The sequence below is a fragment of the Lathyrus oleraceus genome, chromosome 6 (genome assembly GCF_024323335.1).
Source record: "Lathyrus oleraceus cultivar Zhongwan6 chromosome 6, CAAS_Psat_ZW6_1.0, whole genome shotgun sequence".
NCBI classification, from domain to species: Eukaryota; Viridiplantae; Streptophyta; class Magnoliopsida; order Fabales; family Fabaceae; genus Lathyrus; species Lathyrus oleraceus.
Genome location: NC_066584.1, coordinates 266,531,480 through 266,603,568, shown reverse-complemented (window position 1 = coordinate 266,603,568; position 72,089 = coordinate 266,531,480). Strand labels below are relative to the sequence as shown.

General features: G+C 37.6%; 2 protein-coding genes across 3 annotated transcripts; one reads left to right on the top strand and one right to left on the bottom strand.

Annotated features, from left to right (window-relative positions):
• The first annotated feature begins 16,300 nt into the window (after nucleotides 1-16,300).
• LOC127096770 (autophagy-related protein 18a) lies at nucleotides 16,301-18,975 on the top strand. Its single transcript, XM_051035317.1, has 4 exons — nucleotides 16,301-17,055; nucleotides 17,383-17,590; nucleotides 17,789-17,915; nucleotides 18,738-18,975. The coding sequence occupies exons 1-4, from the start codon at nucleotides 16,324-16,326 to the stop codon at nucleotides 18,826-18,828; spliced, it is 1,158 nt and encodes a 385-aa protein (XP_050891274.1). The 5' UTR covers nucleotides 16,301-16,323; the 3' UTR covers nucleotides 18,829-18,975.
• A 41,439-nt stretch (nucleotides 18,976-60,414) lies between these two features.
• Nucleotides 60,415-69,667, bottom strand: LOC127097497 (benzyl alcohol O-benzoyltransferase). Of its 2 annotated transcripts, XM_051035995.1 has the most exons (3): nucleotides 69,054-69,667; nucleotides 60,958-61,470; nucleotides 60,415-60,860 (listed from the first exon to the last, which is right to left on the bottom strand). In XM_051035995.1, the coding sequence occupies exons 1-3, from the start codon at nucleotides 69,489-69,491 to the stop codon at nucleotides 60,855-60,857; spliced, it is 957 nt and encodes a 318-aa protein (XP_050891952.1). In that variant the 5' UTR covers nucleotides 69,492-69,667; the 3' UTR covers nucleotides 60,415-60,854. The 2 variants fall into 2 exon arrangements, with proteins under 2 accessions (XP_050891952.1, XP_050891951.1); XM_051035994.1 differs by having other exon boundaries at nucleotides 60,415-61,470.
• Between the last annotated feature and the right edge of the window lie 2,422 nt (nucleotides 69,668-72,089).

Below are 72,089 nucleotides of genomic sequence, written 5' to 3'. Positions count from 1 at the left end.
TGATCGGTGGCGGATATTCTCAACTATGGTTTTCTACCCAATAAAAAGGTAGTTGTAATCCCTATTTGGTTCCTAGAGAGTTAATCCTTGATATGTTCATCCTAACTGATAACAGGTTTCCTTCTCTTTGCGGTCTTCTGCTCAGTAACCGGTAGTTGTAAATCCTGCTTTTTATCCCCTTGCAGAGTTTATCCTTGATATCTTCGCCTTAACTAGTGACGGATATCCTCTTTGTGGTTTTCTATGCATTAACTGATAGATGTAATCCCTAGTCTTCCCCTTGGAGTCTATCCTTGATATGTTCATCCTAACTGGTGACGGATATTCTCTTTGATGGTATTCTATCCAAAATTCGATAGATGTAATTCCTCCTTTTTTGTTCAGGTGGTTTATCCTTGATATGTTCATCTCAACCGATGACGGGTATCCTCCTTAAAACCCCCGAGCAAGTCTATCCTTGATATGTTCACCATAACCAGTGACGGATTTTCTTTCCTTTGAGTCTATCCTTGATATGTTCATCTTAACCGGTGACGGATATTCTCTCCCTTTGGTCTTCTGCCCAGTAACCGGTAGTTGTAAATCCTATTTTTCATCATTTCCCCAGCAAGTCTTTTCTTACCCAGTAACCGGTAATGAATTCACCTCCTAGAGGCCCTCAATAAGTCATCCTTGATATGTTTACCCTAACCGATAACAGATGTTCTCCATGTCAGATTTTATTATCTCCGTACCTAGTAACTGGTAGTGGATAATATATTTATGCACCTCCTGTGTTGAAGATTGTTTCTTCCCCAGTTGAGTTAAGTGTGTATTTCCTTAGTGGAATCGCTTTTCCTGCATGGTTCGAATATTTCAGTTTTATTCTGATCTATTTGTTTCCCCTGCAGATGTTCTTTCCTCCGTATCCCCAGTGAGTTTTCCTTACGAAATGCATTACGCTCCTGTGGACTTTCAGTCTCTCTGAATTCTTTTCCTTTGTGGAGAGTTTATTTTTAGCATTCATATGCAACATGAGGTCTCTTAGGGACCAAAATTTATTTTTATATGTTGTTATTTAAGCCCATTCTACTGAGTCGGTATGGAGATTTTAACCTTCACCTCCTCAGTTAGAATGTTCTTAAATAGGGGAAGCTGTAAGACCCCAACTTTGACCCTAAGACCCCTCATGCTATCTCATCATATGCATTAGCATTGGGATCATACCTTAGCATTCTCTTTTCCCCCTCATCCATTGGGTTTGTATTGGGAGAGATCACGAAGCACCATGTGATTGTATCATTCTTTGTATTTTATCATCTCCTAACCAGAATACCAAAAATATGTATTTGCATTTGCCTAACTCTTTTGTAGGTAGGGCACTTGATCACCTTTGATCTATCATGTTCACATCTAGGGTTTAAGACCCTCATTGTTAGAACTCAACCAAATAATGATCCATATTGGCTCTAGGCATCATATATGAGTCCCTATGATCTTTACATGTTATTTTGATCAAGAATGCTTCAAGAGTTTGGGATTGGTTTTCCTTAGAAACCCTAGTTCATCTAGGTATCTTGTGTAACTTCTTCACCAAGCTTCTTCACCAATTGATCAAATATTTAAAGGGACACTTAAAATTTCATCATATTATGCATATATGATCTCCCATGAGTCCCAAAAGTCAAGAGAATGTCAAGCTAGCAAGATGGTTCATGGTGGTTGACTAGAGGAATTCATCTAATCAAAACCAGGGTCCCCTAGACCCTATCTCCTACAATTTTCATCATATGAAAGCGATTCCAAGGGAAACGTTACTCTAAATTACATTACAAACAACTTTCATGTTTAGGTATAGAGCTAGTTTTTCTTGTAAAGTCATTTTTTATGTTGAAAGATTATAGGTCATTTTCTTTAAACCCTAGTTTGGAGGTCAACTTCCCAAGGCCATAACTTGCTCAATTTTTATGATATGAAAGATTTCCAAGTTTCACAATCAAATTAAAGGCTTCTAATTAAACTTTGATGTCTGGAGGAATATCTAATTAAACTTTTATGAGCATGTGATATGAGGATACATTATAGGTCATTTTGGACCAATACCATTAAACAAGTGATTTTCCTCAACTTCAAAAACACATATCTCATTCATCCCAAATTCAAATGAGGTCACATTTGTGACCATTTTTAAGGTTTTTGAAAGAGATACAACTTTGATGAAGACATTATTCTTATTTGAAGCTCACATAAAAAGTTAACTAAGGTGGAATAATTGAACATATGGCTTGACACTTAGAAAATATTTTGACATGTTGAAATTTCCAAACTTCCACCTCAATTTTCATCATGATACAAGTTTCGAATGGAAAAGTGTTCAACATAATAATTGTTCCCCTTGATCTAACCTTTCCAAAGAGTCCAAATTCATTCATTTTGGACAAGGTTTGAGGGGTCTACGTATAGTCTGAACATGGCTGCATCATTTGGTAAGGATCAATCTTCCAACAGCTACACACTTTTGCCTCGCACTCCAATTCATATTCAGACTCAATTTCATGTAATTGTGGACTTAATTGAGTAGCTTCATGGGCCTGTACACGCCCATGCAAGCATGCATCATGCAATTGCCAAAGTTGGAAACATTTTGAAAGGTGTAAATAACACTTGCTTGAGCTATAAATAAGAGGCCCTTGCATCACATTTGAGGACCCTTGCGCGCCGGCTTTGCCTCCCATACTTGAAACCCTCACATTTGAAAGGAAAACCTGAGAATTCTCATTTGAAATTTGAGTTTGAATCTCACTGTTTGGAGATTCAAAAACTCCAGGACCCAAAGCTTTGTACCAATCCTAAGCCACTTCTGCAAGCTTCCTAAGCAAGATCAAGCACGAATTGAAGCAAGAGAGATCATGTTTTGCACAACATTGAAGCTATTTTCAATATTTTTTCTTCTCTTAGATTCTCCCAAAATTCTCATCAATTCTCTTGGATATTTGGTTGTCTAAAGTCCTACCAATGTAGGCAAGAAGATTGAGTTGCTTTCAGGCCAAATCAAAACAACTCAGTTCATGTACCTCAAATTTCAACTCCATGTATCTCTCAATATATATGGAGTTAGGTTGACTTGAGATCATATTCGTGATCAGTGCCATTTTTTCTTTAAGATCATGTCCTTTTTTTTCATTTCTGTGATGGTGATGAGAGAACCAGTCCGGCCAAGGTCGCTTGAGAAGACGACTAGTGGTTTGCTACGACGGTGTGCTGGATAAGTTCTGAGCCATATGATCAATCCTTTGTGTTTTAATCTTGAGTTTCCTTTTTGATTACCAACTGTGTGGCGCGCAGACTTGAGTGTACCATGTAATGCGTGTTTTCATCCACTTGATATGCCACCTCAATTAAAGAGGGAGATCAAGTGGTCCATGTTTTTTTTATTAATTGACTTTCACTTTATTTGTTTTATTTTCATTAATTCATATTAAATTTAATATTGATCCAAAAAATACGAGAGTTTCACCAAAAAAATTTAAATAAATTCCTCTTTCATTTTCTGAATTAAAATTATTTTTTGGATCATTATTAATATTTTTCATGATTTAATTGATTTTGTGAATATTTTTAATTGATTAAAAATACTTTTAGGTTTCCAAAAATTCTGAAATTTTTTTCTCCAAGGTCCTTCCTTTGACCTTGTTTGACCTATGATAAATCTCATGGCGATTTCTTTGGTGTTTTGATGAGGTTTTAGGAAATTAACCAGCCATAATTTAATTTAATGCATATTTTTATTATTTTTAATTGATTAAATGCCAAATAAATTGTGTAGAGCCATTTTTATTTGACTTTGTGAGTTTGACTTGTGTTGTTAGGCCTTTGTCATGGTTGATTTGACTTTGCTAGGTTAAGATTATTGGATTTAGGGGATTGATGGAATGCACATTCCATCTCCAAAAATGAATGAATGATCTTAATTTGGTAAAAGTCCTCCTTTGACCAATTTGTGTTTGATCTATTTCCCCTCCCTCTTCATCTCATTCCCCTTCTTTATTCATTCATGTCATTGACCAATAATATCTTTATATCTTAAGGCTAGTTGATTGCAAAATCAAGATGAGTATGGATGAGATTAGATCCCCCACTTTGCATATTCTTTTTGTGTGTGGTATGTTTCATGAGCATAGTCCATTATACCATGTCTCTAACATGCATTAATACCAAAATTCTATTGCCCGACCTCAAATAGTTGTGACTTCTACATAAGTCCAATTATGATTTCTTAACATAGAGCTAAATTTTGACACAAAAGGCATATCATTCTAGTTAGTGAGATTTTAAGTCTCCCCTCTTTCATGGTATTGTGTGGAAACTTGGCCTTTTTTCCTTCCTTTGGAAGATGTCTTGGTTCAAGGATCCATGCTTGTGATAAGTGGGTTGAGTGTTCTCCAAAGAACTACTTAAACAAAAGCAAAGCAAAAGCAATACTAACTTCTAATCAACTAACAACTAACATTTAAATTCAAGTCATTTACTTTTAATGCACTTTAATTTTAAGCTTTATTCATTTGCCATTATTCATACCATTCAAGTTGTTTACTTTAATATCATGTTTACTTTGTCCACTTGGACCATATTTTGTGATATATTGTGTTTTGTATATACTTGTTTGTTTGTGTGGTCTTTTGACCTTAATGTACATAATAAGAACAAAAAACCTAAAAAATATCTTGTATGGACTGTCGGTTTGATCTGAGACTTTTGGACTTAGAATTTAGGCAACACACCCTATGCAAAGGACTTGGCCAATGCCAACTTTCGAGAAACCAAGTGCTTGTGAAGTGAACATTCATCTGATATAATATTGAAGATCCATTTGAGTTCATCTGTAACAGGATTATAGTGAAGTTGTTATTTTGAACCTGTGGCTAATGCCATCTTTGAAGTCATCTGATACATGGGCAATTTTGAAGAAGATCATAGAGTTGCTAAGCTTGGATGTGGCTGTCTTTATTTGATGCCTTGCTCTTCAACTTTCTATTGATGTATTATTTGTTGCTTGATTCTAAAGTCCAAGGGAAATTTGGGTTTCTATATGACATTTTTGTCTATTGGATTGCAGTCCGTTGGTCATATCTTTTCAACTCTCAACTTTTAATTTTGTGCTTAGGATTCATCTCTTCATCTCCTCCCCACTTCTTTAATTTCAAAATCTCTCCCTCTTTTTAAAAATCTTCATTGATTGTATCTGTTTTTTTCTAAACTTTGACCATATTGCAAATTAGAAACCTTGACCTTATGCCATTGCCTTTTCAAACTTATTCTTAATCAAACTTGTAAATAGACTTAACTATACTTGACTTAAACTTTCAAAATCCAAAAGAACTAACATTCATCTAAACCATTTTTAGACCCTTGTGTCTTTGCAAAACTTAATTTTTTGTTAAAAGCAATGCACTCACTTTGAAATTGATACCACAAACTATGAGGTTTTGATTCCTCATTCTATGTTGGTATGTAGGGACAAGTACGAAGGTTTTGTCAAACGCAAAAATATAATTAATGAATTCTCTTCTCATCCCCCACTCTATTTATTGCAAACATCATTTGTACAAAAAACACATATGCACACAAAAAGGGCTCCCTAGGAGTACCTAGGACACTTTGGGTGCTAAAACCTTTCGTCTGTGTAACCAACCCCCTTACTTGTAATCTCTGGCATTTTATTAGTTTTGATTTGAAAACTTCTTATCTTTTTTTGGGTTTTGTTCGTACTTTTTCCTTTTCCCTTTTCCCTTTGAAACAATAAAAGCACGGTGGCGACTCTGGTTTTTTTGACGTCTAGCTTATCCATAGCTTGATGGTCATAAATTTACCGCTACAACGCCTGACATCAAAAACTTTGAAATTCCCGGACAGTCGTCCACCATGTTGACATAAGTGTTACCATGAGCTTCTGAACTTCATATTTTAGTGGATAACAATTCTCTATATCATGACCAGGGGATCCCTGGTGAAAAGCACAATAAAGATTAGGCTTGAACCACCATGGCAGTGGCTCAGGAATTTGCAGAGGGTTTATTGGCTGAATGAGGTTGTTAGTTCTTTTTGTCTTTTGAAATTTAAGTCAATATGACTAAGTATATTTACAAGTTTGATTTAATAAAAAAGATTGAAAATTCAATGGCATAAGGCCAAAGTTTCTAATCATTAAAATATGTCTAAGTTTGAAATCACAAACAAATAAAGTTTTTGAAAAGAGGGAGAGATTTTGAAATTAAAGAAGTGGGAGGAGATGAAGAGACTTCCCTAAGCAAAAATTTATAAGTTAAGAGTTGAAAAGATCTTACCAATGGATGCAATCCAACAGACAAGAATTTCATATAGAATCCCATTTTCCTTTGTACTTTAATTAAGCAATAAGCAATAATAAATGAGTAATATCCAAGCAATTATATGAAGGCCATGGCATCAAATAAAGATAGCCAGAATATCCAACCAAGCCATCCAATAGATAGCAATCTTTAGTATATTCCCATGTAGCAGATGAACTATTCTTTGATCAACTAAGAACAAAACATCAGACATAGACAATAATAACAAAATAATAATTAAGCATAGAGACTGAGTAACAGATGAATCCAAGGCATCCAAGGCCTTGTATCAGATGAAAGCACAAGCAGAGATAGCTCAGTCTTAAATGTTGGCAATGGCCAGGTTCTTTAGCACAGGGAATGTTGCCTAATTCTAAGTCCAAAAGCTCAAATCAAGTCCCAACAGTCCACCAAATTTTTTTTAGGGATTTGTTGTTATTAGGTCTTTTAGAGTCCTAAGACCACAAACAAAATCAAAATACACAAACAAATATGTACAATCACAAGATATGGCTCAAGTGAGCAAAGTGAAAATGACTTGGAATATAACAAGTTGCATGAAATGTAAATGGCAATGAATGATAAATGACTGAAATTTAAATTGCATAAAGTAAATGACTTGAAAGTAAAAGCATAATGAATAAGAGTTAGTCAATGGTTAGTCAAATGTTAGTGTTGAGTTTTAATTGATTAAGTCATTCTTTGGAGAATACTCAACCATTCATTCACAAGTATGAATCCTTAAACCAAGGCATCTTCCATGAGAAGGGCTCCAACATGGATAATTCAACAAGTATGCCACTAGCTCTCATGAAAGGAAAAAAGGTCAAGTTTCCACACAATGCCATAAAGAATGCGAGACTTACAATATCACTTACTAGAATGTTATGCTTTGAGGGTCAAATTTAGCTCTATGTTAAGCAATCGTAATTGGACTTATGTAGAAGTCACAACTATCTGAGGCCGAACAATAAAAATATAGGTGTTAATGCATGTTAGAGATTTAGTACAAAGAACCAAACTCCTAAAATATACCACACACTAAAAGAAAATAGGAGGGACATATCTCAGTCAGACTTGTATTGATTCATCTGACACAAGGTCATTGATGAATCAATTAGCATTTAGACATTATAGATTTCATTGGTCAAATTAGGGAATGGGGAAGAATAGGGATGAAGATGAAGAGGGAAGGGGAAATAGAAACAAAACTTGATCATGAGAGGAATTTCATCTGATCAATATCATCTATTCAATTTGGAAGATGAAAAGTACATTTCATCAATCCCCTAAATCCAATGGTTTTGATCAAACAAAAGTCAAATCAACCATGACCAAGGCCCAAACAGAAAGTCCAACATCACAAGACCATAAAAATGGCTCAATATAAATTTTAAGTAATTATTCAATTGAAAATCAATTTAAAAATGAATTAAAATCCATTTTTATTTGGTCAAAACCTCAAATCCCTTCAAAACACCAAATAAATGGCCAAGGGATTTATCCTATGTCAAACAAGGTAAAATGACCTTAGACAAAAAAAATCATGATTTTTTTAAAGTCAGAAGTATTTTAAAACAATTAAAAATATGCATAAAAATATTTAATTCATTAAAAACACCAAAATTCATTCAAAAAATAATTCTAATTCAGAATATGGAAGAGAAAAATATTTAAATATTTTTCGTGAAAGTCCCATATTTTTTGGATTAAAAATGAAATTTCTATGAATAAAATAAAATAAAGGAATTAAATGAAAATTCAGAAAATAAAAAGAAATTGGAAAAAACTTGGGCCATCGGATCTCTCTCATTAATTGAGGTGGCAGATCTGAGGGGCCAAGCGCGTGCGTTCCACTAAAGCTCCTAGTCAACGCGTAACACCAAAGGTAATCAGATCACATGGGTGAGATTATAGTGTGGATGTGAGATCAGATGGATGGAACCTTGCCAACACATCACCGGAGGCCTAGCTCTGATCATCTTCTCTGGTGGACCTTACTAGACTGGTCCACCATAAACCACCGCTAAAATGAAAAGTAAGGACATGGTTTTAAAGGGAAAATGCTCAGGAGCTCGAATCTGACCTCCATTTCATCTAATTCCAAGTATATTGAAAGATACATGGATTTCAAATTTGAGGTTCATGATCTGAGTTGCTTCAATTTGACCTCAAAGTAACTCAATCTTGTTACCTACATTGGTAGGACTTCAGCCAACAAAAAATCAAAGAGAATGGTAAAGAATGGAGAGAGAATCGAAGGCTCAAACCTTCTGAAAAATCACCTTCTGGTAGCTTCAAATTAGCTTGATCTTGATCTAAATTCACTTGGTTCTTCCTTCTCTTGCTTGCAGTGACCAACTGAGATGAAAAATGCAATGAATCCTTGGAGTTTGAACCTCAAAATAGAAGGTGAAATTCAAACTCGACTTCAAATAAATCCTCAAGGTATTCTATGGTGTAGGGTTCTGGGATCTCTTGGAAAAGCTTGGGCAATGTGTGTGTATCCTTTCTGAAGCAATGAACTTGTTTATATAGGCAATGGGATTCATTTTTGCACCCTTTTAAAATTTTCCAAAATTAGTAACATTGGTGCATTGATGTGTAAGACCCCAATTTTGGCCCTAAGATCCCTCATGGCATCATAACATTGCATTTGCATAGCCTCAAGAATCTTCAGCATCTTGGTTCCCTTTGCCTTTGGGTGGGATCTCTTGTGAGTGGTTTGAGATCACCAAGCATGCTTGAATTGTATATCATTGCTTTTCTCATTTTGTTTACTAACCAAAAGCACAAAAATATGTCACTAAAATCTTTTGTTTTGTAGCTTGAGCAATCACAAGGTCCACAGCTTCAAGGAGATCATTAGTACAAAGACATGGTCAAGAGGAGATGATAGAAAGCATGGAAATGGTTCCCAAAGCTCTAATCCATCAAATATGCCTCCCTAGTACCTCAATGCATCATTTTGATCAAAGAAAGACAAAGGGTTTAAGGTTTGTTCTTTAGAAAAACCCTAAGTCATCTGTGCATCACAATGCCTTGCTCATGAAGCAACCTCAGCCCATGATCAAATACAATCAAGGGAAGTTCTTTAATTCATCATTTCATGCATATTTGAACTTATTTGAGTGTCCTCAATCATCAATTCATCTAGATATGAGGCATGGACTTGAGAAGTTGATCAGTCAATTCATCTGACTATTTTGAAATACACTGAGACCAAACTTTTTATGTGTTGGTCAAATGGAGATGGTTCCAAAATAAAATATATTCTTAAGGACAATATGAACAACTTTCATGTTCATCAAAAATTTATTTGAAGCTTGGAAGACCATCTTCCATTCCAATACATTATAGGTCATTTTGACTGAAACCCTAATTGTAAGTCAACTTCCCAAGGACATAACTCATTCATTTTTTATGATTTTGAGGTGGTATCAAATGCATTGGAAATATTAACATGTCTAATTCAAATGTTATGTTGAACAAAATTTCAAAATCTCAAAGGAAATACATGTGATAATGCAAGAAATTATAGGTCCTTTTTGACCAAATGCATTAAAAGTCAAAAAAGTCCAACTTCAAGTGCCCATAACTCTTTCATCAAAAATCCAAATGATGCAAAATTTGAGTCCATTTTTATTGTATTGACATATCTACAACTTTGATGTTGGAGGGTTTTCCATTTGAGGCTTGCATCATCAAAACAGAACGGCTTGAAAGTTGGCCAATTTTAGAAACCTTGCCTTAACATATCTTGCACCTTGCACTTTAAACTCATATTTCATGAATTTCCACACTTCAAATGAGTTTTTGTCCAACATAACATTTGTTCCTTATACAATGATCTTTCCAACCATTACCCATATGCCTATGTTTGGATTTTCTAAATGGTACTTTCGAAGAGATGATTGTTTAGGTACAAATGAGGAATTCACTTGAAAACTTGGTGCATAAGCAATTGCCTTACAAAGTCATACGTCCAATTCCATTTGGCTGATGCTCAGAATTCATTTGGCATTGTTTTTGGGCCTTGTGCATGGTCATGCAAGCCCATGCAATGAAGCTTCACATGCCACGCACACGGATCATTTCACACTCTCCTTGCCACTTCCTCTATAAATAGAGACTTCATTCCACTCATTTCACACGCCTAATTCAACCTGAAATGCTACAGAATTCTTTCCATAGCCATCACTAAAGAAGCAATTGCATTTTCTTCAATTTTTTCAGATCCAAAATTCAACTTCACCTAGTTGAATTCTTGGATCTTGAGCTTCTAAGCCTTCATCATTCATCTCATTGAACTTCTGTTTTAGTAAATCAAGCAAGGCATCATGCTCAAAGTACCAGAACTCAAGCTTACACTCCAACTGGTATTTCCTTCGATTCTCATCATCCATGGACCTATTTTCTTGGATCTTGTGTTGGCTGAAGTCCTCTCAATAGAGGCACCATGTTTATGCTTTTAATTTCTGAAATTCATTGAGTTCATGATGAACACCAGATTTTTCAACTTCTGATTTCTCAAACCATAGAAATCTAGAATGAAAATGGATGGTATAGGGATGATGTACATCATCCCAGCTTTCTAATGATGTATAGATCGCACGATTTGGTTAAGGTTTGAATCTCTGTAAATCTGGCCGGAAACTGCATGCTCACCGTAGAAGACGATGTTTCCGGTGGCTGCCTCATTGCCAGATTTAATCTGGACTGTGTGATGGTGTTTCCAGATTCGATCCCATGCGTCCAATGTTATGACCTTTTTAAATGCATCCTGCGCTTCAGTTGACCAAGGCACATGGTAGGCGCGCATCTCTAGAGCGTGTGATCTGCCAGCTCAATTAATGAGCTCAGATCTAACGCTCCATGTTTTTTTTGCATTTTTATTTTCTGATTTTTATTTTCTTTAATTCCTTTTATTTCAAAAATCAATATCTCTTTCATTTTTAATCCAAAAATTATGGGACCAATTGCATTATTTCCCAAATAATTTCTATTTTCTATTTCTGATTTTTAATATTTTTTACTTTGACATTTGATATTTTTCATGATTTTTCTCTTTTTTGGTTATTTTTAATTCATTTTAAATAGTTTTTGATATTCAAAAAATACAAAAATATTTTCCTAACCTATTTGAATAATGATGGATCTATGAAAAATATTCTCATCAATTTTTAAATTGATTTGAGAGTTATTTGAGATTTTAATTCAATTAGGTTATTTTTATTCATTTTTAATTGGTTAAAAATAGTTTCTGACTTTTAAAAATGCTGAAATTTTTTGTCAAACTTTGTTTGACCTTGTTGAACTTAGGATAAATTACTTGGACCTTTCAAGGTTGATTTGAAGTGATTTTGAAGTTTGACCTTTCCATTTTATTTTTAATTCAAGTTTAATTAAATATTAAAAAATGCCAAAATAGTTTATTCATTTCTTGACTCCCAATCTTCATCTCACTTCTGTTTTTTGATTGTTTGACCTTGACTTTCAATGTTATTGGTCAACATATGAAGATTGGTACATTGTATTTCATTTAATGCACTTTAATTTTGCCATTTCCATTTCTCTTATCCATCTTCTCCTTCTTCTTCTTCTACTTCTTTTCTTCTTGATCAATGAGTTGAAGGTTGATAAGTTAACATTGGTTAGGGAGATTTAATCTTACTTGATTCAAATCTAATTCATCTTGATCAATTGATCAAGTGAATGGCTTTGCATTAAGGATAGGTTGTCTTCTAAATCATGCAAAAGGCTTAAACCAATACAAGATCAATTCTCATTTTCTTTTTAGCATGACAAGTTTTTGGGACTTGGTTCACTAATCAAGACTCCTAACTTGTGTTTGTTGCCTACATTATTATTGACCGGCCTCAGATAGTTGTGACTCCTACATAAGTCCAATTACGATTGCTTAACATAGCGCTCAATTTGCCTTATGGCACACTAACTACTAACACTAACTATTAACAATTAACATTTACTTTATGCACTTTACTTTTATGCAATTTACTATTCTTGCACATATTATCCATTTGCTTTTCTCTTTGCTCGCTTGAGCACATGTTTATGTTAATGCCATTTGCCTTTTGCTCACTTGAGCACATAATTGTGTATATATTATTATGCTTGTGTTTTTGTTTTGATTGTTGTGGACCAAATGCAAAGAAATGGACTTAGTTTATAGGACTTTCCCTATGCAAAGAAATGGAGAATTGGACTTAGATTCTAGGACCTTCCTTATGCAAAATTGGAGTAAAAGGATCTTAATGATGAAGATGGGTTAGAAGAACCAAATCTCTAAACTCACTCTTGTCCATTCTTGTTTTACTTCATGGAATCTTTGATATGTGTGCTTTTGTGATAGGAGTTTCCATTTGAGCTTGATTGGAGGACCATTGCCATGTGCATCCAAGTGGAAGATACAAGATACATTGAGGATATCTTGTGAGACTTATTTGATTGCTTATGCTTTGTGGTTGCTTATTCCAAAGGATGGGAGCTACTTGGATCATCAATATGATCTCAAGAGAGGAACTCCTAGTGTGGTTTCATTTCTTATCCCTCACCTTTTTTTTTTGCTTAGGACTTAGCCATTCTTCTTCATCTCTCCACTCTAACCCAAGCCAAAACTGTTTGTGCAAACATTTAACTATTGTTTTCAAACATTAGAAACCTAAGCCTTATGCTTTTGATTTTCAAACTTTCTTTTCACAATACTTATTTTGAATTAAATCTTTAAGTCAACTTTGACTATTTTGGTACATACTTATAATTGGTAAATATAACCCATTCAAATTTCTTTTTGTGGTTCCAATGGCCACTTCCTAATCAAATTTTCCATAACCTTTAGCTATTAGGTTTGAGTTATCTTTGTGGTAGATGTAATACTCACCTATATCCTTAGTGATGGACAATGAGTCTTCCATGCTTATTATAGGGTTAACCCCTCACTAGCAGGTTGAAGCTATCCTCACATGGTGGATTTGTGGTTTGGTTGAGTTTTCTCCCTTTGATAACAAAAGACCTTAAGGCTTTTGGACCAATCAATTCACCAACTTGTTTTGAGATTTTTACCCCGAACTACGAGGTTTTGATCCTAATCTTTTTTTTAAGATGGTACGTAGGCAATGGGTTTATCCCTCCAAACACAAAATGTAAATAATTTGTATATTCTCTTCTCATCTCTTCAATCATGTTTGCACAAACAAATTTTCACAATACAGACAACCTTTGCAACAAGTATGAAAAGGGCTCCCTAGGAGTACCTAAGATGTTTTGGGTGCCTAACACCTTCCCATTGCATAACCAACGCCCTTACCCAGATCTCTGTTCCTTTTACTAGTTTTTGTTAAAACTATTAGGTTTTTGTTCGCTTTCTAACCATTCCTTTGGATAAATAGAAGTGCGGTGGCGACTCGACTTTGTATGATTTACCTTGGATTTAGTCAATATCTCTAATGGTAACGAATACCCCGCTACAGAAAAGTGGCGACTCCACTGGGGATGAATTTACCTAGTGGGTTTTGCCAACTTTTCATGCTTGTTGTATTGTTTTGTTTTGTGACATATTTTTGTGCAATTTGGGATTACTGTATTGTGTGTAATGATTGATTTGCTTGATATTAATTCCTTGTATGCTTGGTGATCTTTATGAGATGAGTCTTATACCCAGACTCGAGTGCACTTAGGATAGGAGAATGGCGTAGTCTTGTTGACTTGTGTGGAGTTATTCCTTAGCAAGTTGACTTGCAAGTCCATTCACTTGGTGGAGGTCATGTTGAGATCAATAATGTCACACAAGCAAGTTGTGGTTAGACATTACTCTTTCCAATATAGACCTTAGAAGCCAAGGACCTTAGTTTACCAAGCCCATCTTGGCCTATTCTTAGGATGTATTGCGAAATTCGTTCAAGTGTAAGATTTGATACGATTGTTACGCGATACTACACTCATAAGAGTTTCTCTTGAGAATATTTTTGGAATACGAGTAGTCGTTTCTCCGATAATATCCGAAAGATGGGATGATGACTATGGGAACCTCTTGTAGAACATGTTTGGCAGGTTAAACCCTAGTACACTCCCTTTGGGTGGTCCTTAACCAAGACTCCATGCTCGTGACTTACAACAAACCCTTGATTCATGGTTGATCCGTTCATGAATCCTTAATATCAATGGAACTTGGGTGTTGATAAGGTGTAAACCATAATCCACCAAAATGGATGATTGATATTAAGGATAACATGATCCATCCCATGATCTTTGTTTGGTGTGCTTTGCTTGATCCTTGAGTGTGATTGTTGCATTCATGCATTCATGCACCCATTTGCATCCATATCATCAAATAATGAAGAAAATTTTCAAGAAACTTAAGGGGTTTATTTGCAAAATTTTCAGACATGGAAAGACAAAGAAGGAATACAAAGAAGTACAGCTTCAGACAACCAGACTTGAAAGAGTTAAGGAATCTGACATCCTATGTATTAGATCCTTTAGGTTTCAAAGCTCATTTTGGGAAACTTCTTCCTATTCTGACTACTTAGGTGGATGAATGGTTGATGAGTGTATTGGTACAGTTTTATGATCCCTTGTACCGTTGCTTCACTTTTCCGGATTTTCAGCTTTTACCTACGCTTGAGGAGTATGCCTATCTTATGGGTATACCTATTTTAGACCAGTTGTCGTTCAGTGGCTTGGAAAGTATTCCTACTTCTCAAGAGATAGCTGATATGTTGCACATGGAAGAATCTCTGGTTGGTGCTCATATGACTACCAAAGGTGGAATTCAAGGTCTCCCTTCTGAGTTCCTCATTGATCAAGCTACTATATATGGGAAGGCCATGAGTGAGGATGCCTTTGAAGCCATATTTGTACTTCTCATCTATGGATTGGTATTGTTCCCCAACATCGACAAGTTTGTGGATGTGAACGCTATTAGGATCTTTTCTACTCTTAATCCCGTTCCGACTCTGTTGGGTGATACCTATTTCTCTTTGCATATGAGGAATGCAAAGGGTGGTGGTGCCATTGTGTGCTGTTTTCCTCTGCTGTATAAGTGGTTTATTTCTCACTTACCGTAGACGGTCGCCTTCAAGGAGAACAAGGGATGTCTACGGTGGTCCACGAGACTTATGTCTCTCACTAATGATGATATCTCTTGGTATAACCGTGTGTATGATGTTGTGAAGATTATCGACTCATGTGGTGAATTCTCCAATGTACCTCTTCTTGGTACATGTGGTGGGATTAACTACAACCCTGTTTTGGCGCGTCGTCAGCTTGGGTTCCCCCTAAAGGATAAACCTAATAACATTTTGTTAGAGGGTGTGTTCTTTCAAGAGGGTAAAGATCCTCAAGGCTTGAAGGGCAGAATGGTCCGTGCTTCACTACGCCAAAAAGGTTTTTTAACAGCGCATCTTAGACAGCGCTTTTAAAAGAAAGCGCTGTCTAAGGTTAAAATAAAAATAAAACACGGAAAATGTTCTAAAAAAATAATGAAAGCGCTGTCTAAGGGGGGGGTCTTAGACAGCGCTTTTAGAAAGCGCTGTCTAAGACCCCCCCTTAGACAGCGCTTTTAGAAAGCGCTTTTAAATATAGACCTTAGTCAGCGCTTTTGAGAAAGCACTGTTTAAAGTCTTTCAATTAAAAAAAAAATTAAAACCAAAAGCTCTTTCAGTTTTTTTTTTAAATATTAGATAAACTTAAAGAGCATTATTTTAGCTAAACTAGTTTTGATTTTTGTTAACAAAATATATGTAAAGTACTATATATATACATGTTAACTATGCTATGTGTACACATGTTCTCATGCCATGTGTGTTTGTCCCTTGAAGAAGAAGTAAAAGCAACCCAACCCAAGCCACCTCTCCTCAGAAGATAGATAGATAGATATCTCTTTCTATTCTCTCTTCTCCCCCCAAAACCAAGAAATTCTCAAACCCTAATTTTCAATTTTGTTTCCCAGCTCTAAATGTCTCATACCTCTCAAACCCTAATGCCTCTTGATTCCGAAGAACCACCTTCGTCAACCCCAATTCCCTCTCCCCCTAATCCATCCCCAAATTCTACTTCCACCGCTCTTCATATCTCCTTCAACCAAGACTCCGGTTGTTTCGCCGTTGGCACCGATCAAGGCTTCCGAATCTATAATTGTGACCCCTTTCGTGAAATATTCCGACGTGATTTCGGTCACGGCGGAGGAATCGGTTTGGTTCACATGTTGTTTCGATGCAATATTCTTGCTTTCGTTGGCGGGGGATCGGACCCTCGGTATCCGGCTGATAGGGTGATGATCTGGGATGATCATCAGTCGCGGTGTATTGGAGAGTTGTCGTTTCGATCGGAGGTGAAAGGTATTCGTCTGAGGAGGGATAGAATTGTTGTTGTTTTGGGGCATAAGATTTTTGTTTATAATTTCTCTGATCTTAAGGTTCTTCATCAAATTGAGACTATTGCGAACCCTAAGGGTCTCTGTGAGGTTTCACATCATTTGGAAACTATGGTGTTGGCTTGTCCTGGGTTGCAGAAAGGTCAGATTAGGGTTGAACATTATGCTTCCAAGAGAACCAAGTTCATCCTGGCACATGATTCTAGAATTGCTTGTTTCAATATAACCCAAGATGGACTTTTACTTGCTACTGCAAGCTCCAAGGGGACTCTCATTAGGATTTTCAATACCTTGGACGGTTCTTTGCTCCAAGAGGTTGATCTCACTTTTTTCATTTTCATATTCTTCTACTATATATATAGAAGGATTTCCATAAAAACTTACTTTTTAAAGTTTCTTAAAAGTGCTAGCATTTTCCTATATAGAAATATGATTATTATTTTGTTGTTTTGTTTTGTTTTTTTTATGTGAGTGTTTAGTTTATTTTTCAAAATCTCTTTTTTAGGTTAAAATACTGCTCGAACTTTAGGTTGAGGTTCATTTGGGGCCGATTGTTTTGAATAGTTGGTTAGGTTTTTTGTTTGTTTATTTATGTGATGAGTTCAATTGTTTTTAAAGTTTGAATGGTAATAATGATTTCAGGTACGAAGAGGTGCTGACCGAGCTGAGATATATAGCCTTGCCTTTTCTCCCACGGCTCAGTGGTTAGCTGTCTCGAGTGACAAGGGAACTGTTCATGTATTCAACCTGAAGGTTGATTCGGGATTGTTGGGGCACGAGAGATCACATACTACATCTGAGTCTAGTCCTATTAGTCCATCGGCAGCTTTGTCTCTCTCATTTATTAGAGGTTTGTGCATTTGTCCACTGTGGGTTATTCATTCATTAGTTATAGTGTATGGGTATTAAGTTTTTGTTCAGTAAATATAGAACAACCAGAGCAACATGTGTAGTTGTAGTATTACAGGGTTTTGTTTGGTCTGGAAATTTAGATTTTTTATTGAACAAGCTGTTGCTGACAATTCTCTTAATTCTGTATGTTTTGTAGGTGTATTGCCTAAGTATTTTAGCTCAGAATGGTCCGTGGCTCAATTTCGCTTGCAAGAAGGTTTACAGTATAATGTTGCCTTTGGCCATCAGAAAAATACAATTGTAATACTCGGCATGGATGGCAGGTATTACTGCAATAGATCATATCTGTGCCTTTTTAATCCTGTCATTGCCTTCATATTTTTTTAGGCGTTCCTTAGAGATGTTAGGAACATTCAGATAGAACTAGCACGGTGGAAGTATGATTTGAAAAATGAAAACTGAACTTTTAGAATTTACTTATATACCTGTAGATTACCCTCTAAAATTGATAGAGGCTCATGGAATCGTTACTGTTTGTGGCAATGGTAGTCTTAACAGAGAAATCAGATTAATCGGTAGAGTCAACCTTCAGTATATAAAGAATTGTGCTTCTTTTTTCTTTTAGGTTTTAAGTTTCAATTCAAATGCTTCTTCAATATTAGCATCAAACAAATAGCTGCATGGTTATATTTTAACATTGTTTATATTTGTAATTTCTACGCGCCTTATACTTTGCAACACAACTTATAAAAGAATACTAAGTTTCAAACTTTATTCCTGTCCCTGATCAAGAAACTAAAAGTTTAGACACACAGACTCATTTACCCAATTGCACTTAATTCTTTTTTAATACATGGTTTGGGTTTTTGTAAAGATACAGTGAAAAACATAAGCTTAAAATCTTGAAAGATGAAAGAATGGAGTAAATCTTGAAACAAATATTGGGGTCAAATTTTAGATGATCAACTCTTACAATATTGATGCATCGAATTCATAGTTCATGACTTGCTCTTGTATATCTTGAAACTAATATAAAATTGGGTCAAATTTTTGATGATCAACTCTTACCGTATTTGTTGTTAATGACTTGCTCTTTCTTGTGATTAAAACATCTGATGCAATTGTTTATTGAACTATTAATGCAGTTTCTATCGGTGTCAGTTTGATTCTGCAGCCGGTGGGGAGATGACACAACTTGAATATTACAATTTCCTAAAGCCAGAAGAGACATTCTAGTATATGCTTGCATGAGTACATGATTATGTATATATCTTTGTTGGCACTTGCTGTGAATACCATTTGCATTTCTATTCCCTGCCTTATTTATAATAACTTTATTGTAAATAGAGGTTATGCAAAGCCACTAATGCCATCCAATTCCCTTTGTTGCCGTGTACAACATATATTTAAGCTCGGTTATGTCAATCCAAATTATTTCCCGAGGTTTACAGTCTGAAAATAATTGCGTTAGGAGTGCTTGTTTTGTTATCCATACTATTTTCAGAAAATTATAGGTTTTCGTATACCTTAGACAGCGCTTTTGTAAAAAGCGCTGTCTAAGGGGGGGATTAGAAAGCGCTTTAGGCAAAAGCGCTGTCTAAGGGGGGGGCTTAGACAGCGCTTTTTGAAAAGCGCTGTCTAAGGTATACCTAAAAAAATTAAAATATGAGGGTCTTAGAAAGCGCTTTTGGCCAAAGCGCTGTCTAAGGGGGTGGGGCTTAGACAGCGCTTTTCAAAAGCGCTGTCTAAGGTATACCTAAAAAATTTAAAATAAGAGGGTCTTATAAAGCGCTTTTGGCCAAAGCGCTGTCTAAGGGGGGGGGGGGGGGGGGGGGGGCTTAGACAGCGCTTTTAAGATTTAAAAAAGCGCTGTCTAAACCTTTAGCAGCGGAGGTTTAGACAGCGCTTTAAAGCGCTGTCTAAGGCTAAAAAAAGCGCTGTCTAAGGTCTTGTTTGTTGTAGTGCTTGGCGCAAGATTCATAGGAAAGGAAGAAAAGAGTTGGGTCCCCAGAATTGCATCGCTTTGGAGCCTTACACTGCTTGGGTTAGGAAGAGAGTGTCTGAGTATATCATGCCTTACGAGTATCCAAGACCTACACCTTTGGTTATGGTTGGGCCTTCAACCCTCCCTAACCAAGGAGTAGAGGAGTTGAGAAATGAAGACCTATCACGTGCCTGGATTCGTGAAAGGGAAGAGTTACTTCAGTAGATTAAGGAGAAGGATGCTTTGATTGAGTTCCTCGAGCATCAAGTTATTGATGATCCTAATGATGCATGGACTTCTCTACTTCCTCAGTCTTCCAAGTTTTGGAAGAGGAAGTATGATCGTCTCGCCAAGGAGAAGGCAGATATGGAGGCAGCCTACGAGAGGGAGGTGAAGAGGCTTCGCGCATCTTATCTTCCTGTGTCCCGAGCTTTAGATGATTGTTTCTAGGGATCCATAGGATGATTATTTTCCTTTTCTCTTGTATATGATTGACAATGCTGTACTTCTTTTCCCTGATATTATTTGATGTGATATTTCCATATGCGATAAATGTTAAATGTTCCCAAAATTTGAAAATAAAACCCTAAAGTTCCTCTGAAATATAAGAATAAATCATGTGCACAAGTATTGCATGCATCATGTGCATAAGCATGTTTTGTTTCCGGTCTCTTGTCCTGTGGGCTAACTCTGTGTTCTTCATTTATTTTGAAGACAAGCTGACTCACCGGTACTACACTAGAGCCAACACTTCAAGACTGATGGATCACCTAGAGCAAGAGAACCGTGAGATGAAAGAGGAAGTGGCCAGATTAAGTGCCTTGATGGAATCATTCTTGGCTGCCCAGAGCCAGTCTCCTCTGATGCCTTCTCTGAATCATTCTTGGAATCATTCCTCAATCGTGCCTGCAGCCAGTGCATATTTTGCTCCAGCGGCCATGCCAGTCGGATTCCCGTGGGGGATGCCTCCCAATTTAATGCCTGAGGGTCCTGCTCCAACCTTTGCTTCTATGCCGACATCTAGCCCGGTCCTTGTTGTTCCTCCTCCTGTCGTGCATACCATGCCTAGGGTAGACGACACCATCTATCATTCTGAGCCATCTGAGGGCCCAGATGTCTATGAGAAGATGGACGCTATGAATGATCAATTTCTTGAGCTTCGCAAGGAATTGAAAACTCTTCGAGGAAAGGATCTTTTCGACAAGTCTGCTGCCGAACTCTGCTTGGTCCCCAATGTGAAGATCCCTGTGAAATTCAAGGTCCCTGACTTTGAAAAGTATAAGGGAAATACTTGTCCTCTCAGCCACCTGGTCATGTATGCCAGGAAAATGTCAACTCAAATCGATAATGATCAGTTGCTCATCCACTACTTTCAGGACAGTCTGTCCGGTGCCGCCCTGCGTTGGTATATGGGTTTAGACAGTGCGAACGTCCGATCCTTCAATGACCTTGGCGAGGCCTTCGTCAAGCAGTACAAGTATAATATGGATATGGCTCCGGATAGGGATCAATTAAGGGCCATGCTCCAGAAGGACAAGGAAACATTCAAAGAGTACGCCCAGAGGTGGCGAGAGTTGGCAGCACAAATCGTGCCTCCGCTAGAAGAGAAGTAAATGACCAAGATCTTTTTGAAGACCTTGAGTTCATTCTATTATGAGCGGATGATTGCTAGCGCTCCTTCTAACTTCACCGAGATGGTGAATGTGGGGATGCGTCTAGAAGAAGGGGTTAGAGAAGGACGTCTAACCAAAGAAGAAGGCTCATCTGCCAAACGTTATGGGACGTTTGCAAAGAAGAAAGATGGAGAGGCACATGTTGTGACTTCCCATGTGAAATCTAGAAGACCCTCTATGAGGAGGAAGACCGGGCGTCCCGCCGGTAACCAGCACCAGGTGGCTCATATAGCACCTGTTTTCAGACACAATCAACATTATCAGCAACATAGCAACAATTAACAATCACATCCGCAATATCAGCAACAACAGCACCGTCCGCAACAGCATGCCTACCAGCCTCGAAACAGTAATCAAACCAGCACGAGTTACGAGAGGAAAAGGGTCACCTTTGATCCTATTCCAATGACGTATGCAGAATTATATCCCTCTTTGATAGAGAGGAAGTTGATTACTCCGAGAGACCCACCGGCTATACCTGCTAACCCCCAGTGGCGGTATAAACCCGAGTTACATTGTGTCTACCATTCTGGTGCTTCCGCCCATGACGTGGAGAATTGTTACCCTTTGAAGACCAAGGTTCAAGACCTTGTGAGGTGTGGCATTCTGTGTTTTGAGGACGTAGGTCCTAATGTAAAGAAGAACCCATTACCCGAGCATGGGAAATCTAGTAACATGGTCCAGGGCTGCCCTGGCAAGTACAAAGTCAAATATGTCAGTCATATTCGACAGTCTCTTGTCGAAATGCATCGTCTGCTATGTGATTACAGTCATTATGAGCACGACCATGATAGATGCCAAGTATGCTCTGTTAACCAATTGGGTTGTCGCCAGGTGCGCAAGGATATTCAAGAAATGCTGGATGAAGGAGTCATTGAGATTCTTCAGAATAGGAATGTTGATGAAGATGAGCTTGAAGTCAATGTGATTTCCCCAGTATTCCGGATGCCCGAGCCTGTTATCATCAAGTATGATGGTAGCAAGCAGAAGGCTTCTCCTGTTCTTATCATTAAGCCTGCTGGTCCAGTGTCGTATTCTTCCGAAAAAGCAATTCCCTTCCGTTACAATGTTGTTGCTGTAGAAGATGGGAAAGAGGTGTCCTTGCCATCTTCCTTTGTTAATATCGCAGATGTTAGTGGTTTGACCCGCAGCGGTCGTGTGTTTTCAGCACCTCCCAAGCCCCAGGCTAATGCTGATTTTGCTGAACGCCCGATTGGGAATGTTGTGAGCACTCCGAATCCAGCACCTGTTGTTAAGCCCTCCTCTACATTGATAACTCCTACTTCTGTTGGCCCGAGTGGCAATGTGAAAGAAGACTGCGATGAGATGCTAAGGCTCATCAAGAAAAGTGAGTACAATATTGTAGACCAGCTTCTACAAACACCATCCAAGATATCTGTGTTATCATTACTTCTGAATTCAGAACCACATAGAGAGGCACTGCAGAAGGTATTGGATGTGGCATATGTAGATCATGATGTCACAATAGAAAAATTTGATAGCATTGTTGCAAACATTACTGCTTGTAACAATTTGAGTTTCTGTGACTCTGATCTCCCTGAGGAGGGAAGAGACCACAACTTGGCTTTACATATATCTATGAACTACAAAGACGACGCCATGTCCAATGTGCTGGTAGACACTGGGTCATCGCTAAACGTATTGCCAAAAACCACTCTCTCAAAACTGTCATATCAAGGGCCTCCCATGAGGCAGAGTGGAATAGTTGTGAAAGCTTTCGATGGGTCGCGTAAAACAGTGATTGGGGAAGTTGATCTCCCAGTCAAAATCGAACCGAGTGATTTCCAGATTACCTTCCAGGTTATGGATATTCACCCATCGTATAGTTGTCTCTTAGGCAGACCATGGATTCATGAGGCAGGCGCCGTGACATCCACCCTACACCAGAAAATGAAATTCGTGAAGAACAAGAAGCTGGTGGTCGTAGGGGGAGAAAAGGCTCTCCTGGTTAGCCATTTGCCTTCCTTCTCATATATAGATGCTGAGGATGAAGTTGGAACTCCTTTCTGTCGCAACCTACCTGCAAAAAAAACAACCGGCGAAAAAGAAAAGACAGAAGAGTCGCCACCATGAGTTATTTATCCCAAAGGAGGGAAAGGAAACGCTCGAAGTAAACCTGGGAGAAAGGAAAGAAAAAGACAAGGTCTCGCAACCAAATCTTGGGTTCGGGAGTCGATTATGCGAAGGGAAGGTATTAGCACCCCTACGCATCCGTAGTACTCTACGGGATCCACTCTTGTAGTTCTTGTCTAAAGGGTGTGGGTTATCTAATGTACTATTTACTAAAAAAAAGGGGTCAAAAGGAAATGACTCGCACGGATGTCGCATCCACTGCATACGTATCCCATCTGAATATGAGAATCAGAATCTTCGTAGCTCGGCTACCTATGGGTTAGGGGGGAGTGTGTGCTCGCTAAGACGTCGCGTCTTATGCCTACGTATCTCATCTGGAATGAGAATCAGAGCAAGCCGTAGTTCGACTAACTACGGGTTAAGTTTTGGGATGAACGACGTTACTACGCAATCTACCGGATGCTTGACCTTTGGAGACTTACTCGCCTGTAGTAGAAAGAGTAAACGTGTTCTTAGGAGAAGAAAAATCAATGAGTTTGTTTGTGTTTTAGGGATGCTCATGCAAAAAGGGTAATGAGGATAAGACCTCATAGCTCTTAACCCTGGACAAGGTGAGCTCATGACAAAAAGTGGGGGTTCAGAAAGGTGGAACCCTCTCCACTGACTGACCGGACAAAAGATCTAGGGTTTTTGTTCTGAAGCATCGACACGTAGTGTGATCTTAAAGAACGACGCACTGAATAACGGGGGGTTGACTATTGATCCCTTTTATCCGTCAATTGCCTCTTCATGGAGGTCTTTAGGCAAACAGTAGTAAAATGCGGGAAAGATAAAGGGGGTTAAGAGATCTACCACACGGATAAAGATCCGAAGCAACAACAAATAAAGAGATAAGAAACCCAGAGATCTCTCAAGCTAGCACCATCAAAGAAAGCGAGTCAGTACAGGTAATCGGGATAAACCTCCAGGTGGTATCCCACAAATAAAGTCATATGAGCCCTCACAAAACAAAACTCAACAAACAGGTTAGAGAAACAAGATAGGGTAATCAAGAGTTGCCCCCAAATCAAAATGTAACCACATTAATCATGCCATTAAAATTCACAAAAATCTCACAAAAAGCAACCAAGGGTAGGAGGCCTAAACCTCTTGCCAAACACATGTATCAAAAGGGTATCAAAATTCAAAGTCAGGGGGCAAGGATCCACACATCAAGGCATGACATACATACTAAAACATGTGCCCACATGCAAAACCTAACGATAATACCTCATACATTCAGAGCATTCAAATTGAAAGCATAGAGTAATGGAGATAGGGCAAACCTGATTGGAAAGATCGAATGAAATTGAATTGCCCGGTTGAGTTTGCAAAGCAATCTGAGGGTTTATATAAGATGGGATTGGCTCTTTGCAGATGAGTTCCTTTTACTCTCTGGAGGCTGCTCTGAACTCTGTTAGCTCTTCTCTCACTATCTTTTTCTAGCCAGGGTAATAGGAATAGAATGGCCTTTTGTTTCACTGAAACTCTGAATTTATAACCTAATTTTTGTGGACCTGTGGGCTCAAATGAGAGAGGCCCAAGTCCAAAAATTTTCTGTTATATTTTTTTTTTTTTTTTTTTTTTTTTTCGTTTATTTTTATTTATTTTTTTTTAAAACACGTGGGCTTCGCCTAGCGAGCATGACAGTTCAAGAAATTCCTCTGAGCGTAGGTGATTTTGGTGGCTTTTCTTGGGACTCGCTAGGCGACCCATTCTGCTCACCTAGCGAGCATGACAGCTCATGAACAAACATTTGCTCCTTCAAGATTAACGTTTTGACTGACGAATAGACCCCATTTGAACCTGTTGGAAGTAACTCAAGTCTTTCCCTTGTGTTGACTGATCATCTAAATAGAACCCACAAAGTGTCCTGGATGATGTTCAAGCTTCTTGGAGCTAATCCCGATTGACATGATGAAATGCAATGTATCTAATTCTGATTGATAATGATGAAATGCAATGTGAAATGTTAAATGACCTAAAAATGAATGCATGAATGAGGAGGGAAAATTTTGGGGTGTTACAGCTGCCCCTATTCAGTCATAAGCTAACCCGAGCAAGATGAAAGCGAACAGCTTATCAGACAAACAGGGTAAGCTGTGATTAAATACCAAAGACAGACCGAAAATTTGCGCTCTGAGAACACCACAAAAATGCTGAAATACACCGCGCTGTTTATTTCTCTTCCGATCCTCTGGCTGAATCTGAATCAGTCTTTTGACTTAACCTGGAGTTTCGATCCTCTGGCTGAATCTATACTCAATTTAGTCCTCTGGTTGGATATTAATTTTGATCCTCGGGCTGGATACGATTTTGATCCTCGGGCTGGATACGATTTTGATCCTCGGGCTGGATACGATTTTGATCCTCGGGCTGGATCTATTCTCTTCGATTCTCTGGCTGAATCTATTTCCGGTCTTCGGGCTAGACCTGACTTCGACCTTCTGCTAGATCTACTTCGTTTTGATGATAAATTCCCATCATCAGGATCTCGCATCTGAGGCATGCGCTGGTTGACCCTCTTTCGAAATCTACACCCAACCTTCATGTTAGATATGCAGCTCCGAGAATACTCCACTTTTGGGCTTCGTACATATTCTTCAGGCTAGAACATGCTGTAACGACTCTTCAATTAGACTTTTGTTTTTAAATTGAAATCCGCGGGCTGGACCCTCTTGTAGATTGATTTTTTGTTGAACTGTCAATCTACTCCTCTAGCTGGTTTGCTGGGGAAATAACGCTTGTAGGCGATTCTCTGGCTGAATCTTCAAATTGAACCTCAGGTTGGCTCATTGGAAAACGATTCTCAGGCTGAATCTTCGAAATGACCCTCATGCTGGATCACACACACTTGATCCTCTGGTTGAATCTCATGACTTTGGTTGTAAAGCAATTCTTCGGTCTGCTTTGAAGAACCTGTTTATCAGCTTATATGTATGCTTGATATGCATGCAAATGCAAATGTTATGCATGGTGTAAAAAGAAATCTGCTTGGGGAAGCAAGCTCCGGTAGGGAACGGATCGCTGTATCAATCCTTGAATGCGCTGTGGGGAACGATCCGTCTGCCGGGACCGGGGAGCCACCGAAAATAAATCAGCTTTTTTCTGGAAAGTTGACCTTGCTGGGGAAGTATCAACTATGGAAACTTTGTTTGGCGAGGCTCTGTAAGGAGAGTCTGTGGGGAAAGCACTTCCTGGGGAAATGTCGTAGGAATCGACCTTTGCTGGGAATATGAACTTGCTAATCGTCCTCAGGCGGAGGATCAAAACAAATCTGTTAAAAATAAATCTGCTGGGGAATGAGATGAACACTGGGGACACCACCCTCTTGTTTGTTGGGTATGCAACTACTCCGCTGTTGCTGGGGATACAAGGTGCAACTCTACTGGGGGGACATGCTCTGCTGAGGAGAGACTTTATCAACCGCTTGGGGATGAGGATTCATGACTTGGCATCCGGTTCCTGTGACCTGCAAACACACACGTATGTCCCGGGGGAATTGCTCAGTTTGAATTCACCTTCCGGGATTAAGCACATTCAAAGCAATTTTAAGTGTTTTCCTATGCAAATCATCTGTAAAAGCCGCCATTATGTTCAAATGCAATATGTTTCATCAAGAATTCAGACATCTTTTGCAAACAAACTGATAAATGAAAAATAAAGAGGCTATTTAGCTGAATTATTCGACTTTTATTGGTTGAAAAATTTGTGCCAGGAATACGCGAGTACATCAGGAAGTTGATCTGTGAAAAGAGGCGATCGCTATAAATTGAACAAAAGAAACCTATCTTAATGGAAATGTGGATACAGGGTCCCACTGAGTTTCAACTCTTCTATGGCTCGTATGACCTCAAGACGCTTTGCTCATCTTGCCTTCTAAAGTGGATGATTAGTCGATCTTTAACCTTCGAGGATCGCCGGATTGAATGAAACGGTGATATAACACGGATGAACTCAGATTGCAGTCATTCGCTTATTCCCTAACTTTTGCCTGGATCGCCCTTTTGGGTTTTCAATCCACCAGGATACCCTTTTTTGCCTGAGCCGCCCTTTCGGGTTTTCGACTCACCGGGTGTACATTTTTTTATTATTTTTTTTATATCTCTAATTTTTGCCCGAACCTCTTTGTTCTGTTTTTTTTTTGGTTCGTCGGGATACCCTTTTTTGCCTGGACTCTTTTTCTTTTTACTGTCCAGCGGGTCTATTTTATGCGAAGTATTATTTTATTTTTAAACTGCGTCTGAGTTCACAGGGGAAGTGAAGTTTTCGTCATCCATGGTTGTTAGCATCAAAGCTCCGCCAGAGAAAACTCTTTTAACCACGTATGGACCCTCATAGTTCGGTGTCCATTTTCCCCTGTGATCTGTGTTGGGAGGAAGAATTCTTTTGAGTACCAATTCACTGACTTGATAATCCCAAGGGCGCACTTTCTGATTAAACGCTCTCTTCATCCGTACCTGATATAGTTGGCCATGGCATATAGCTGTCAGTCTCTTAGATGATTGTATCGGGAATTGACCCATTCTGCTTCGTCCAGCTTAACATCAAGGGTTTTAATCCGTAGGTTGATGGCTTCCTCAAGTCCCAAGATACAAGCTTCGTATTCGGCTTCATTGTTGGTGCAGGGAAAAGTTATTCGGGCACAAAATGGCATATGAACTCCCTCCGGCGTGATCAACACTACACCAACTCTGCGACCATTGACGTTGACCGCCCCATCAAACATCATAATCCATTTGGATTCAGGGTCAGGCCCCTTCTCCGGGAGTGGTTCCTCGCAATCTTTCGATTTGAGAAACATGATGTCCTCATCAGGAAAGTCGAACCTCATAGGTTGGTAATCATCAATCGGTTGCTCTGCAAGATAGTCTGACAAGACACTTCCTTTGATGGTTTTTTGTGAGGTGTATTGGATGCCATACTCTGTCAGTATCATTTGCCACCTAGCAACCTTTCCGGTAAGCGCTGGCTTTTCAAAAATATACTTGACTGGACCCAACTTTGATATCAATAGAGTCGTGTGAGTCAACATATACTGTCTTAGTCGGCGAGCAGCCCATGCCAAAGCGCAGCAAGTTTTCTCGAACAGTGAGTATCTTTGTTCATAGTCGGTAAACTTTTTGCTAAGGTAGTATATTGCCTGCTCTTTTCGACCTGACTCGTCATGCTGACCGAGCACACAACCCATTAACCTTTCTAACACAGTCAAGTACATGATCCTTTATCTTTCCCGCATTTTACCGCTTTCTTTGATTTTCATCGCCATGTCAGGATGAGTTCGGCGTAACTTCTGCTTCACCGGCGGCATATCTTCATTCAACGGTAACCTGTGCACAACGATGTCTGTATCCAAACCTGGCATATCTTGATAGAACCAAGCAAAGATGTCGACGTGCTCACGAAGCATACTGATCAACTGTTCTTTCACCTCGGCCTGTAGACTGGCCCCGATCTTGATCTCTTTCTTGTCGTCTTCGGTGCCAATGTTGACGGTCTCAATCACCTCCTGATAAGGTGTAATAGCTCGGTCCTCCTGTTTCAACAACCTGGCTAACTCTTCAGGCAATTCACAATCTTCCTCAACCCCTTCTCCGGCTTGATAGATAGGATTGTCGAAGTCATACTTAGCCATAGCAATGTCGTTAGCAGTGAGATCCAGGTGGTCATCTCTGCACGATGGAGGATCATGCGAGATTTTTTTTTTGGAAAGGAAAGAAAACGAAAAAAAGAAACATTGCCATTTTTTATTGTTTTTCGGTAAAAGTAGAAAATAACTGAAAGAAAGAGAACACAAAATTGTTTGCAAAAGCTGTCCTTTATTGATGATAAAAATAATTGTGAAATGTGACTAAATGGATGGCCCTACAGATGAGTCATTACACCTTGGGCAAAGTGTAATACTTTATTATGCATGTAAAAAGGAAAACAATAAAAAATACTCTTTCAGTGGAGTAACCCGGACGAATTTTTCAGACGACCAATTGTTGAGCTTTTCTCCCGGGACACACGGTCAAATCCAGCTATCTAGGTCACAGTCGCTGTCAGCCTTGTCTTCATCTGCAGCATTGATGATGTGGGGAGAAACCAAACCCCCGTTGGAGAAAGTACCGGCTTCATTCTTCTGAGACTCCGGAGTAAACGCCAATCCAAATTTGTCTTCTTTGATGACTGGCTCCACAAATTTGCCCCAGCCTTGGACATTACCAGCTTTAACCACTTCAACAGCTTGCTTGTATGAAGAGATAGAAGTCCCGACCTTCTCAGACTTAGGTGAAAAGACAGCTTCGGGCGCGATCTCACTGATGTTTATGGCTTCGAAGCCCTGACACAGCATCTCATGCATCTCGCCATCCATCTCCACATACTTAAACGTAGACAGGTGGCTAACAAAAATATCCTCTTCACCACAGACAGTGACGACTTGACCTTCTAGTTCATATTTGAGCTTCTGGTGGAAGGTAGAAGTAACAACACCGGCAGCATGAATCCAGGGCCGACCTAGTAGACAGCTATAGGCAGGCTGGATATCCATCACATAAAAGATGCTCTTGAACACCTACGGTCCAATCTTAACTGGCAACTCAACTTCAGCAAGAACAGCTCTCTTAGAGCCATCAAAAACCCGCACAACTAAGTTACTTGGCCTCAGGATGATGCCATCGCAATCCAACTTCATTAAGGCTTTCTTTGGAAGAACATTCAGAGAAGAGCCTGTATCAACCAAAACATGGGAAAGCACCACCCCTTTGCATTCCATTGTGATATGCAAGGCTTTATTGTGATTCCTGCCCTCAGATGTCAGGTCATAGTCGGTGAAACCTAGCCCATGGCCAGCGTTTACATTTGAAACTACCGACTCCAGCTGGTTAACAGTTATCTCTGGTGGAACATAGGCCATATTCAGTACTTTCAACAAGGCTGATCTGTGAGCCTCAGAGCACATCAATAATGAGAGAATGGAGATCTTTGAGGGTGTCTGATTTAGCTGGTCGAGTACCTTGTAATCACTTTTCTTGATAATCCTCATAAACTCATCCACTTCCTTCTCGAATGCGGTCTTAGGAGGAGCTTCCTCAGTAGTAACCTCTTCGGTGGCTACTTGTTTTCCTTTAGCCTTGGCAGCTTCCTCAACTTCAGTATTCGTGCCTAATGTTGATGATGCAAACAGGCGTCCACTGCGAGTGAAGCCACCAACTCCTCCAACATTGTCTACAGCGGAGCTACCAATGTCAATGTCTTCCCTGTTAACTTTCTGCCCCTGGCAGTAGATATCAGCCCCATAGTGCCACGGGATAGCACTGTCTTTCTCATACGGAAGAGGTCCTGGTACCGTGATGGTGACCGGACTAACCAAAGCCGGTTGAGGGCTGTCAGAGTAAATTGTAACTAGTGCTGGAGTTTCGATGTTTACCTTTGTTGGTTATGAACTTTCTGGGAAATAAATTATTGTCGGAGCGGGTCTCTCGGGAACATATATTTCTTCAGGAATGAAATAAAACGTCATTGTCGACACATCATTCTTCACTGGACGGGTCTGATCGAACTGAAGACAACCTTCATCTATCAGTTGCTGAATACCCCTTCTCAAACTGTCACATCCGTTCTCGGCAGCTTGACAATTTCTGCACTCTCCCCCACAGCCCAGGAAAATCTGTCCTTTCAAAAGTCGGTATTTGACCACCGATAGTGAAGTCTTCACTTTAGTCACATCAGAAACCAAATTCAAAATTTCCCCGCTATCAACAACATTAATCCTTTGCCCGCCGTGGGCTGGCATCGGGTTTTGGATAACATTAGGCACCGGAGAAAAATTGATAACCTGGGCATCTCTCAAATCTTGTACCTTTAGCTGGAGAGCCTTGCAATTATCTGTAGTATGCCCAGGTGCGTTGGAGTGAAAATCATATCTGGCGTTGACATCACAACCTCTGGGCAAATTATTCGGATCGATTGGTGGAGCCAGAGTTCTTAACGTAACCAGATTCAAGTCAATCAGCCTGGGGAGTAATACAGAATAAGGCATTGGGATTGGCTCAATGACCCGGTCCGTCTGCCTTGGACGTTATTGATAGTGTCTCTGCTGACCCGGATTACCTCCTTGTTGTTGATTGTTGTACATGGGTTGCTGTTGAGGATGATACTGCGGTTGCTGTTGCGGTTGAGGAGTAGGTGTAGGAATAGTGACTGCGGCCACTTGATCTTGATAAGAATTAGGGCGTCCTCTGCCCCTGCCTCTGTCGGCATACATAATGCTTGTCTCGCCTTCTCTTCTTCGCTAACCGTTACCAACAAACGGTTTCTTGGGAGCACTATTGTCTTGAATTTTGCCCATCTTCAACAGACTCTCGATTCTTTCTGCAGCAACTACTATCTCTGCAAAGCTGATTGACGGGCAAGCAGCCAATCTCTCAATATAATTGCCTTGAAGAGTGTTCATGAACATATCCGCCATCTCCCTTTCAGACATAGGGGGTTGGACGGACGCAGCAATTTGTCTCCAACGCTGAGCAGATTCTCTAAAGGTTTCCTTGGCAGTCTGAGACATTCCTTGCAACAAGGTCCGATTTGGAGCCATGTCCAAGTTGTATTGATATTGCTTGACAAAAGCCTCTGCCAAGTCTTTCCAGCTCTTGATGGTAGTACGAGACAAATGAGAATATCATTCACGAGAAGCTCCAGTTAGATTGTCTTCAAAGTAGTACATCCACAACTTTTCATCTTCCGTGTGAGCTCCCAACCTTCCCAAATAAGATTGGAGATGAGTGCGTGGGCAAGAAGCCCCGTTGTATTTCTCAAAAGTAGGGGGTTTGAACTTGTGAGGAATCCTTACTCCCTGAACCAGACCAAGATTTGTGACATCAAAACCTAAGGAATTTTGAGACTCCAAAGATTTGAGCTTCTCAGCAAGCTCATCCATACGGCGAGTGGTCTCATGGGCTTCGTCGTGCACAAAGAATTGATCATACTGATACTCTTCAGTAACGGGGTGCCCGTTAATCCGAATTCCTTGATTCACATTGTACCTTCCGCCAATACCATTTCCGACATTCCCCGTGTTGCCAACATCACCCGGTTTTCCATCAGCATTTGCATTACCCGCATTACCAGTGTTCACAGGGTTATCAGCGTTCCCAGGGTTACCAAGGTTTCCCTCAGCATTTGGTATCTCCACCTCTGGATCGGGCCTCGGTTTCTCAACCAATTCCCTCAGCTTTTCCTGGCCTTCTGCCATACCATTCATCAGTGTCATGAACTGATCCATCCTTTCACGTATATCAGCCAGCTCCTTCTGTACCTGGTCCATCGCTAGTTGCGGACGATTTTCCTTTGTCGGGTACCTATGGACTCGCTTGGGACCAATAATGCCTGAAACAGGGAACAAACTTTAGACACTGCGGTGACACCTGCAAAACAGACAAGGGTTAATATGCATGGTATGTGATGCGCTGCTTATTCAATTTTAAGGCGCCCCCCTTTGAAAGGGAATACCCTGCAAATGAATAAGCATGAGATGTTGGATGCAAATATGCAGATGATGTTATGCAATGCAAAGGCATGTCAATCAGGATTGCTGTATCTGCTTGAACATCTGTCGGGTTGCACTGTCTGAAGAGAAACCCACTGAGGAATATAATACAAGATCACAACTCTGCTCCAGAAAACCGGGTTGGTTGGAGGTTAAAGTTTCCTGAATTTAGCCCGCCCCTCACTGGTAGGTTCTAAGAACAGAAGTTTGTCAACTTTGGCCCTTCAGTCGAGAATAATACATTTACCACTTAAGGTTTGGCATTATTACGGGATAAAAGACCTCCACTGACTCCTCTCAACAGGACATCCTAATAGCAAGTTCCCAGTCTCGGGGTCCTCGGATTGATCAGCGAGAATGCCCCCACCAAAGCTACCATAATCACATCTCGGAGGAGAGGCCTCGACTGAGTTCTCGGGAAATGGTCACCAGAGTCGACGATTTCTAGAGGAACATCATGCTGTTATGGAACATCCGTAGGACAGAACATATCCAAAAGAAACCTCGTCTGGGTGTGGGTTTTCATGAACGACTTAACGTAGCAACACACCACGCAAGCCTCATGACTATCCACTCTAAAACCTGTGTGTACACTCAAGCCTGGGTAATGGGCTTATCTCTCATAGAACATCTCATCCCAAAAACAGAACCAGCAGATATAGCAATCATATGTACACAATGCAATAAGATAAGGCAGGTAAATAAATAACTGTACAAAAGCATGAACACCCAATAAACAAACAACCTACAAAAGCTAGGAGGGACTCGCTTAGGGAAACCGGTCCCCAGCAGAGTCGCCAGCTGTCGCAACCTACCTGCGAAAAAAAACAACCGGAGAAAAAGAAAAGACAGAAGAGTCGCCACCGTGCGTTATTTATCCCAAAGGAGGGAAAGGAAACGCTCGAAGTAAACCTGGGAGAAAGGAAAGGAAAAGACAAGGTCTCGCAACCAAATCTTGGGTTCGGGAGTCGATTATACGAAGGGAAGGTATTAGCACCCCTACGCATCCGTAGTACTCTACGGGATCCACTCTTGTAGTTCTTGTCTAAAGGGCGTGCGTTATCTAATGTATTATTTACTAAAAAAAAAAGGGGTCAAAAGGAAATGACTCGCACGGATTTCGCATCCACTGCATACGTATCCCATCTGAATATGAGAATCAGAGTCTTCGTAGCTCGGCTACCTATGGGTTAGGGGGGAGTGTGTGCTCGCTAAGACGTCGCGTCTTATGCCTACGTATCTCATCTGGAATGAGAATCATTGCAAGCCGTAGTTCGGCTAACTACAGGTTAAGTTTTGGGATGAACGACGTTACTACGCAATCTACCGGATGCTCGACCTTTGGAGACTTACTCGCCTGTAGTAGAAGGAGTAAATGTGTTCTTAGGAGAAGAAAAATCAATGAGTTTGTTTGTGTTTTAGGGATGCTCATGCAAAAAGGGTAATAAGGATAAGACCTCATAGCTCTTAACCCTGGACAAGGTGAGCTCATGACAAAAAGTGGGGGTTCAGAAAGGTGGAACCCTCTCCACTGACTGACCGGACAAAAGATCTGGGGTTTTTGTTCTGAAGCATCGACACGTAGTGTGATCTTAAAGAACGACGCATTGAATAACGAGGGGTTGACTATTGATCCCTTTTATCCGTCAATTACCTCTTCATGGAGGTCTTTAGGCAAACAGTAGTAAAATGCGGGAAAGATAAAGGGGGTTAAGAGATCTACTACACGGATAAAGATCCGAAGCAACAGCAAATAAAGAGATAAGAAACCCAGAGATCTCTCAAGCTAGCACCATCAAAGAAAGCGAGTCAGTACAGGTAATCGGGATAAACCTCCAGGTGGTATCCCACGAATAAAGTGGAACACCAAGCAAGCCATCTCTGCAAGAGTCATATGAGCCCTCACAAAACAAAACTCAACAAACAGGTTAGAGAAACAAGATAGGGTAATCAAGAGTTTCCCCCAAATCAAAATGTAACCACATGAATCATGCCATTAAAATTCACAAAAAGAAACCAAGGGTAGGAGGCCTAAACCTCTTGCCAAACACATGTATCAAAAGGGTATCAAAATTCAAAGTCAGGGGGCAAGGATCCACACATCAAGGCATGACATACATACTAAAACATGTGCCCACATGCAAAACCTAACGATAATACCTCATACATTCATAGCATTCAAATTGAAAGCATACAGTAATGGAGATAGGGTAAACCTGATTGGAGAGATCGAATGAAATTGAATTACCCGATTGAGTTTGCAAAGCAATCTGAGGGTTTATATGAGATGGGATTGGCTCTTTGCAGATGAGTTCATTTTAGTCTCTGGAGGCTGCTCTGAACTCTGTTAGCTCTTCTCTCACTATCTTTTTCCAGCCAGGGTAATAGGAATAGAATGGCCTTTTGTTTCACTGAAACTCTGAATTTATAACCTGATTTTTGTGGACCTGTGGGCTTAAATGATAGAGACCCAAGTCCAAAATTTTTCTGTTATATTTTATTTATTTATTTATTTATTTATTATTATTATTAATTTTTTGTTTTTTTTGGTTTTTTTTTTTTTAAAAACACGTGGGCTTCTCCTAGAGAGCATGACAGTTCAAGAAATTCCTCTGAGCGTAGGTGATTCTGGTGGCTTTTCTTGGGACTCGCTAGGCGACCCATTCTGCTCGCCTAGCGAGCATAACAGCTCATGAACAAACTTTTGCTCCTTCAAGATTAACGTTTTGACTGACGAATAGACCCCATTTGAAACTGTTGGAAGTAACTCAAGTCTTTCCCTTGTGTTGACTGATCATCTAAATAGAACCCACAAAGTGTCCTGGATGATGTTCAAGTTTTTGGAGCTAATCCCGATTGACATGATGAAATGCAATATATCTAATTCTGATTGATAATGATGAAATGCAATATGAAATGTTAAATGACCTAAAAATGAATGCATGAATGAGGAGGGCAAATTTTGGGGTGTTACACTTTCCAAGCTTTATCTATAGCTGAGCCTATTGAGAAGAGAAGTCCTTCATTTGCTTCCTATAGAGATGCAAAGTTGGCCATTGAGTGTGGCACAACTGCTGGTTTAGGAAAAATGATTGAGCTAGAAGACAATAAGTCTCGGGCTGGCATAGGCTTTTCTTCTGGGGTCTTCAACACTAAAGGGTTATTCAAGAGTGGAGGTTTCATCCACGCTGGTCAGGATGAAGAAGTTGCTGCTGTTTTGGAAGAAGATACAGAGGATTCTGGCAATTTCGTCATCCCTGGAGGGGTCTGCAACAATTGGGTCGCTGTGGATATTCCTACAGTTATCCACAAGTCCACGTAATGATCACTTTGTTTAAAAACCCTTCTCCCATGCCAAAAGGAGGAGTGATGACATTGTTGGCGCATAAATACAATGATATTTTCATTCAATAAATGCATGTTAAATGTTTGTTTTTCCAATTATTTTCCCTTTTTTCTTTTTACATGAAATTGGTGACCACATAAAACCTAAAAAAAAAATTAAAAAAAAGAAACAAAATAAAATCAATCTTTTCATCTGCATAATGATTTGCCTTGTTTAATTTCTAAAAGCTTTTCATTGAACATAATGATCGAACACCATCTCCCAATTTTGAGTTCCCTGTATTTGAAGCGGAAGAAGATGATGTTGAAGAGATTCCTGACGAGATTACCCGTCTACTTGAGCATGAAGAGAAGATCATTCAGCCGCATCTCGAGAATCTGGAAACAGTCAACTTGGGGTATGAGGATTGTGTTCGTGAAGTGAAGATTAGGGCACTCCTTGAAGAATCTATTAAGAAGGGGTTGATTGAATTGCTACGAGAATATGTTGACGTCTTCGCTTAGTCGTATGAAGACATGCCAGGTCTAGATACTGATATTATGCAACATTTCTTACCTTTGAAGCCTGAGTGCGTGCCTGTGAAGCAGAAGCTTAGAAGAACTCATCCTGATATGGCAGTGAAAATCAAAGAGGAAGTTCATAAGCAAATTGATGCGGGGTTTCTGGTGACTTCTACATATCCTCAATGGGTGGCCAATATTGTGCCCGTGCCAAAGAAAGATGGAAAAGTCTGGATGTGTGTGGACTACAGAGACTTGAATAAAGCTAGTCCGAAAGATGATTTTCCTCTACCACATGTTGATATGTTGGTAGACAATACAACTAAATTCAATGTCTTCTCATTTACGCATGGATTTTCCGGATATAACCAGATCAAGATGGCCCCAAGGATATGGAGAAGACAACATTCATCACACCTTGGGGAACATTCTGTTATCGAGTGATGCCCTTCGGTTTGAAGAACGCAGGAGCCACGTATCAACGAGCTATGACCACCTTGTTTCATGATATGATGCACAAGGAGATCGAGGTGTATGTTGATGATATGATTGCTAAGTCAAGAACGGAAGTTGAACATGTAGAGCATTTGTTGAAGCTTTTCCAACGTTTGAGGAAATATAAGCTTCGTCTGAATCCCAACAAGTGTACATTTGGAGTCCGTTCTGGCAAGTTATTGGGCTTTATTGTCAGTGAAAGAGGTATTGAGGTTGATCCTGCGAAGGTCAAAGCTATACAAGAGATGCCTGCGCCCAAAACTGAGAAACAAGTCTGAGGTTTTCTTGGCCGCTTGAATTACATTTCTAGATTCATATCCCACATGACTGCCACATGTGCGCCGATATTCAAGCTCCTCCAGAAAGATCAGTCTCATGATTGGACCGAGGATTGTCAGAAAGCTTTTGACAGTATTAAAGAGTATCTGTCTGAACCTCTGATTCTATCTCCGCCTGTGGAAGGAATACCTTTGATCATGTATCTGACTGTTCTTGAAGACTCAATGGGTTGTGTCCTCGGTCAGCAAGACGAATCAGGGAAGAAGGAGTATGCTATTTACTACCTGAGTAAGAAGTTCACTGATTGTGAGTCTCGATACTCAATGCTTTAGAAGACATGATGTGCTTTGGCTTGGGCTGCTAAGCGCCTACGCCAGTATATGATAAATCATACGACTTGGTTGATATCCCGAATGGATCCAATTAAGTACATCTTCGAGAAGCCTGCTTTAACTGGGAGATTTGCCCGTTGGAAGATGTTGTTGTCTGAGTATGATATTGAGTATCGAGCTCAGAAGGCTATTAAAGGTAGTATCTTGGCTGACCATTTGACACATCAGCCGATCGAGGATTATCAGTCAGTTCAGTATGACTTCCCGGATGAGGAAATTCTGTATTTGAAAGTGAAAGATTGCGATGAGCCTACACTCGATGAAGGGCCAGAGCCTGGTTCCAGATGGAGTATGGTGTTTGATGGCGCTGTAAATCAGTATGGAAATGGTATTGGGGCAGTGATTATTACTCCTCAGGGCATGCATATTCCTTTTACAGCAAGGCTAACTTTCAAATGCACGAATAATATGGCTGAGTACGAGGTCTGTATTATGGGATTGGAGGAGTGCATTGATCTAAGGGTCAAGCATCTTGACGTATATGGTGATTCGGCCCTCGTTGTTAATCAGATTAAGGGTGAATGGGAAACGAATCAGCCTGGCCTCATTCCATATAGAGACTATGCAAGGAGGATTTCAACGTTCTTTACTGAGGTTGACTTTCACCATATTCCTCGAGATGAGAACCGGATGGCAGATGCTCTTGCTACACTTGCTTCGATGATTGTGGTTAAACTTTGGAATGAAGTTCCCAATATCACCGTGATGCGCTTGGACAGACCAGCTCATGTGTTTGTGGTAGAAGAGGTGAAAGATGACAAGCCATGGTATTATGACATCAAGTGTTTCCTTCAGAACCAGAGTTACCCGCCTGAGGCATCTGTAAAAGATAGGAAGACTTTGAGATGAATGTCCGGCAATTTCTACCTCAACGGCGACGTACTTTATAAGAGAAATTTTGACATGGTTCTGCTCAGATGCGTGGATAGACACGAAGCAGACCTGTTGATGACTGAAGTCCATGAGGGTTCATTTGGTACTCATTCCAATGGACATGCCATGGATAGAAAGATGTTGAGAGCAGGCTACTATTGGCTGACAATGGAGTCTGACTGCTGCAAATATGTGAAGAAATGCCATAAGTGTCAGATCTATGCGGACAAGATTCATATTCCCCCGACACTTCTGAATGTGATTTCATCACCATGGCCTTTCTCCATGGGGGGAATTGACATGATTGGCATGATAGAGCCAAAAGCATCTAATGGACACAGATTTATTCTCGTAGCTATTGATTACTTCACCAAATGGGTTGAAGCGGCATCAGATGCAAATGTGACCAGGCAGGTGGTCGTGAAGTTTATCAAGAATCAACTCATATACCGTTATGGTGTGCCAGATAAGATCATTACTGATAATGGATCTAACTTGAATAACAAAATGATGAAAGAGTTGTGTAGTGAGTTCAAGATTGCACGCCATAATTCTTCTCCTTACAGACCTAAGATGAATGAGGCTGTTGAAGCTACTAATAAGAATATCAAGAAGATTATCCAGAAAATGGTGGTCACGTATAAGGATTGGCATGAGATATTGCCATTCGCTTTACATGGATATCGCACGTCTGTCCGCACTTCAACAGGGGCAACCCCTTTCTCTCTTGTTTATGGCATAGAGGCTGTACTCCCAGTAGAGGTGGAGATCCCATCAATGAGGGTCTTGATGGAAGCCAAGTTGACTGATGCTGAATGGGTTCAGAGTCGTTATGACCAGCTGAATTTGATAGAAGAGAAGAGATTGACTGCCATGTGCCATGGTCAGTTGTATCAGCAGAGAATGAAGAAACCTTTTGATAAGAAGGTCAAACCTCGTGTGTTCCGAGAAGGTGACCTTGTGCTCAAGAAAGTCTTGTCTTTCGCGCCCGATTCCAGGGGCAAGTGGACTCTAAACTATGAAGGTCTGTATGTTGTTAAGAGAGCCTTTTCAGGCGGTGCATTGATACTTACAACTATGGATGGAGAGGATTTCACTCGTCCTGTGAATTCAGATGTGGTCAAGAAATACTTCGCCTAAAAATAAAAACAGAATAGCTCGCTAAGTTGAAAACCCGAAAGGGCGGCTTAGGAAAAAATGAGCGTCTCAGTGGATTGAAAACCCGAAAGGACGATCCATGCAAAAGTTAGAGACATAAAAAAATGAATATTTGTATCCTGCTAGATTGAGTACCTCATCCTGGGGCAATCTAGGCAAAAATTAGGGATTTGGAAAGTAACTGCATCCTGACAAGACTTTGCTTTTCAGCCGTCATCTGTCGGAATCTCGCTCAGTCATCTTCAACCAAAGCTTCAAATACATCGAATTCAGAATTGGTGGAGAAATGGTCATTATGTTCAATGTAGCCCTTTTCTAATATATATCACCAATTTCAAACTTGTAAAGATCTATGGAGTCTTGCATTTGCAGACTACCATTCCATCAAATAAATTTGAGCCTTTTATCCAATTATTTGCACTCTTATTTGTTTCTATTCAACAAACGTTTTGCATGCCTTTAATTGAGAAAATATCATTGTTTTGAAAAAAAAATGAATTTTTCATAACTTGTTTTTAAACAAGGTGAACATTCACAATGATGAAAAGGATACTTAGGAGATCCTCAGTGCTCTCCCAAGGATGATATGATCTCCAACAGGTAAGACATTTGTTCATATTCCTGGCATGCCTGTATCTTCTTTCTCTGGAACCCGAGTAGTATGCTTGTTGAGATATTTACCACTCTCCCCTTCAGCGAGGTAGCACCCTTTTCTCCTCAGCGGATGTGACCCCCTTGGTGGGTACGATAGTTGGTGGTTGATCCCCAGAGTCCCTTTATCCCTCGGATTGATTCCCCATTAGAGTTGTTTATGTGGCAGATTCTACTTATGCAATAAACTCTTTTCCCCAGTTGTGACTGATGATTCATCCCCTGCAGAGGTATTGTTGTTTCTTGGCATCTCTGATCCCCGGCAGATTGGATACTCTCCGGTGATTTTGGCTTTCTGTCTTGAGATGTAGTACCGGATGTCTGTTCTCCTTGGAGCTGTTTGTGTTAGAAATGTCTGTCTGTCAGCATTCATCAAGCATAAACCACGCATGTGTGCATATATATTTTTCAAACATTTGGATATTCATATTGCATTTTTTGCCATATATCTTTGTTTGTTATTCCTCTGCTAGTTGGTAATACATTTCCCAAGAAAGTTGTCGGTGTCTGATCCCTCAATATAGAGAGTCAGCACCTTAAGCAGAAAGTGTTTATCTTTCCTTCCGCATTCCCCACTGAGTTATATCCTCGTGGACGACGGTTGTTTTCGCTTCCTCCCAACACATATATTGGGATGGGCTTCCCTATTGAGTTATATCCTCATTAGGACGAGTTTTGATTCATTTTGCCTCTTTGGTTTGATCCTAAATTGGCCTCTTGTGACTGTCTTCTGTGTTTCCCTGTGGCATAAATGAATAATTGCTCAGTAATCGGTAATCATTCATCTTATCCCCGACGGAGCCTGTGGTTTACTACCCTTATACCGGTATTTGTAAACCCTATTTTCTCCCCTTTGCAGAGTTAACTTTTTTGTTCATCCTAAGTGGATGACGGTTACTTTTCCATGGTTTCCAACCCAGTATCCGGTAGGTGTAATCCCCTCCTTGGTGATTATCTTCATTCACTATTCGGTGTTGATATTCCCTATTTTGCCTGGATAATTGCCCTGATTATGCAATTTATCCCCAGCAACTCATCTCGTTTACCCTGTTGTTGGTAACGATTGTTTCTCTCCTGAATGGGTCATCATTATATACCTAATTTCAGTATCCCGATGCCTTTTCTTTTCGGTCGATTTATCCTTTATTAACCCAGTAACCGGTTGTGGATAATCTTCCATGCGAGTATATTATCTATGTTTTGACGGTAATAAATAATATATCTCATGCACTCGTTGGTCGAAGCCTTTTGTTCTTCCCCAGTTGAGTAAGATTCGCATCCCTATTTCGGAATCGAATGTCCATCCCTTAATCGAGTTTGCTTTTTGCCCTCTTTTCGGATTATGAGTGTTTGGGAATATTCCCCAATTCACGCTTTGGTCGATCACCTATTATATGCCCAGTAACCGGTATCCCTGGTGTTCCTTCCTTCTGCTCCCTATTATGACTTTTTGTCCCCTGTGGAGTCAAATTTTCCTGAGTCGAAATATACCTTTTTAGGTCTTCCTCAGATGATTTGGTTGATTGATATCTCTCACCCTTATACCGGTCTTAGATATTCATTCTTCCTGAGCATGTTGTTCTCTCACCCTTATACCGGTGTTCAGATCACACGTCTCTTTGAGCTTATTACCCAGTAACCGGTAATACCTCATCCCGTTGTTTCCCCAGGAGATTCCTTTTTGGATATCCCCAGTGAGGTCCCTTAGTGGATTATCCTCACCTGAGTCCGGATTATTATCTGATGTATCCATTGTGGATAATGTTGTTGTGTTGGCATATTCCCCAACACATGCACCTTCGAGTCAGCTCGATGTCTTTCCATTGGATTTACTCCCTTTGGAATTCTGTCCCCCAAGCTTTGAGTCGTGCCCTGCTCACACAGTTCCTTCTTATCCTCATGAGAGTCCCCGGAGTTTCTGTCCCGTTGGGCGTACTACTCAGATGGATTGTCAAATCCTCCTGATCTTTTCCTTTGTGGATACATATCTCCACAGAGTATTACCTTTTTGCATACATACATTTGCATCATGAGGTCTCTTAGGGACCAAAATTTGTCTTTTTGTTATTATTTAAGCCCATTCTACCTCGTCGAAACGAAGATTTTAACCTTCACTTCTCCGGCTAGAATGACCTTAAATAGGGGCATCTGTAATACCCCAATTTTGGCCCTAAGATCTCTCATGGCATCATAACATTGCATTTGCATAGCCTCAAGGATCTTCAGCATCTTGGTTCCCTTTGCCTTTGGGTGGGATCTCTTGTGAGTGGTTTGAGATCACCAAGCATGCTTGAATTGTATATCATTGCTTTTCTCATTTTGTTTACTAACCAAAAGCACAAAAATATGTCACTAACATCTTTTGTTTTGTAGCTTGAGCAATCATAAGGTCCACAGCTTCAAGGAGATCATTAGTACAAAGACATGGTCAAGAGGAGATGATAGCAAGCATGGCAATGGTTTCCAAAGCTCTCATCCATCAAATATGCCTCCCTAGTACCTCAATGCATCATTTTGATCAAAGCAAGACAAAGGGTTTAAGGTTTGTTCTTCAGAAAAACCCTAAGTCATCTGTGCATCACAATGCCTTGCTCATGAAGCAACCTCAGCCCATGATCAAATACAATCAAGGGAAGTTCTTTAATTCATCATTTCATGTATATTTGAACTTATTTGAGTGTCCTCAATCATCAATTCATCAAGATATGAGGCATGGACTTGAGAAGTTGATCAGTCAATTTATAGACTATTTTGAAATGCACTGAGACCTAACTTTTTATGTGTTGGTCAAATGGAGATGGTTCCAAAAGCAAACATGTTCTTAAGGACAATATGCACAACTTTCATGTTCATCAAAAATTGATTTTAAGCTTGGAAGGCCATCTGCCATTCCAATACAATATAGGTTATTTTGACTGAAACCCTAATTGTGGGTCAACTTCCCAAGGACATAACTCATTCATTTTTTATGATTTTGAGGTGGGATCAAATGCATTGGAAAGCTTACGATGTCTACTTCAAATTTTATGTTTAATACAATTTTAAAATCGCAATGGAAATATATGTGATAATGCAATACATTATAGGTCCTTTTTGACCAAATGCATTAAAAGTCAAAAAAGTCCAACTTCAAGTGCTCATAACTCTTTCATCAAAAATCCAAATAATGCAACATTTGAGTCCGTTTTGATTGTCTTGAAACGATCTACAACTTTGACGTTGGAGGTTTTTCCATTTGAGGCTTGCATCATCAAAACAGAAGGGCTTGAACGTTGGCCAATTTTAGAAACCTTGCCATAACATATCTTGCACCTTGCACTTTAATCTCAAATTTCATGAATTTCCACACTTCAAATGAGTTTTTGTCCAACTCAACATTTGTTCCTTATAAAACGACCTTTCCAACCATTACCCATATGCCTATGTTTGGATTTTCTAAATGGTACTTTCGAAGAGATGGTGCATAAGCAATTGCCTTGCAAAGTCACACGTCCAATTCCATTTGGCTGATGCTCAAAATTCATTTGGAATTGTTTTTGGGCCTTGTGCATGATCATGCAAGCCCATGCAATGAAGCTTCACATGCCATGCACACGGATCATTTCACACTCTCCTTGCCACTTCCTCTATAAATAGAGACTTCATTCCACTCATTTCACACGCCTAATTCAACCAGAAATGCTGCAGAATTCTTTCCATAGCCATCACTAAAGAAGCAATTGCATTTTCTTCAATTTTTTCAGATCCAAAATTCAACTTCATCTGGTTGAATTCTTGGATCTTGAGCTTCTAAGCCTTCATCATTCATCTCATTGAAACTTCTGTTTTAGCAAAGCAAGCAAGGCATCATGCTCAAAGTACCAAAACTCAAGCTTACACTCCAACTGGTATTTCCTTCGATTCTCATCATCCATGGACCTATTTGCTTGGATCTTGTGTTGGCTGAAGTCCTCTCAATAGAGGCACCATGTTTATGCTTTTAATTTCTGAAATTCATTGAGTTCATGATGAACACCAGATTTTTCAACTTCTGATTTCTTAAACCATAGAAATCTAGAATGAAAATGGATGGTATAGGGATGATGTACATCATCCCAGCTTTCGAATGATGTATAGATCGCACGATTTGGTTAAGGTTTGAATCTCTGTAAATCTGGCCGGAAACTGCATGCTCAACGGAGAAGACGGTGGCTCCGGTGGCTGCCTCATTGCCATATTTAATCTGGACCGTGTGATGGTGTTTCCAGATTCGATTCCATTCGTCCAATGTTATGACCTTTTTAAATGCATCATGCGCTTCAGTTGACCAAGGCACATGGTAGGTGCGCATCTCTGGAGCGTGTGATCTGCCAGCTCAATTAATGAGCTCAGATCTAACGCTCCATGTTTTTTTTGCATTTTTATTTTCTGATTTTTATTTTCTTTAATTCCTTTTATTTCAAAAATCAATATCTCTTTCATTTTTAATCCAAAAATTATGGGACCAATTGCATTATTTCCCAAACAATTTCTAGTTTCTATTTCGGATTTTTAATATTTTTTATTTTAACATTTGATATTTTTCATGATTTTTCTCTTTTTTGGTTATTTTTAATTAATTTTAAATAGTTTTTGATATTCAAAAAATACAAAAATATTTTCCTAACCTATTTGAATAATGATGGATCTATGAAAAATATTCTCATCAATTTTTAAATTGATTTGAGAGTTATTTGAGATTTTAATTCAATTAAGTTATTTTTATTCATTTTTAATTGGTTAAAAATAGTTTCTGACTTTTAAAAATGCTGAATTTTTTTGTCAAACTTTGTTTGACCTTGTTGAACTTAGGATAAATTACTTGGACCTTTCAAGGTTGATTTGAAGTGATTTTGAAGTTTGACCTTTCCATTTTATTTTTAATTCAAGTTTAATTAAATATTAAAAAATGCCAAAATAGTTTATTCTTTTCTTGACTCCCAATCTTCATCTCACTTCTGTTTTTTGATTGTTTGACCTTGACTTTCAATAACATATGAAGATTGGTACATTGTATTTCATTTAATGCACTTTAATTTTGCCATTTCCATTTCTCTTATCCATCTTCTCCTTCTTCTTCTTCTACTTCTTTTCTTCTTGATTAATGAGTTGAAGGTTGATAAGTTAACATTGGTTAGGAAGATTTAATCTTCCTTGATTCAAATCTAATTCATCTTGATCAATTGATCAAGTGAATGGCTTTGCATTAAGGATAGGTTGTCTTCTAAATCATGCAAAAGGCTTAAACCAATACAAGATCAATTCTCATTTTCTTTTTGGCATGACAAGTTTTTGGGACTTGGTTCACTAATCAAGACTCTTAACTTGTGTTTGTTGCCTACATTATTATTGACCGGCCTCAGATAGTTGTGACTCCTACATAAGTCCAATTACGATTGCTTAACATAGCGCTAAATTTGCCTTATGGCACACTAACTACTAACACTAACTATTAACAATTAACATTTACTTTATGCACTTTACTTTTATGCAATTTACTATTCTTGCACATATTATCCATTTGCTTTTCTCTTTGCTCGCTTGAGCACATGTTTATGTTAATGCCATTTGCCTTTTGCTCACTTGAACACATAATTGTGTATATATTATTATGCTTGTGTTTTTGTTTTGATTGTTGTGGACCAAATGCAAAGAAATGGACTTAGTTTATAGGACTTTCCCTATGCAAAGAAATGGAGAATAGGACTTAGATTCTAGGACCTTCCTTATGCAAAATTGGAGTAAAAGGATCTTAATGATGAAGATGGGTTAGAAGAACCAAATCTCTAAACTCACTCTTGTCCATTCTTGTTTTACTTCATGGAATCTTTGATATGTGTGCTTTTGTGATAGGAGTTTCCATTTGAGCTTGATTGGAGGACCATTGCCATGTGCATCCAAGTGGAAGATACAAGATACATTGAGGATATCTTGTGAGACTTATTTGATTGCTTATGCTTTGTGGTTGCTTATTCCAAAGGATGGGAGCTACTTGGATCTTAAATATGATCTCAAGAGAGGAACTCCTAGTGTGGTTTCATTTCTTATCCCTCACCTTTTTGTTTTGCTTAGGACTTAGCCATTCTTCTTCATCTCTCCACTCTAACCCAAGCCAAAACTGTTTGTGCAAACATTTAACTATTGTTTTCAAACATTAGAAACCTAAGCCTTATGCTTTTGATTTTCAAACTTTCTTTTCACAATACTTATTTTGAATTAAATCTTTAAGTCAACTTTGACTATTTTGGTACATACTTATAATTGGTAAATATAACCCATTCAAATTTCTTTTTGTGGTTCCAATGGCCACTTCCTAATCAAATTTTCCATAATCTTTAGCTATTAGGTTTGAGTTATCTTTGTGGTAGATGTAATACTCACCTATATCCTTAGTGATGGACAATGAGTCTTCCATGCTTATTATAGGGTTAACCCCTCACTAGCAGGTTGAAGTTATCCTCACATGGTGGATTTGTGGTTTGGTTGAGTTTTCTCCCTTTGATAACAAAATACCTTAAGGCTTTTGGACCAATCAATTCACCAACTTGTTTTGAGATTTTTACCCTGAACTACGGGGTTTTGATCCTAATCTTTTTTTTAAGATGGTACGTAGGCAATGGGTTTATCCATCCAAACACAAAATATAAATAATTTGTATATTCTCTTCTCATCTCTTCAATCATGTTTGCACAAACAAATTTTCACAATACAAACAACCTTTGCAACAAGTATGAAAAGGGCTCCCTAGGAGTACCTAGGATGTTTTGGGTGCCTAACACCTTCCCATTGCATAACCAACCCCCTTACCCGGATCTCTATTTCTTTTACTAGTTTTTGTTAAAACTATTAGGTTTTTGTTCGCTTTCTAACCATTCCTTTGGATAAATAGAAGTGCGGTGGCGACTCGACTTTGTATGATTTACCTTGGATTTAGTCAATATCTCTAATGGTAACGAATACCCCGCTACAGGATGCATGGGAACTAATTTGAGCCTAATTCATGATGCAACTCAACTCCAATTCATGCACAATGAGTACATAAACATTAACATGTAAGCATGCAATAAGAAATGATTGATTGAATTCAAAACTTTCCAAAACAAACCTAGGAAAGGAACCATGCACAAGTCTCTCAAATCTTATGCAAATGAAGTAATCTTGGACTTTTTGGAAATGTGACATAAAGGGGAACGACTTAGATGTTGAACACTTTCCCATTTGAAGCTTGGGTCATGATGAATTTTCAGGTGGAAGTTTGAGAAATCAAACATGGTTGAAAATTTTCTAAGTCCCAAGTCAAATGACAACTTCTTCCACCTTGAATAACTTTTGCTATGAGTTTCTAATGAAAATGGCTCCTTCATCAAAGTTGTATCTATTTCAATCCTATTAAATTTGGTCACACATTTGACATAATTTGGATTTGGCATGAGGTAGTTATGCATTTTAGAAGTTGAGGAGAATTGCTTGTTCATTGATGATGGCCCAAAATGACCTATAATCTTTCCTCTTGGAACATGTCCTTTAAAGTTGAATTTTACATTTCTCAAAGAATAAAAGTTGGATAGTACATATTGAATTTGACCATGAAACTTGAATGGACTTCATCTCATAAAAATTGAGCAAGTTATAGTCCTTGGAAGTTGACCTCCTAACTAGGGCACAAACAAAATGACCTATAATATTTCACCATAAAAATTGACTTTATAAGAAAAAATAGATCTTGATGTCAACATGAAAGTTGTTTGTAATGTAATAAAGAGTAACTTTACTCTTGGAATAATTTGCATATGACAAAAATCATAGCAGATAGGGTCTAGGGAACCCCAGTTTTGACTAGTTGACTTTCTCTAGTCAACCTCTTTGGACCAACTTGCAAACTTGAAGTTCTATTGATATTTTGGACTTATGGAGGATAATATATGCTTTATATTATGTATAATAAAGTATACCTTGATATCTTTGACCAATTTTTGAAGAAACTTGTTGGGGAAGTCACACAAGATATCTAATGAATTAGGGCTTCCAAGGCAAACAAGCTTCAAACTCTTGATGAATTCTTGATTAAAATGATAAATAAAGATCATTGGGATCCATATATTATGTTTATAACCAATGTGAATCTTTCCTTGATTGATCTCTTGCACTAAGGGTCTAAAATCCTAGTTATGAGCTTTATGAGGCATTGGTGGATGCACACACTACCAATAAAAGAAACAAAGTTATACATAGACATATTTTTTTGTATTTTTGGTTAGTAAAAAAAGAAAAATAAAGTATGATACAATCAAATGTCCTTGGTGAGCTCTCCCAATTCAAATCCAATAAATGAGGGATAAGGAGGATGTCAAGGTGTGATCCCAAAGTCAATGCAACTGATGAGATAGCATGAGGGATCTTAGGGTCAAAATTTGGGTCTTCCAATAGTATCCATAAGAATAGATGTCTGGTTATCTTCTAGACTACAAATAATTTTCATATAGTTACTAATTAATACACATAAATAAAAGAATATTAAAAAGTACAAGAAATACTTACTTTTGGGGAAAGGATCCTTGGCCTTTTACCAATAAAATTACATTTGATTGCATTGTATCTCTCAATCGCTCTACACATGTTATTAAAAATTAAATACGGATAAAAATTATTCAAAACGAAAAGTAAAATTTGAATAAAAACGAATACTACTTACCCAGACAAAGCGTTTTTAGCATAACTTCATTAAGGGGAATGTGCATGTAGCAAAGCATAACTAAAATTATTTGCCTCGGGGATATAGTAACTAGTTACCAAGATTATTGAATAAACATTCAGAATAATTAATAATATGTATAAAATTGATTTATAAATGAAAACACAAATTAATATATACTTACGTATGGTAAAACGAGGCCAAATAATATTCTTTATTCTCTTCTATCAACCTGTCTTTTAATTAAACCTTGATATTGTTTGTTACCGAACCACCATGAAGGCTAATGCAATTTGGATCTACGATATAATACTTTCTTAAACCCCTTTCGACACACATCTCATGCAGGTACTTGCAAGAGTCAAATGTTTATTGTTAAAGTACGAGAATGTATGAATATAAATAGAAATGATCAACATAAAAATTATACTTACGAGCACCATAATTGTAATATTGTAACGTCTAGGCATTCATCCCCCTTCAAATATTCCTTAATAGTAGACTTTGGAAGCATGTAATACTGATTTGGAACATGCCTTAATTGAATATTCTCGCAAATATCTAGAAGACTCTCTACTATTATTTTTAGTCTATGTATGTTATCTATTTGTTGTGGTGTGGTTTCTTTATTGTCCTAGTGGACAAAACAACTTTTTTTTTGTACCACCCATTATTTTCTCTTGAATGTCCAACTGATTTGAATTTATTTGGTTGAGTAAACCCAATGAACTCAATCTCTGTATCATAAAAACAACAAAAATTAAAACGCAAACAATAATAACAACAACATAGAACAATTTTTTTTTAACTTATACTTATACATCCAGCACATCGTGGATACATTTCACGGATATCCGTTCATATACCTCATCATTCACCTTCTTTCGCTCCACCTCAGCCAACCTCTCTCGTTCCTCTTGCTCCTTCTAGAACCGCTCCCACACATGCTGCTACAACCTCTCAATCTTCTCCTGCAACACCCTCTCACGCTCCACTATCTGCACCCTTCAATATTCCTCCTGATTCCACTTCTCTCTTTCCTCGACCAACTTAACAACAATTATCTCTTCAATCTCTTCCTTACTGTGTACTACTCTAGTTTATTGAGACCATCCACAAAAGTTCTTGAAGCCAATGCCTCTCCCGAGACCACGAACACGCCCATGATGCTCCTCGGTTCCAATCGCTTCAACCAAGATGTCATGTCGATCTTCTAGAACGAAAAGGCTGACTTTGTATTTTTCAACCAATACATCCTACAACACATATAAAATTTCATCTTTACCAAGTTGATTTAACCAAAATAAATAAATTGTTGAAAAAAGAATCTACTTACAATCTTTTCAGCAACTTCGCGTGTAAGCTCTAAAGGGAACTCACCGCGTTTTCTTTGACATGCCCTCTTCCATTTCTCATGGCGTGATGGTGGAGATGCAGAGTGCTAAAGGCTTATAAAATCACCCAACTCTTATTCCCTTTGTTTTCTTTTTTCTTCAATCATCTTCTTTTCAAGTTTCTCATATCCACCACGATACAATTTATGTGGATAGACATTTCTAGATCTATTAAGCTTTCCTTTTTTTCTCTTAGCCAAGAATTCGGGAATGATGTGAGACTTTAGAAATTCCTCCCAACAATCCTGATCAATATATGAATACATCAGGTTGAAGGATTTTCTTTACTTTTAGCTATTGGATGAGTAATATAATCATGGGTGAGTTGTGTCTTAAAGCCCCTCCAACGCTCACCAACATATGTAAGCACCTTCTTTTTCAACTTACTATCATCTAGACTAACATTAAAAACTTCCTATATTTACATAATAGAGTTGTTATCAATATTAAATAAAAAACTAAATGATGATACATACTTGTAAAACAAATCATTAAATTCAATATAAATACCGTAATATGGGTCCATAATTTGTTTTTCAAATCATTGTCAACATCGTGCCAACTATCCAACAATATACTCATTTTACTTCTACCTTGTAATACAACGTAATTTGTAAAATCCTTAGCATGTTCACCATAAGCCTTATTGGCTACAACATCAACTCTAACCGGGTAGCGAATACCATTTTTGTGGGCTTTTTTCACCTTGGTATACATCGTGGCACCTTTAGTTTTTCTTTTTTATTTTGTATTTGTAGAGGTAGTTATATGAGTCGTGGAGGTTGAATTCATCGAGACACCAACATCTTCTAGGTGAGTCGTTGATGTTGTATGGGAGTTGTTTGTCGTATCGGCCATGACTATCTAAATAAATAAAAATAGTAGAGACAACATTTCAGTGATACTAACACTAATGCAAGTGAAAAAATAATGCAAGGGTAACAAATGGAGAGACATCATTTCAGTGAAAAACAAATGCAGTTAGGCCATGACTTATGAGATATAAACAAAATTTAAAAATAATGATCAAGAGAAACCATTTCCGTGATACTAAACAAATTTACTCATGTTGTATGAGAATATAAATGATATTTGTGTTGATATAAACCATTTCAGTGACATGAACTAAAACCATTTTAGTAATATAAATAAAAAGGTGATAAAAAAATACCTCAAATGTGATGATGAAAATTCAGTTAAGGTTGGAAATAGAGATGGTGTTCGTATTTTAATGAGAGTGGCAATGAAAATAGACAACAGTTGGAAGAGGTTTGATGAGAGAGTGACGATGAAAATCACCTAGGGTTTCTGTGCAGAGAATGACGGTGAAGTTAGAGCGTTGATATGTGAACAAAAAGTTAAAGACTAGTTCTTTGAATTATTTCATGCAAATCAATATCATGTTAGTTTTTTTTTACAGAAAACCAATGTGTACTCATGTATTAAAAATAAAAGAAAAAGAAAAAGCGGTATAGCGTTTTTCTTGCTAAAAACATTAAAAGGTTAACCCCTTTGATGCTAGTCAAAAAAGGTCCTAAATGATTTGTTAGAATGTTTGTGGTCGGTATAGGTTTCATATCCACCAATGTTAGTGGTCCAAGGTTTCTCAAAGGTTTTCTATTTTTTATGTTGTTCATCATGCATATCGCTCTCCTCCTACTGTTTGGTCTTAGGTCCTATTTATATGAAAACCTGGCCTTCCCCTTTGAATATTGAAGAGAGGTGCTTTAAATAGTTAATTAATAACTATTATTCATTTGTAATCGACTCCTTATTAACCGTTCTATAACAGACTCATCATTAACCGTTCTGTAACGGACTTGTCCCTTGGAATTCCATAACGACTCTGATTGGGACGAACCTTTCAGAGTTCGGTAAACCAAATCGGGGATGTGTGTAGAAATTGGTATCCGGCATATTAATAAAATCATGTCATGTACATATTTCCCGACTTGGAGCTATATACCGCTCATATCAAAATCAAAGAAGTATAATCGGTCCTAAATTCCCGAGATGTACATAAGCCCTCAAAGCATGAGGCTTGTAAGGGTGATAAGCCTGTAAGGATGAAGTGTTTTGATTTTTATCCTGTGTCTCCTAAACTTGACATAAATGCATTTTAATCATGTAAGCTCATAAATCTGTGATCTTGATGCATACTTGTGATGCTTTACTAAAGTTGGAAAAAATTACAATGGAAAAGCCGAAAATCTTTAGTGGGCTCTCTATCTATGATCATCGTGGAACCCGATGGATTCTTCACATGAGAAGTCGGAGAGCTCCAGTGGGTTCTTGACCCATGGTCATTTTAGAACTCGGTAGGTTCAAGACACAGAGAAGTCGGAGAGCCCAGCGGAATCTCGACCCATCGTCGTTGTAGAACCCAGTGGATTCTTAACACGAGAAGTCAGAGAGCCCCTGTGGGTTCTCGACCCATGGTCGTTGTAGAACTGATTAGGTTCAAGACATGGAGAAGTCAGAGAAAACCAGTGAGATCTTGACCCTTTGCCATTGTAAAACGTGGTAGGTTCAAGACATTAAGAAGCCAGAGAGCCCTAGTGGGATCTGGATCCTTTGCCGTTGTAGAACCTGATAGGTTAAAGACATAGAGAAGTCGGAGAGCCCTAGTGGGATATCGACCATTTACCGTTGTAGAATCTGGTAGGTTCAAGACATGGAGAAATCGGAGATCCCCAGTGGATCTCGATCCTTTGTCGTTGTAGAACCCGGTTGGCTCAAAACATGGAGAAGTTGGAGAGCCTTAGTGGGATCTCGGTCATTTGTCGTTGTAGAACCCGATAGGTTGAAGACATGGAGAAGTCGGAGAGCCCTAGTTGGATCTCAACCCCTTTGAGGTTTTGTTTTATCGTTAATCATCCTTTAAGGCTTTTGATATCTTATTCTTCCCTTTTCCATATAATGTTTAAGCCTTGCCGAGGTTTTTTATTTCTTTATTCCTGTTCTTAAGGCGTTTTATTATGTTTAATTCATAACCTAATATTAATGGTTAGGAATAGTCTTCAATCTAACCTCATAGTCTCATGCGAGTCTTAGCTTATTAATGTATGTATTGTAGCGATGTATATCTATATTTACACCATATGAATTTCATATTGATCTTTTTGTTTTGGTCAGGGGTTCTATTTGACGTTACCCGACTACATCCGATTATGCCAGAGGCTTTAAGTCGCTTGGACTTCATTTAGGCTATAGACTTTATTAAATGTTACATGACCTCATCCGATTATGCCAGAGGCTTTAAGTTGCTTGGACTTCAGTTAGGCCAAAGGTTTTATTAAACTTTACCCAGCCGTAATCGATTATGCCAGAAGCTTTAAGTTGGTTGGACTTTAGTTAGGCCGGAGGTTTTATTAAACGTTACCCCGCCGTAGCCGATTATGCTAGATGCTTTAAGTTGCTTAGACTTCAGTTAAGCCAGAGATTTTATTAAAAGTTACCCGACCGCATCCGATTATGCCTATTGTGGAGATCTTCGTCGTTCTTGGACCCCACTTTTATTGGGGAGCAAGTCTCTATCCGATCTTTGTTTCTATAACTACCCTGCATAATTTTATAAGTTTAGAAAAGAGAATGTGTCTCCCGCCTTCGTAGGAGAAATGAGCGAAACGCATTTGCTTAATGTAAGAAAAGAGAATGTGTCTCTCGCCTTCGTAGGGGAAATGAGCGAAACACTTGCTTAATGTAAGTTCTAAATTAATTTACAAACAACATGATCAAGTCGGACAATTTAAAAAGTTAGTGACCGGATAGCTAGTAGGATTTAGATTTTGAGCTACATCTTAGGTTACACCTTTTTAGCAATCTCCTCTTATGAATGAAGTGCCTACTATTCTTTTGTGACTTTGCAAGTTGTCTTTCATTTCAATATTGGATAGCTGGGATTCTTCAAGATTAACTGCATATCTCCCATTGATATTTGTGCATGGGATTAGCTGTAGATTTCGCATTGATATTTGTTCACGGGTGACGGTTTTTGATATCCATATTATCCAATTAAACGCTGTCAACGACCTTATCTACAACCATTAAATATAGCATATAAGGGAGATTCCTTAGAAGTAACAGTGGCATGTAAATTGTGTAACCATTCGTTTCAATAAGGTGAAGTTTGTCGTGAAGCACGAGGATGAGGGATTCACAATATCATTCCTTAAAGTATACCTTCTAACTGTATTCAAAATTTCACTGTAATTGTAGACAAATCTCGTGACAGATTTAGCTTGTTCAATTACTGCACTAATCCACTCAAGATTCCCAAAATCTTCAAGTATCAAATCCATGCAATGAGCTGCAGAAGGGCTCCAATAAATATTAGGAAAAGCATCAGTAAGCCTTTTCCCAGCAACAACATACTGTTCTTCTCCTTATGTGATCAATTGCACAACTTTCCCGACCCCAACTTCTTCCACTACTTGTTTTATCAACTCGTATAAAAACTCCGGTGATGTCGATATCTCAGTCGCATCCAAGGATTTCAGAAATACTATGCCTTCAGGATAATAAGCCATAAAACTTATCAGTATTCTACCAGCTTCTGTAGTCCATTGATCAACCAAATTGGAACAGCCAGTCCCGTCCCATGTCATCTTGCATCTATCTACCATTTTTCACATCTTCCACATGGTTCTTAAGGACCCAGCACGAAGTTCATGATGCGAGGGACATTGAAAAGTCGACCCCCCGGAAGCAATTGCTTAAACCATTTGCTTAAAACATATCTAGATTTGCAGTTACTATTTGATAGAGCATAAAGTTGCCGCTAGCTGTGGCTCAGATATTGCAAGTCCAAATTCCCTTGTACAGTGCGTTTATGAATTAGGAACGTGGTTATTGTGGTTTGTTCCTTAAAATATGGGGACAAGGTCCTATGCGATGTGGTATGCTAACAACATCTCTTGTTTAGCGACTTATGCATATTTCCATAATGAATCATTCGTTCATTGAAGTGGGTGACAAGGGGATCCACGTGTCGTCAATAAAGTTATTAAAATCAAAGATATCAAACTGAAATTGAATTTTTTATTGTCCAATAATATTTTTTGAAAAAAAAAATCAAAATATCACTCATTTTAAATTAAGTATTAAAATATCACATTTTACATTATTGTTTGTCCGGAGCCGTCCGGACCGGACGACAATGTATTATAAAAATATCATTGAATGGATGATACAATTGTAAAAAAAAAAGTTACGTCCTTTGAATAGACCGCAGTGTTGTAAGAAAATATTTAATTTTAACTATAAATAATATAATTTTTATAATTTTTAATAATATTAATTGATTAAGATTATTTATATTTAAGAAGTGTTAAAATAATTAAAATAAAAATAATTATTATAATTAAAATTATAATAAAAAGAAAATAATTAATAATTAAAAAGAAGTACATTAAACCTCTATCTAGTTTTGATTTTGACCCAATTGATAAAAGCAATGGTGGATTCCACATGTAGGAGCTTGTTTAATTCGGATCTTCTATGATTTTCACTAATATTTGTTGGTTGAATAGAAGGTCCCGCGTCATTTCTAGGATTCATAAATTCAGCGACAATATCATCACTAAACTCATCCATCGTCGCCATCGTCGACGCACTGCCATAACTTAATCTTATTCCCTCGTTATTCCAATTTGGTTGGGTGGTAGGTGGCATTGAGTTATTCATGTAAGGGGTGTAGGATTGATGGTCTTGGGATGAGTTAAGGATGAAGGTTTGTGAGTGGTAAAAATGCATTTGTGGTTTGGGAATTTGGTAGTTATGTTCCTGTGGGATAGGTTGTGAGAATGAGTATTGGTTATAGTGAGAGCTGGATGGTGTATATACTATAGACATTATTGGTAAGTGCAACATACTATAGACTGGGATCACTATTTGCTGAAAGGGGTGCAAAGTGGAGTGCAGTTTTGAATTTTGGACAAACATTTACAGACAATTGCGTTAAGGTGATGAAAGAAGAAACAACAAAATCCAACACACATCAGGTAAGAATTTTTTACTACAATCAAAACACTTTCAGTGTGAAGGGGACAATGGACCACTGTGAGGGGAAGCATATGAGATATTACAAGGTCAATCTAATAAATTATTGGTATGACTGTGGAAAATTTTAGACATACCGTGTCCCTTGTTCACATGCTATCGATGCATGTTCTGTGATGCGCCATGACGCATACGCTATTTTGTCCAATGTTTACAAGGTTACAAACCTATTTGGGGTTACAACACAAGCTTTCCAATGCTAGCATATGATGAATATTGACTTATTTATGAAGGATATCAAACTTTCCATAATCCAAGAATGCGGAGGAACAAGAAAGGTAGCTCAATTAGCACATGTATTAAACGGAAATGGACACGACTGATAAGTTGGAAAGAAGATGTTCCATGTGTCATCTTCCTGGTCATAGCTGAACTTGATGTCCCAATATTGGAACTAGTAATAATTAATTTTTTATTTTGTTATCAAGTATCATTTTCAGATTTCCGTCAAGTTTCTCAATTATTTTAACCATTACTCATTAAGTACCAAATATAAATAACAAGAAACCAGATATCATAAAACGAACAATAGTAGGTCTAAATAAACGACACATACAGTAGATATCAAGAGAGATAAAAATACTTAACGACAATATTTAAACACAATATTTCTAACTGATTACAACAATCAAAATGATATCATTTAGTCCAAACATCATTTCCCTCGCATCCTTATTATTTTTAATTCGCACTCATCCAATGCAGAGCATCCTGTCTCTCAATACTTCTAATTTTTTCGCCTTCAGGTATGTCTCCATCTAACCAACGAATCAACTTCATATATAGTTGGCCAAAACTACAGATGTTCCAAAAGAACATCTCCATCAGTGGTTTGTCTTTAAAAAAAATCACATTCTCTTTGCGATGACGATACATGTTAGAATTATTACAAGAAAATGAGAATAGATGTGAAAAAGTAGATCATATCACACCTCTATTTGTATAAAATCTGCCACATGAAGTTGTACTTAAATAATAAAATAATTAAAACATCCACCAATTGCAGTGACGTAGTTGTACTTAAATAATAAAATAATCAAAGTATTCGTCCATTGCAGTGACAGTGCTATACTTAAATAATAAAACAATCAAAGCATCTTCCATTACAATGATGAAATTGTACTTAAATAATAAAATAACGAAAGTATCCGCTCATTCCAATGAAAGAACTGTACATAAATAATAAAATAATAAAAACTCCGGCCTATTGCAGTGACGAAATTGTACTTTTTAAATTAAATAATTGTTTACATATAAATCAATTTAAATTATTTGAATTTTTTTATAATAATTAAAATCTAATTATCATATTTCGTTACTAATTAAAATCTAAAGAATAATTTAATTAAATTAATTTCGTACATAAAAAAAATTTAAATTATTTTATTATATCTACAAAACTAATTAATATATATTCATTAATAATTTTTATATTTATTTTTAATATATTAAATAATACATATTTATTATTTATATTAATTATATTTATTATTAGTATTAGTTATATTTATTATTAATATTTTTTTATTAACATTATTAATTTTATACAGTACAACATCTGAGGAACTTAGATTCCTCAAACTAATCAAACTCTTGCTTGAGAGACTTAGTGTCTCCTCGGGCATAATTATTTCCAATAAATCACAACTAAGAGGCGTGCCTCATGTTAAGCCCTAGAGACTAGATTTAGGTTTACTAGTGTGATCGATGGAGGTCTATCCTGAAATATTGAGCATCTCGCCTGAGGAAATCAACATATATTATCGCCTAAGAGACACAACATAAAGTATCATCCAAGAGACTTAACATAAAATCTCATATGAGGGACTCAATATAAAGTCTCGTATGAGCGATTCGACATAGAGTCTCGCTTGAAGGACCCAACATATAGTCTTGGTAGGTAGGCTCGTATGAGAGAATTTCCTACAGGCATAAGCTCCTCGTGTGCAAGGTTTATTAAACATTTCCCCTTTACCAAGCTCTCGTGTCTGAGGGATTATGTAGTGTTTTATTTTTACTGGGCCCTAAGGAGGGGTAGCTTATATGGAAGGCCATTAAGAAGGCAAGAGACGAGGCGCCTATAGGCGTCTAACGAAGCCATCAGTCACCGAAAATGGGCTATGCGGTCGCCAAGAATGGACTTAGAGGTCACCGAGATGCGACAATACATCCTGCTTGATTGGGCTTCTATTGTCCTGATCGCCTAGTAGACGTGGGTGATGAAATAGATCCATAAATGACTAAGGAGAGTCATTCAAGAGAGGGAACCATTTCCTCCATGTTTTTAGAAAGACTAAGTCTTCCTTTGACCACTTCCTTAGTTATAAAGGTGGGGCATAATCGCCCACTAACTTTACAATATAGGCCTAAGAGAGCCTCTATAAATATCTTCCCTAGAAGGGAGAAAAGAGATCCTAAAGTCATACACACATATTACTACTTAGAGAGCACTACTCTCCTAGTAGCCCGAACTCCGTCAATTTAACTGTCCTCCTACAACTCAGCAGCGTTAGCCACCAACAGAGTATCTCAACTCACGTGAATTGGTCCTTCAAAAAACATCAAAAACCACCGTATATGGCTACTCGCTGCCGTGGGCTAACCCTCACCCCTAAAACTGTAATATACCTACTAGGACCTCTAAGTCTCCCTGCCCTTCTAGAAAAAACACATACATCCTTTACTTTTTGGATAGTACAAAGCTTTTTTAAAATTTGAAGTGCACGAAATCTTAAAACTTTGTATGGAATAAGAGTAAGTTTTTAGAGACAAATCATAGAAATTGAGCTTTGTCTTTTTTTTCTTTTCTTGCACACTTTATTTGATCATAAGTTTTCCACACAATTTTTCCCAACGGAGAAAAATACTTATCATCATTGATGATATAATAGGACAATATTTGAGTCATACCAAATTTCCTAGACGCCAGTTGACGTTTGTAAAGGAAAAATCTAGTTTCTTTTCTAGTGAGACCAGAAGGAAACTTTCGACCAGCCAAATAATCTGTAAAGATAACTGTATATTCAATTTGGGTTTGAGTAATAAAACACCAAACTATTCAATTTGGGTTTGAGTAATAAAACACCAAACTATGGAGTAAATCAATAGTGGTGAGGAACTAATTGAAATGTTGTTTAAAAGAATACTTGAGATCAACTAGACTATCAATATCATTTAGATGAATAAGCCTCTCATAATATCGAATTTCACTAAGAAAAAATATGATAAAATTCTCGATTTGGAATAAGTGATTGGCATTAAGTCCGAATAGTAAAAGTCGGAAAAGACCCCTTATATCCCGTGAATATGTATACACATCGGCTTATAAATACTTGCTATATTATGACCCTCGTAACTTAATCTAACCAAATAAATAAATGGTTTCCCCATCGAAATGGATTTAGAACAAATAAAAGAATGACGATGTCAAAATAAAAGAAATATTATATGTTAGTTGTATGAAAAATGTGAAAACTTCTTTTTGATATTTTGATGATAATTTTACAATTGTAATAGTTAAAATTTAAACTCCCTCATTTGAACTATTATTTGAAGTTACAAAGTCGAGTTCTATGATCTAACAATTCATGAACTAAATATAAATAACTAGTTTGAATAAAATTACATTTAAATTTGTTGATTAAATTAAAGAAGGTATGAAATTGTTTTGATCAAGGTGATTTTTTTGATGCAACACATAGCAAATTCCATTGTGAGAGTTTTGGCACAAGGAAATATTTAACAAACATTTGTTAAAGACTACATTGAAGATTTAATGGTACCAAGCATTGGATTACCCTTAGTAGGTTGGTTATTATTTCCCTTAAATACAATATTAAGATCTTTAATCAATCTCTCCATGGCTTTGGCTGGCAAAATAAGTGGTATAACCAAACCTTTTTCTCCTTTAGCGTTCTTAAAAGGTATATAAAAGCTAGAAATACCAGGAAGGGAAGTATCGCTAGCTGGTCCATCGTATACAACTTTACCCCAACCAAAATCAACATCTCTAAATCCAGCATGTGTTAGATCAGACACAAAAACCAAACCAGTTGTAGTAAAATGTGGTCGACCCTTGATAACCATTAAATCTGCCAAAGAATGCATATACTCTTTAGTGACATTAGCTTTTGATTTCTTGACTAAATTCAATACATATTCCAACGGATTTTCAATCAATTTTCTTACTGTTGTAACCGCTACTGGATTCCCCACAATGTTGCCATAGTAACCATATGGTAATTGTAGGTTAACAGATTTGCTTCGTGCATCGACTATGCTCATCATACGAACTTCTTCATCTGGGTTTTGCTGTAACGTTGTTGTACGACAACGCCAAAGGAAGGAGGTGATGATTTCAAATTTTGAGTATTGTTGTAGTTCGTTGGGTGGAAGGAGAGAGCGGATTGTGGCTACCTCGATGGGACCAAAGAAGAAAGTGTGTTGGGCCATGTTGTTTAGTGATATGAGGGTTCCTTTGTTATCGGGTGCTTGTTCGAATTCACGACGAATACATGCCACTCTTGGTGGGTCTCTTGCGTTTAGAAGCTCTCGACACCATACTGGTAAGATTGAAGGTTCGCTCTTCTCACGAAATATTTCTGCTAAAGCATTCATGAATTGAACTATACCTGATGCATCAGTCATTGTATGGTTCCTACGAAGAGCAAAAATGAAACAACCACACTTGAGTCGAGTTACCTACACAAGGTTACAGTTCAAGTAACTAAATATTGAATGAAAGGATGATGAATAATTATAGAATAAATGAATGATGAATGATTATAGAATAAATGAATGATGAATGATTATAGATTTATTATGATTAGTTAATTGATTCGAATTGACAATGTAAACTTTTACACATACATTCACTTAAAAAATTGTAACATAATGCATTTTTATTATGCTTAACTAGATCGTAAGGATAGGGTGATTGGTTCTCCCACTAGTAGGAATAAGAAGACTAGTTCTTCATGTTAGTAGGAAGAAACAATTTCTTCCTTGGGAGAGTGGCAAATATCGACCCTTTCAAGGACACATTGCGTGATACATAAGTATTCAGTTATCTCTTAATGCAAATGAAAATGGGTCGGGAAGACCTTCCAATATGTGTGATGGGTCAGATCGGGTGGACCATGACCCACCACGTCCCTTAAGTGTAACTCAGAAGGAGAGTCTCTCAAGCATATCTCATAGGGAAAGTCCCTAAAGCATAACTCAGAGGGCAAGTCTCTCGAGCGTTACTTGTGGAAGCGCATGTTAAACTGAATGCTTTAGTATGATGAGATTTTTATTGGGAAAACGTGATCATCGTGGGTGGTTGATTTATCTTGATGCTTTAATTTGGCTCATACTTCCCTGCAACCTACTAGAAGATGTAGTCCAATAGCTTGACAATGATGCCTATTCAACCTAGGCATTTGGTATATTAAATAGAGGAATAACAACTACTTTCTTTACTTTTGCATACACATTAATCATATTTTATGAGCAATCCATCTTCATCAACTCTTTCTTCTCCCAGTTCGGTTCTTCCATTCACCACCATCATGAAACACTAGTCATGTCTTAACTTTTTCTTTCTACATTTATCTTCTCTTTTTTTTATGGGAATATCGATTATCATAGAGTTAGATGAGAGTAACTAGTTTATTAAACTCTTCACTCACTAAGAAGTTGTGAAAATGTTGATAAAATGTGTCGAGAATCCAAGGCGGTTGAACAGAACAATTATTTATAAACTTGTATAACTATGCATGCTTAGTAGTTACAATAGTTGTTTCAATTCTAGTAGTCATAGTGATACCATTTTACCATATTCTTTCCCATGAAGGATAAACTTATTGATGGCAACCAGATCCTCAAAACGTTTATGAATTGAAGACTTAAAAACTATGTGTATAACTTATGAAAAGGTGGATTACTTTCGTACGAGTATAAACCTATTTGGTTTGGGAGATGAGGAAGATTTCATCTTGGATACTTGCTTTGAAGAGGAGTGGGTTAACATGGTCACCTCTGCGATATCAGAAGAAGATTTTTTTACACACACCTCCCCCGTCGTTTATCACTTAGAGGTCATAATTCCCTTCATAGTCTTCGATTCAGGGGTCCTAAGACCATCAACGTCGTCCCTTTTTAGATATAACCAATATTTGGGCCTTCATGAGGAAATTTGAAATTAATTATTGTTGTTTAAAGGTCAAGCCTACAGTAGGCATTTTCTTTTCTTTTTGTGGTACTAAGAAAACGATCAAGGGTGGTTGGTTGACCTTAGGCTCCCTAAGGATTCTTTTCAACCCTCACCCAAACAACTACAGAAATTGGAAGGATGTGTGTGTAATAATGAGGAGCGAGATAATACATCTACGGTAATATACTGGGAAGAAGCCGACTACTCATTAACCTTGTATTGGGAGGAACAACCTGGGGCCATAAACGACTTTAATCTTGGTTATTAAACCATCACTAAGATGAAAGTCATCAAAACCCTGTATAACTTTCACATTATGTGCTCCGATTAAATAGGTGTTGTTTAATCAATGTGAAGACTAGGAGAGGAAAATTGATTAATATTTGCATAAGGTTGGTCTTTATCTATAAATTTTGTAGTTGGATCATTTTATTTACCTAATGTTTATTTTCTTATTTCCATATAGGATGTCCTCACGTAACGTTGTTGAGAGGGAAACACACCATGCAAGAAAAAATTGAGCGGGGCAAGAAGTGGTCTTATGATCTTAAAAGTCATTGTGGAGGTGTGCTGGTCAGATTAAAGGAAAGGCATGTTGAAAGGGAAACCATTCATTATCTCAGACCTATAAAGAATTTATAGTTAGGAGAGGTTGAAGGGTTTCATCTGTGATTCAGGGTCATAAAGGAAAAGGTATCAAACTTGTGGAAACATGTTTTGTAGGATATTTAAAGAAGTGATCAAAGCCAAAAGATGAAAAGAAGAGTTTTCCTCTGATAAAGTACTTTTGATGATGACAACTTAAAGGATCCTTTGATGGTAACTTAAAGATACAACCTTTGAGTGAATCAAGTATGACAAGCGGCTAAATATGAAAACAAACAAATTAGGGTTTTTGTGATCACTAAAAACATCCTCTGATGATGGCATTAAACTTGAAAGTACCCTAAGCCTCGTCTCCAAGAGGACTCAAGCGAGTGTCTATATGATTGTCTTATTTGGAATGTCTCGAAGCTTCAGGGTGTGAAAGTAAAATCTCTCCCAGTTGAGTCTGAGTGAATCATGTTTTTTAAAAACCCAAGGTCTTTTTCAATAAGTTATATAGCTAAATCACACACACACACATACATACACACACACACACACACACTTAAAAGTATTTTGAATCTCTGAAAAAGTTCAAGGCCTAGCCAAGTCATTAGGAAACTGTATACTCTCTTTTAAAGGCTTCTTTGAACTATACAGTCAAATAGGGCCTTGAGCCAATCGATTGTAAATACTTTTTGAACTGTACAATCGATTGGATAATTAAGCTAATTGATTGGAGAATGCATAAATGAATAACCAAACTATTAGGACAATAAATTAATGAGTTTTAAGGGATCTCTATTAAATCTTCCCATATTGGGAAAACATAATCGAGTAAAATTGGGCTTATAATCGATTGGGACAAGAATCCAATCAATTGAGACAATAATTTTGGCCCATGGATCTTTTCCCTCTTATGCCAATATCAAGTCTATAAATAGAGGCCTTTATCTTCACATTTGCACATTGATAAACGTGAGTCTTCTATCTAACTTCTCACTCTCTTTATCTAAAATACTTTCTACTTTCTCTCACTTTAATTAAGCCATAGCGTTTTGAGAAAGTCTTTGTGTTTGGTGAGGAAATTTGTATTTTATAAATGGGGTTATTGTAAATTCCCCGAGGAGTGTTTTTCTATAGGTTGAATAATTTATCCTTAAGGGAGTGCTTGTGTGGGTTCAGAACCTAAACCAATTAAAAACTTTTTTTGGGGAATTACGTTCTTAAGTTGCCATTTTAGATCGTAAGCCCAACCCAATTTTAGAGCTTACTTCATTTCGAGATCTTCCCTGTTTAAAATCTAAAATTTATTCGTGGTTAGACAATTTAAAACCCCAGTTTGATTTGTAAGCTCAACCTAGTTTAAAAGCTTGCTTCAGTTTGAGATCAACTTGATTTAAAATCTCATTGTGGTTCATGGTTAGCTTGGTAAAAACCCTTGTTCGATTTGTGAGTTAAGACTACTTAAATGCTCATCTTGGTTTGAGATAAGTGTGTGGAAATTATAATTTTATCTTGGGGACTAACCGCTTTAAGTTTCTATTTTGGATGAAGACTAACTAGTTCATTTCACTGTTTGAAAGGAAGACTAACCGCTTCAATTCTTTGTTTGTAAAGAAGACTAACCACTTCTCTCTATTGTTTTTTTTTTGGTTGGAAGTAAGCGTAAAACTTAATATTCCCTTGTATAAGGGGGTTCAAGAGTTTAACCTAGTAAAAGCTCTTAGGATTACAAAATTATTGATTACTCTCAAAATATAATTTCCATTGTCATTCTCTTACCCTTAAATCTTTAATTTCTGCATATTTACTCTCCGATACTATCTTTCAAATATTTTGATCAAATATTTTTTAAACTCTAATAATAATAAAATAAATGTTTTCAAAATATAGTTTTATAAAATGCATAATTCACCGCCTCCCCCCATTTGTATGGACTCAAATGTCTAACACAACTTTTAGTGATCACGATTTTCAAGATGATGATGGTGGGACCATGATGGATCTCTCATAAGAGTAACCTCTTTACAAGGATCCTTTAAAGAGCACAACGACACTCTCCCTTTAAAACACAAACTTTGATGCGATGAGTTTTCTGAGCGATCACTTCATTTTCTCTAATGATTTTCCCAATAACCATAAAATTGAGATTCATTTGAGGTCTAAAGAGATATCTAACTTGATGGAGACCCATCTATTATGGGGTCTTATGTTAGAACATCTTATGTTAGGTTTATCATGGACCAGAAGGCCAAACTGAACACAGTAAGGCAGACACTCACTCAAACCTAAAAATCATTGAACTCCACAAATGGAATGTGCGATGAGGCACATTTATCCTTAACTGAAATAAAATATTATTAGAAAAAAAGAAGAAGACGCTAATATGTTTGGAAAAAAGCTTCACAAGTAGAAAGCAAGATCAAATCCTCGAAGGATTCTCTCAAGGAAAAAACTCTCCTCAAGAAGAAGATGTAAGATGACATATAAGAAAGGAAAAGGTGGTCAATGTTGATGATAAATTATTTGAGAGGGCCCAATTAGGTGGATATTCCTCAATCATGACCTAGATTTGATCTAGCTTGACTTGTGCAAAGTCATAAATGTTTGTTAGGTTATGGATGAGGTGGGTGAGCTGAATTAGGAAATAGTCCCCCTACTGAGGAGGAGAACATCCCTTCTCTGGAGGCTAATCCTATCAACAAGGATGGGTGAGTTCAAGAAGAAGATAAACCACTTTTAGTACTAAGGCATAATCCTGAGGTATGTTCCTTATTGGGGCTTAGGCCAAGTTTCTTGCTAATGTGGAGATGATTCCTTGCTTGACATTAAGTGAGTAGCCTAATAAGGAACTAAGGACTCCTTCTAAGGATCCAAAAAAATTCTAATAAGATGGAAAGAATTCATTATCATAATCCAACCAAATTGCCTAATGAGGCGGTAATTATTCCTTTTTATAATCCAACATAATAGCCTAAATAAGCCGGAAAGGGATCCTTTTTAAGATCCAATAAAATTTTAATATGGGGAGCCGAGGAATCCATTTTAGGATCCAACATAATATCCTAAAAAGGGGAAATGAATCATTTAAGGATTCAACAAAATTGCCTAATGAGGTGGAAAATATTCTATTTTAAAATCCGACGAAAAAGAGGAATCAGGAAAGCACGAAGAGGCATCCTTTCAGTTGCTGGACTTCCTTAACTATGGTGGGGATCCTCATATAAATGATGCCTTGAATTTATCAGGTTTTCCTTTAATTCCCTTTATGGATAGCAGTAAAACCATGAACTTAGAAACCTGGACCCCAAAAGAACAATTTGAAGGGTTTGGGCGCATTTTATACTTCTTGACATATTTCATAATTTATTCTAGATCATTGTAGTTACTACCTTCCTCATTTGTCTTCGCAACCATACCATCCATGTTAGCCTCTAGGTTATGTCCAATATGAGTAGAAAAAACTAACCTCGTCATCCTTTGATAAGTGATGCCTACATTCTCTAATATGAAAGGCAAGATGTTGTAATAATATAGTGGCGGTTATTGGATATGAATGTACTCTTGAAAACATACATATGGTCCCTTTTTATTTGGTTGTAGATGGATAAGGCGTCCATGAAGTTCATAGTCTTTTACCCTGGTGATTTATCGATCAACCTATCCACGTTTAGAAATAGTTAAGGGTCTTTTGGACATGCCAGGTTCAGACCATTGAAATTTATGCACATTCTCAACTTGTGATACAACTTCCCAACTAGCACCATGTTCACCAACAAAGTTAGATATTTTATTTCAGTTATGAAACTAGCTTTTTTCAATTTCCCCACTTCTTCATTGATGGTTACTCATTTCTCCTTTCCTACTTTGCATTTTCTTTGCACTACTGACTTCATAGATGGCAAGACAATGACATATAACTTTAGTGTCAATTCCTTGAATATTAGAAGGAGTCTGGGTGTATAATCAATGTTCTTCTGAAATAGGGAGACTGGTTCCCTTTCCTCGGCTTCTATCATTAAGGTTCCCAACTTGGTGGTGTCGTATTCCTAGGGCCTAATCTGGACCTCCTTCAGATGTTATATAGGCATAAACCACTATTTTATATGTTCTACCAATGGGTCTAAATCCACAAAGTTCACCCCACGAATGCTTGGTTACAGTGTAATGACTATTGCCATTATTGCTTTCCCAATCCTCTAATTGTCTTGGTAACATCGATGGGAGGTTTCTTGATCAAATATGATAACGCTAACATGCCCATTTTGTAAAGGATATTTCTTTCTCAAATAGAGTGTCGATGGGGCAGCCCTTAAAAGATTAAAAGTGGGCCTTCTGATGAGGTATCTACAACGAGATAACTTACTTTTATCATTGTGACAATCTCCTTCAATTCAAACACAATTTTAAGAGTAATATAAAATTTCAATTAAACATTTTCACTGTAGAAACTGACCAAGGAACCACTAAATGATCGAAGGTCGTCTGAATCTAGTTTTAGTATCTCGATCTCTTCCTAATACAAGACGTCAACTAAACTTCATGGATCTACTAGTACTCGTTGGATCTCACAACCGTTGCAATTTAGATTTATCACCAAAGGGTCATTTTCATGAGGTACCTCGTGATATCTTTATAGGGGAATGTGATATTAACATCCAAATCATCTTATGGGTCAGGCATGAGTATGGAGGGAAAGTCCTCCACTCATGACTTGGAGGGCATATCGTATACTGGAGAGCTTGATTCTCCACCCTCACTGAACCCTCCCGCTATCGTATTAAGAGTGTAGTGGACTAGAATATCCTCATCTTTTCTATCCTCATCTTTATCTTTCTTGGATATGACGATTTTACATTGCTCTCTACCATGATCTCTAGACCTTACTCATGCTTTCAGAGAACTTCCTCTGACAATCTTTTTCAAATGGCCTTCCATAATAAGTCTCATCATCTTTCTCTTGAGCAGGTAGCAATCGTGTGATGACCCTTGGTTACAAAATATCATGTGATATATAGTCAACATCTTTGTTACGATCATAGTACTATGTATACGATTTATGACATAAATTTTAAGAGATTAAAATTCAAAGAAAATATTTTAAGACTAAATTTTTTTTATTATTTTAAAACAAATATATATATATATATATATATATATATATATATATATATATATATATATATATATATATATATATATATATATAAGCAAAATATTAGTATTTCAAACTTTTTGTATTTTATTCTATATTCACTTGCTATGACGTAGGTTATATTCACGATGTGATTTTACTTTTTTTACATTTTATAGATCGAGGCATATGACTCAATTCAATTGAACACGGACAAATTTTTATAAAGATCACAATTTATCACTGAATCATCCATTTCAATTAGTAATTGTATTTCAACGTTAGCTCAGTTTTTATAATATTAAAAGTTATAACTAAATTTATGCAACGTCTAAGAAACAGATAGATCTCAGAACAATTCTATACCTGAATAAGCATCAATGGAGCGTTAAGCATATTTATAGAACCACGAACATCATAAAGAAGCTCATCCAAATAAGGAAATGGAGGAAGAAGAACATCACCAAAATCTTTCAAACTAACATCAGCATCAGCTTCGATGAACAAAACACCTTCTCCAGTGCAATCAACCATAAGTTTCCTACCAACACCTTCTCTCAACCTACCTGCTAATGGATAATAAAACACAAGCGTTTCCACAAGTGCTTTTCGAATAACATCAACAGGGTCTTTCCCTGCCATATTTGGATCATAGTTGTAAAATTGTATAGCAGGAACATGAAAACGTAGAGCCTCTTGGTCATCTATGTCGGAGAGAAGTTTGGTTTCATGAGGTGTGGGTTTCGATGGAGTGACCAATTCAGGAGTGCGCCTCTTCACCGTGAATAAGAGAGATTGAATCATAATTGTTAACTAACGAGGATGGTTAATATTAAAGGGTACTTAATTTAAAAATGGTTTTTGATGGTATGGTGTATGCAATTAGTGTATGTGGAGATGGTGTATATATAACATAATGAAACGGAGAAGCTCATCTTTTACTTCATAAAATTGAAACTTCACATTTTTGTTATAAGCAATAGTTTATTAAAAGGAGGACAAGTGGTACTACAACATGATATAGAAATGAATATAGTCAATTTTGCTGATCTAAGAAGGATAGAAAGTCTCAATGACTTAATCATTTCCAATAGACTTAGATATTATATATTCATCATAATCCTTGAAATAATAAGGGTTTAACTCCTATCCAATTGTCAGGCTAGAAATCGATGTTCTCTCCATTTACAACAAATTAAAATTAAAATGCAATAACCATTTGTAAATGATAAATCAACAAAAACAATAACAAAATTAAAAAGTCTTGTATGTTGGGGAGTCCGAAAGAGTCGGGAGGACTAATAGAACTAATGCTCTAGAACTACAAAAGAGAGAGACACCACATTTTAACCCAAAACTTTAAGGTGTTAAATAAATGCTTTATGACCACAAGAGAGGGAGACACCATAAAAAAACATGTTTTTTTAGGATTCCACGATGAATGGTTCGTTCATATAACTCGTCTTTCGAAGATAACCCGTGTGAATTCTATTTCATCGGTTTCTACACCGGTGTTATTGTCAATCCACTTGCACTTAAATAAATGCATTTTAAAAGTAACATAATCAATCTCCATAATCTCCTCAATGACCCGAAAGTACACTCTAGATGTTAGTACAAGACTCTTATCTTTCGAACTAGAGAAGTACATGGATACAACTTCAACCATAACCCCACTATTTTGCACGGTACTACTATCATCCTTTGATTTTGTATAGTATGAATATTTATTAATGTCGTATGCACTCCAAGTTATTAGATTAAACTTAGGCATATGTGACATCCATTTAATTATCTCGGATGCACTACTCTCTTTAGAAACCCTTTCATTAAATCAATTTATGAAATTTTTTTATGGTCTGTCAATAATATTTTTCACTCATCCGAGGGAAATTATCCTTGATAATACTTTTGGTAATGGTCAAGTAAGGTTGAACTTCACTAATATTTTTCAATATATACAAATGTGATTGAAGAACTACGTATCGGTCTAATGTCTTAACATTTAGAACTTGAATAACTCTACCATCATATCTTCCATCATGACGAGTCTCAGGAATTCCTATAGAGTTTGCTTCGGAAAAATAGTTTATACAAAACTCAATAGCTTCTACTGTGATCTACCATTCAATGATCGAAGCTTCCAGATGGTGATGATTCTTTGTATATCCTTTAAAAGTCTTCATGTATCGCTCTACCGGATACATCCACCGTAAATAAATTGGACCATAAATTATGATTTCCCTTACTAGATGAACAATTAAGTGAACCATAATGTCAAAAAATGATGGAGGGAGAAACATCTCTAATAGACATAAGATAATTGGAGCCTCATGTTCCAACTCGTCTAAATTTACAGGTTTAATGATTTTACTACACATAGTATTGAAGAATAAGCACAATCTAGTTATAGTTACCCTTACATTTTTTGGTAGAATGCCACGAATAACCACTGGTAGAATTTGTTGCATCAAGACATGACAATAATGAGATTTTAAGCCAACTTATTTGAGATCATTCATTGACACATGTTTATTCATATTTGATGAGTACTCTTGGGGAACTTTGATAACTTACAAACAATCGCAATTTTGTTTTCTTTTTTAGAAAGAGTGTAACATTCAAGGGGAAAATATGTTCTATTTCCCATATCTTGTGAGGAAAACTCTTGTCGTATACCCATCAACACCATATCTTCATGGGATTTCTTAGTGTTCTAATTAGACTATCACATACATTTTTCTCCACATGCATGACATCAAAATAATGTCTTACATCGAGGCTAGACCAGTATGGAAGATCAAAGAATAACAACCTCGTTTTCCAAATATTTTTCTCCACGAGCCCTTTTCGTTTCTTTCCAAAGACAACATTAATGTGTTGTTGTCTTTTATAAACATCCTTCCCAATTAAGGGCTTTGGAGTGATACCAAACTCTTGATTTCCATTAACCTACTGTATGGATGATTAGGTCTTAGAAATTTTGTATTCATAAGGTAAACAGTTTTTTTCCATTTTTTAACTGGTGGAAGCATGTATTATCTTCATATATTGGACACGTTTTATGTCCCTTAACACTGTTCCCAAACAAATTACTGTATGCAGAAAATTGATTGATTGTGAAAAACAACATGGCATGCAGCTTAAAGTTATCATCACCTTTATACGCATCATCAACATCAATACGCCTTCCTCCCTCAAAATTCTTAAATCTTCAATCAATGCGTTAAATAAACATTTATGTTGTTCCCTGATTATTTTAGACCCGAGATCATCATTGATAACATCATATATTTACGCTTCATGCACAACAATAGAGATACGTTATAAATTATTAGAAGAACAGACCATGAAGTATGGTTATTACTCAAATTACTAAACGGGATCATCCAGACGATGGCA

Coding starts and splice junctions, on each gene's coding strand:
- LOC127097497 (XM_051035994.1), bottom strand. CDS start 69,491: ATGATTCAATCTCTCTTATTCACGGTGAAGAGGCGCACTCCTGAATTG. Junction 61,471..69,053: donor CTCCATTGATGCTTATTCAG/GTATAGAATTGT, acceptor AACCTTGTGTAG/GTAACTCGACTCAAGTGTGG.
- LOC127096770 (XM_051035317.1), top strand. CDS start 16,324: ATGTCTCATACCTCTCAAACCCTAATGCCTCTTGATTCCGAAGAACCA. Junction 17,591..17,788: donor GTCTCTCTCATTTATTAGAG/GTTTGTGCATTT, acceptor TATGTTTTGTAG/GTGTATTGCCTAAGTATTTT. Junction 17,916..18,737: donor ATACTCGGCATGGATGGCAG/GTATTACTGCAA, acceptor CTATTAATGCAG/TTTCTATCGGTGTCAGTTTG.